The following is a 60,948-nucleotide window of genomic DNA, read 5'->3' on the forward strand; positions in this document are numbered from 1 at the left end:
ATCGCTTGAACCTGGGAGGCGGAGGTTGCAGTGAGCCGAGATAGTGCAATTGCACTCCAGCCTGGGTGACTTAGCAAGACTCTGTCTCAAAAGCCAAAACAAACAAACAAACAAAAAAGAATCCGAACTGAGATCACAAAATATTGTGAAAACAGCTTTCCTCATCCTACAGAAGGAGGAAGATAAGAATAAATTATATAAATAACTATTTCCTAATGTATATTTCTTTTTAAAGACTAATTTATAATCCTTTGGGTATATACCCAGTAATGGGATGGCTGGGTCCTATGGTACATCTAGATCTAGATCCTTGAGGAATCGCCATACTGTTTTCCATAATGGTTGAACTAGTTTACAGTCCCACCAACAGTGTAAAAGTGTTCCTATTTCTCCACATCCTCTCCAGCACCTGTTGTTTCCTGACTTTTTAATGATTGCCATTCTAACTGGTGTGAGATGGTATCTCATTGTGGTTTTGATTTGCATTTCTCTGATGGCCAGTGATGATGAGCATTTTTTCATGTGTCTGTTGGCTGTATGAATGTCTTCTTTTGAGAAATGTCTGTTCATATCCTTTGCCCACTTTTTGATGGGGTTGTTTGTTTTTTTCTTGTAAATTTGTTTGAGATCTTTGTAGGTTCTGGATATTAGCCCTTTGTCAGATGAGTAGATTGCAAAAATTTTCTCCCATTCTGTAGGTTTAAAGACACATGTGATTTTTTTCTATCAGTGGCCCCTTAAAAATAGACCTGACCCGACACAGAAGACGGGTGATTTCTGCATTTTCAACTGAGGTACTGGGTTCATCTCACTGGGGAGTGCCGGACGATCGGTGCTGGTCAGCTGCTGCAGCCTGACCAGCGAGAGCTGAAGCAGGGCGAGGCATTGCCTCACCTGGGAAGCACAAGGGGGAAGGGAATCCCTTTTCCTAGCCAGGGGAACTGAGACACACAACACCTGGAAAATAGGGTAACTCCCACCCCAATACTGTGCTTTAAGCAAACAGGCACACCAGGAGATCATATCCCACACCTGGCCGGGAGGCTCCCACACCCACGGAGCCTCCCTCATTGCTAGCACAGCAGTCTGTGATCTACCGGCAAGGCAGCAGCGAGGCTGGGGGAGGGGCACCCGCCATTGCTGAGGCTTAAGTAGGTAAGCAAAGCTGCTGGGAAGCTCGAACTGGGTGGAGCTCACAGCAGCTCAAGGAGGCCTGCCTGTCTCTGTAGACTCCACCTCTGGGGACAGGGCAATAACAAACGCAGCCGAAACCTCTGCAGACGCAAATGACTCTGTCTGACAGCTTTGAAGAGAGCAGTGGATCTCCCAACACGGAGGTTGAGATCTGAGAAGGGACAGACTCCCTGCTCAAGTGGGTCCCTGACCCCTGAGTAGCCTAACTGGTAGACATCCCCCACTAGGGGCAGTCTGACATCCCACACCTCACAGGGTGGAGTACACCCCTGAGAGGAAGCTTCCAAAGCAAAAATCAGACAGCTACACTCGCTGTTTAGAAAAATTCTATCTTCTGCAGCCTCTGCTGCTGATACCCAGGCAAACAGGGTCTGGAGTGGACCTCAAGCAATCTCCAACAGACCTACAGCTGAGGGTCCTGACTGTTAGAAGGAAAACTATCAAACAGGAAGGACATCTACACCAAAACCCCATCAGTACATCACCATCATCAAAGACCAGAGGCAGATAAAACCACAAAGATGGGGAAAAAGCAGGGCAGAAAAGCTGGAAATTCAAAAAATAAGAGCGCATCTCCCCCGGCAAAGGAGCGCAGCTCATCGCCAGCAACGGATCAAAGCTGGACGGAGAATGACTTTGACGAGATGAGAGAAGAAGGCTTCAGTCCATCAAATTTCTCAGAGCTAAAGTAGGAATTACGTACCCAGCACAAAGAAACTAAAAATCTTGAAAAAAAAGTGGAAGAATTGATGGCTAGAGTAATTAATGCAGAGAAGGTCATAAACGAAATGAAAGAGATGAAAACCATGACACGAGAAATACATGACAAATGCACAAGCTTCAGTAACCGACTCGATCAACTGGAAGAAAGAGTGTCAGCGATTGAGGATCAAATGAAGGAAATGAAGCGAGAAGAGAAACCAAAAGAAAAAAGAAGAAAAAGAAATGAACAAAGCCTGCAAGAAGTATGGGATTACGTAAAAAGACCAAATCTACGTCTGATTGGGGTGCCTGAAAGTGAGGGGGAACATGGAACCAAGTTGGAAAACACTCTTCAGGATATCATCCAGGAGAACTTCCCCAACCTAGTAGGGCAGGCCAACATTCAAATCCAGGAAATACAGAGAACGCCACAAAGATACTCCTCGAGAAGAGCAACTCCAAGACACATAATTGCCAGATTCACCAAAGTTGAAATGAAGGAAAAAATCTTAAGGGCAGCCAGAGAGAAAGCTCGGGTTACCCACAAAGGGAAGCCCATCAGACTAACAGCAGATCTCTCGGCAGAAACTCTCCAAGCCAGAAGAGAGTGGGGGCCAATATTCAACATTCTTAAGGAAAAGAATTTTCAACCCAGAATTTCATATCCATCCAAACTAAGTTTCATAAGTGAAGGAGAAATAAAATCCTTTACAGATAAGCAAATGCTTAGAGATTTTGTCACCACTAGGCCTGCCTTACAAGAGACCCTGAAGGAAGCACTCAACATGGAAAGGAACAACCGGTACCAGCCATTGCAAAAACATGCCAAAATGTAAAGACCATCGAGGCTAGGAAGAAACTGCATCAACTAACGAGCAAAATAACCAGTGAATATCATAATGGCAGGATCAAGTTCACACATAACAATATTAACCTTAAATGTAAATGGACTAAATGCTCCAATTAAAAGACACAGACTGGCAAACTGGATAAAGAGTCAAGACCCATCAGTCTGCTGTATTCAGGAGACCCATCTCACACGCAGAGACATACATAGGCTCAAAATAAAGGGATGGAGGAAGATTTACCAGGCAAATGGAAAACAAAAGAAAGCAGGGGTTGCAATACTAGTCTCTGATAAAACAGACTTTAAACCATCAAAGATCAAAAGAGACAAAGAAGGCCATTACATAATGGTAAAAGGATCAATTCAACAGGAAGAGCTAACTATCCTAAATATATATGCACCCAATACAGGAGCACCCAGATTCATAAAGCAAGTCCTTAGAGACTTACAAAGAGACTTAGACTCCCATACAATAATAATGGGAGACTTCAACACTCCACTGTCAACATTAGACAGATCAACGAGACAGAAAGTTAACAAGGATATCCAGGAATTGAACTCATCTCTGCAGCAAGCAGACCTAATAGACATCTACAGAACTCTCCACCCCAAATCAACAGAATATACATTCTTCTCAGCACCACATCTTACTTACTCCAAAATCGACCACATAATTGGAAGTAAAGCACTCCTCAGCAAATGTACAAGAACAGAAATTATAACAAACTGTCTCTCAGACCACAGTGCAATCAAACTAGAACTCAGGACTAAGAAACTCAATCAAAACCGCTCAACTACATGGAAACTGAACAACCTGCTCCTGAATGACTACTGGGTACATAATGAAATGAAGGCAGAAATAAAGATGTTCTTTGAAACCAATGAGAACAAAGATACAACATACCAGAATCTCTGGGACACATTTAAAGCAGTGTGTAGAGGGAAATTTATAGCACTAAATGCCCACAAGAGAAAGCAGGAAAGATCTAAAATTGACACTCTAACATCGCAATTAAAAGAACTAGAGAAGCAAGAGCAAACACATTCGAAAGCTAGCAGAAGGCAAGAAATAACTAAGATCAGAGCAGAACTGAAGGAGATAGAGACACAAAAAACTCTCCAAAAAATCAACGAATCCAGGAGTTGGTTTTTTGAAAAGATCAACAAAATTGACAGACCACTAGCAAGACTAATAAAGAAGAAAAGAGAGAAGAATCAAACCGACGCAATTAAAAATGATAAAGGGGATATCACCACCGACCCCACAGAAATACAAACTACCATCAGAGAATACTATAAACACCTCTACGCAAATAAACTGGAAAATCTAGAAGAAATGGATAATTTCCTGGACACTTACACTCTTCCAAGACTAAACCAGGAAGAAGCTGAATCCCTGAATAGACCAATAGCAGGCTCTGAAATTGAGGCAATAATTAATAGCCTACCAAACAAAAAAAGTCCAGGATCAGATGGATTCACAGCTGAATTCTACCAGTGGTACAAGGAGGAGTTGGTACCATTCCTTCTGAAACTATTCCAATCAATAGAAAAAGAGGGAATCCTCCCTAACTCATTTTATGAGGCCAACATCATCCTGATACCAAAGCCTGGCAGAGACACAACAGAAAAAGAGAATTTTAGACCAATATCCCTGATGAACATCGATGCAAAAATCCTCAATAAAATACTGGCAAACTGGATTCAGCAACACATCAAAAAGCTTATCCACCATGATCAAGTGGGCTTCATCCCTGAGATGCAAGGCTGGTTCAACATTCACAAATCAATAAACCTAATCCAGCATATAAACAGAACCAAAGACAAGAACCACGTGATTATCTCAATAGATGCAGAAAAGGCTTTTGACAAAATTCAACAGCCCTTCATGCTAAAAACGCTCAATAAATTCGGTTTTGATGGAACGTACCTCAAAATAATAAGAGCTATTCATGACAAACCCACAGCCAATATCATACTGAATGGGCAAAAACTGGAAAAATTCCCTTTGAAAACCGGCACAAGACAGGGATGCCCTCTCTCACCACTCCTATTCAACATAGTGTTGGAAGTTCTGGCTAGGGCAATCAGGCAAGAGAAAGAAATCAAGGGTATTCAGTTAGGAAAAGAAGAAGTCAAATTGTCCCTGTTTGCAGATGACATGATTGTATATTTAGAAAACCCCATTGTCTCAGCCCAAAATCTCCTGAAGCTGATAAGCAACTTCAGCAAAGTCTCAGGATACAAAATTAATGTGCAAAAATCACAAGCATTTTTATACACCAGTAACAGACAAACAGAGAGCCAAATCAGGAATGAACTTCCATTCACAATTGCTTCAAAGAGAATAAAATACCTAGGAATCCAACTTCCAAGGGATGTAAAGGACCTCTTCAAGGAGAACTACAAACCACTGCTCAGTGAAATCAAAGAGGACACAAACAAATGGAAGAACATACCATGCTCATGGATAGGAAGAATCAATATCGTGAAAATGGCCATACTGCCCAAGGTAATTTATAGATACAATGCCATCCGCATCAAGCTACCAATGAGTTTCTTCACAGAATTGGAAAAAACTGCTTTAAAGTTCATATGGAACCAAAAAAGAGCCCGCATCTCCAAGACAATCCTAAGTCAAAAGAACAAAGCTGGAGGCATCACGCTACCTGACTTCAAACTATACTACAAGGCTACAGTAACCAAAACAGCATGGTACTGGAACCAAAACAGATATATAGACCAATGGAACACAACAGAGTCCTCAGAAATAATACCACACATGTACAGCCATCTGATCTTTGACAAACCTGAGAGAAACAAGAAATGGGGAAAGGATTCCCTATTTAATAAATGGTGCTGGGAAAATTGGCTAGCCATAAGTAGAAAGCTGAAACTGCATCCTTTCCTTACTCCTTATACAAAAATTAATTCAAGATGGATTAGAGACTTAAATGTTAGACCTAATACCATAAAAAGCCTAGAGGAAAACCTAGGTAGTACCATTCAGGACATAGGCATGGGCAAAGACTTCATGTCTAAAACACCAAAAGCAAAGGCAACAAAAGCCAAAACTGACAAATGGGATCTCATTAAACTAAAGAGCTTCTGCACAGCAAAAGAAACTACCATCAGAGTGAACAGGCAACCTACAGAATGGGAGAAAATTTTTGCAATCTACTCATCTGACAAAGGGCTAATATCCAGAACCTACAAAGAACTCAAACAAATTTACAAGAAAAAAACAAACAACCCCATCAAAAAGTGGGCAAAGGATATGAACAGACATTTCTCAAAAGAAGACATTCATACAGCCAACAGACACATGAAAAAATGCTCATCATCACTGGCCATCAGAGAAATGCAAATCAAAACCACAATGAGATACCATCTCACACCAGTTAGAATGGCAATCATTAAAATGTCAGGAAACAACAGGTGCTGGAGAGGATGTGGAGATATAGGAACACTTTTACACTGTTGGTGGGATTGTAAACTAGTTCAACCATTATGGAAAACAGTATGGCGATTCCTCAAGGATCTAGAACTAGATGTACCATATGACCCAGCCATCCCACTACTGGGTATATACCCAAAGGATTATAAATCATGCTGCTATAAAGACACATGCACACGTATGTTTATTGCAGCACTATTCACAATAGCAAAGACTTGGAATCAACCCAAATGTCCATCAGTGACAGACTGGATTAAGAAAATGTGGCACATATACACCATGGAATACTATGCAGCCATCAAAAAGGATGAGTTTGTGTCCTTTGTAGGGACATGGATGCAGCTGGAAACCATCATTCTTAGCAAACTATCACAAGAACAGAAAACCAAACACTGCATGTTCTCACTCATAGGTGGGAACTGAACAATGAGATCACTCGGACTCAGGAAGGGGAACATCACACACCGGGGCCTATCATGGGGAGTGGGGAGGGGTGAGGGATTGCATTGGGAGTTATACCTGATGTAAATGACGAGTTGATGGGTGCAGCACAGCAACATGGCACAAGTATACATATGTAACAATCCTGCACATTATGCACATGTACCCTACAACTTAAAGTATAATAATAATAAATAAATTTTTAAAAAAAAAAGACCTGGAAAAAAAAAAAGACACATGCACACGTATGTTTATTGCGGCACTATTCACAATAGCAAAGACTTGGAATCAACCCAAATGTCCATCAGTGACAGATTGGATTAAGAAAATGTGGTACATATACACCATGGAATACTATGCAGCCATAAAAAACGATGAGTTTCTGTCCTTTGTAGGGACATGGATGCAGCTGGAAACCATCATTCTTAGCAAACTATCACAAGAACAGAAAACCAAACACCGCATGTTCTCACTCATAGGTGGGAACTGAACAATGAGATCACTTGGACTCAGGAAGGGGAACATCACACACCGGGGCCTATCATGGGGAGGGGGGATAGGGGAGGGGGGAGGGATTGCATTGGGAGTTATACCTGATGTAAATGACGAGTTGATGGGTGCAGCACACCAACAAGGCACAAGTATACATATGTAACAAACCTGCACGTTATGCTCATGTACCCTACAACTTAAAGTATAATAATAATAAATAAATTTTAAAAAATAAATAAATAAATAAATAAAGACTAAGAGGTTAAGATAGATATATATATATATGAAAAATACAAGTTTAATTTATGATGGACTTGGGAAAAGTTGGCATTTTTCAAATTCCTTCTGATAAGAACTTCAAGGAAATCAAATTTTCAAAAAATTTTAAATTAATTTCATGTTAGTTGCATGTGTATTTGTCTATGATGAATACATATAAACATATATGTACATATTTAACACTAATTGTCCTTTAGTTGAGTCCCAACTTCAGGAATATTACATGATATAAAATGAAATGTTATGAATATAAACATCTCTTATTGTAATGATGTTGTCAAGCATCAGGATTTAAAAAACACTGTAATGCAAGTAATAACATGACTCTAGTAATGGCTAACAACTATTTTGTGTTTACTATAAATAGCATGCAGAGCAATATTCTAATTATTTTAGGAACAGTATATAATTAAGCCCTTCATGCTTAATCTATGAAATAGGCCATATTTATGACACAAAAAATTAAGGAACATTGAACATTAAGCATACATTAAAGACAGAACATATATTAAACATATTTAAACATATATTGAAGAGAGAACTAGGAATAAACCCAAATTTTTTAATATTAAAATCATATGAGTAAAGACAAGAAAAAGAAGATAGTGACTGCAGGATTAATCTAAAAATAAATTAGAAAACAAATACAACTATGGAGGGAAAACAAGCGATCTCTCTAGGCTATAAGTGGTTCCTTAATTATGTTTAAATTACAATTTAGTCCATAAAAAGCTAAATATATTTATAACAAATTTTACAAAAATTTATAATGAATCTGTTTGTGGTTCCATTTGCTTTCTCACTGTCTTTTTATGGCCATAATCAGTATCAAGTCCATAGAACCAATTTTGGATGTTAATAATCTTCATGATAAAATAATAATATATCATAATATAGTCTTTATTATGGAATAAAAATGACTGATATTTCTAGATATAAAAAGAAGTAAAAAACAAAAGGAAAGATAGGATGGCATATAAGGCAAGAAGAGAGAAACAGATACAGATAGGCTTGGAGATAAAGGAATAAGAAACATGAAAACACTCGCATGAATGACATAGGTGGATAGTACACAAAACACGGCAGGCTTTCTAAAATCCTATTTTAAATTTACTGCCATAATCGATAAAAATTACATACAAAAACTCTGATTGGCTCTCTTTATCATATAAATTGAATAGCAAAGCTTAGACTTTAGCTTTCTGAATTCAATAACATACAGGAAAGAACTGTCAAATAAGCTTAAATTTACTATAGGAAGGTATTTCTGTGTTCAAAAAGTCCTTCTTACATGTATTAGATGCTCTTCCTTTTCAATTCCTTGTTTTTGTAATAATATTTTCTTCACACAGTCACAGATCTGCTTGGTTCTGACTCCATATATGACAGGATTGAGCGTTGGTGGCACCACAACATAGAGATTGGCTAGGAGTATATGGATATAGCGGGCCACATTTTGGCCAAAGCGATGAGTCATAAAGGAAAAGAGGGCTGGTGTATAGAAGGCAAGGATTACGCACACATGTGAACCACATGTGCTGAGGGACTTGAGTCGGGCTTTCTGGGAAGGAAGATGGAAAACAGCACGAAGTATCTGCACGTAAGAAAGGGCAATGGCTATGATGTCGAACACTAGGATTGAAATAGCACCCAAACCATAGATGATATTGATCTTGATACTGGAACAAGACAGATGAGCAAGACTCATGTGCTCACAGTAGGTGTGGGGAATGACATGATTCCCACAGAAGGGCAACCGCAAAATAAGAAAAACAAATGGAATAACAAAGATAAATGACCTCACTAACACACCAAGACCAATCACAGAAACAGCCTTGTTGGTGAGGATGGTGCTATATCGTAGTGGGTTGCAGATGGCCACATAGCGGTCATAAGCCATTGCCACGAGGACTGCTGACTCCATGCCAGTAAAGTTGTGGATGAAAAACATCTGGGTGAGACAGGCATCAAAGATAATCTCCCTGAGGCTAAACCAGAAGATCCCAAGCATCTTAGGGATGGTAGCTGTTGAAAGGCCCAAGTCAATGGTGGCCAACATGGCCAGGAAGTAGAACATGGGCTGATGTAGGCTGCTCTCAGTCGTGATCACCAGTAGAATAGTGAAGTTCCCTATGAGTGCGATTATGTACACAGCACAAAAGGGAAAGCCAATCCAGATGTGAAGTGTTTCTAGTCCTGGGATCCCCAGCAACAGGAAGGAGGAGGGGTGAAGCTGGGTGTCATTGGGAAGAAACATCCTGCTTGTGAATGCAGAAGTCCGTGATCTTTATGACTGTATGTGTGCCAATCAGCAGGAAAACAGGTAAAATTCTGCAGAATTGAAAACCAAAAAATTCACACAATTAGAAACGTACTACATAGAGAACAATCAAAAATGTGAATTCTCAGTGAGAAGGGTCTGGATGAATTTAAGCAGTGGATTGTAATAAAAAGTTTGACATAACATATTCCTCTGTTTTAATGCTTTTCTTCTCATCAATTTGCAATGATCTCATCACTGTTATTATGCTACAATTTTATCTTAATACCCATTTATTAACTTCTCTTACCATCACACAGAATTTACTTTCAATTCAGACATACATAGAGCTGTCAGGCCCCATAGTGATTTCTATTTGTTCCACTTGGTTAGATGGCAACACACAGGTGTTACATAAAAAATGGTAAGAAATTGTTAATGAAAACACAGATTCATTAAGATGTAATCTAAAATATTGAAAATTTATTTTAGTGCAGGTTAATTTTATTAATACATAATAGTTGCACATAATTATGGGGTAAATGCGATATATTGATACACACATGTAATATGTAAAATGTGTAATTATCAAATCAGGGTCATTGGGATATCCATAATCTCCAACATTTGTCATTTCTTCGTGTTAGAAACATTCCAAGTCTTCTCTTCTGGCTGTTTTGTAATATACTACAAAATCTTGTTAACTATAATTGCCCTACTGTGCTATTAAACACTAGAACTTATTTATTTTATCTAACTATATTTTTTCCCCATTAACCAACCTCCCTTTATCCCTCGTCATCCTTACACACTTCCTAGCCTCTGGTAACCATCATTCTACTCAGTATTTGCATGAGATCAATTTTGTTTTAGATACAACATATTAATGAGAACAGAAGACATATGTCTTTCTGTGTTTAGCTTCAGTTTACATAATGTCCTCTAGTTCTATCCATGTTTTTAAAGATTTAAACTTGGCCCATTTGTTATTATTTATTCATCATTATTACAAAATAATGAAGTAAATGTAGTAAAACAGCCACATCAACTACCATTTATTAATATACTGTTTCCTGCTTGAAATTCTATGTTAGAATCTGTGTAAATAGCAGATATAATCTCCGTAAACATGTGGGAGAGCATATTTAGCCATATTTTACAAAGTGCCTGAGCCTTAACTAGTTTAATGACTCATCAAACTATATGCATGAAATACTTGTAATTATAGAACCAGAAAAAGGAAATAGAGAGGAAAGCAATGAATTAAAATGGAAAGAAACTATAAATAAGGAAGAGATGATTTGCATCTTATTTGAGTCATATTGCTAATGACACACACAGTAACACAGGTAATCTCTTTTAAACACACATGCATCTGAATAAGAGATATCATTATCTTTATTTTAAATCTGAGACGCTTAGATTTTGAGTGTTTAAGATAGATGAAAAACATGTGGAAGAAAAGACTAGAGAGAGAAAAATATAATCTGAGCATTGAATTATTAGAAGTAAAAAATATATATCATTTCTAAAACTACCCAAATTGTTTTTACATATTTTCACGTACCTTACTTATGGCATTTGTTAGGGGAGTATTTTCAAGGCATTCAATTATTCATTAAGTGTAATTATTATATAGTAAAAAGTTTTTTGATCATTTTTATCATTGGTTGATTCCAGAGCAGCAATACTAATTATGACTATAGTTTCCAGAAGATAATCAGGATGTGGGATAAACATTAACATGAGAGAAGCAAAGCCAAGAAGAGGAGGGCCCACGATAAACAGCACTGTCATATGGGAGGGAGCACTGTAATATGGATGGCGAGACAGGGACTCCTAGAAGGAAATGGTAAACATTTGAAAAGAGGAAAGGCTAAGAAAAGATGTTATCTGCATGAGACACAATGTGGAATATTCATAGAACAGAGTCTTTCTTGTATAATGTTTTGACCTTGTAATCTAACAGCGAATACTTTGAGAAGGTGTGACATGGACAACAAAAGGTGTGAGAGTAGGATTCAATTATAAAAGCACTTTTTTGGCCGGGTGCGGTGACTCACGCCTGTAATCCCAGCACTTTGGGAGGCCGAGGCGGGCGGATCACGAGGTCAGAAGATTGAGACCATCCTGGCTAACACGGTGAAACCCCATCTCTACTAAAAACACAAAAAATTAGCCGGGCGTCACCTGTAGTCCCAGCTACTCGGGAGGCTGAGGCAGGAGAATGGCCTGAACCCGGGAGGCGGAGCTTGCAGTGAACCGAGATCGCGCCACTGCGCTCCAGCCTGGGCGACAGAGCGAGACTCCATCTCAAAAAAAAAAAGGCATTTTTTGTGTGTGTGATTTATCACTGTATATGCCAGTGGGTTTTTTTTAATTCAATTAAACTTTCTGTATTCCTGAATAACATCTCTGAAAAACAGAAATATAGGCAAGAAAACTACAAAAACAGTATTTTTCCTTTTCAACCTTCTCATATGTAATAGAATCTCAGTAAATAAAAAAAAAATTTAGCTAGTAAGTGCAAAGCTGATCATTAAAGGAAATAAATAAGCTACATATTTGTGTATTTTTTGTAAAAGAGAGAGAGGACATTGTATTCGGTGTTTGCAAATAAAATAATCGGGAAATTATATCTGTCAACTCAGATAATTATTTCTATAGTAAGACAGGGTCTGAATAGTTTGTTAAGTAGACAGACAGTGACATGAATACCACATAGAAATAGTCAGAAGACATGCAAAGCAATGAAATTGTGTAATCTTTTTATGTCATTATCATCCAGTGGATTGGCTAGATAAAAAAATCCAAGGCATATCCTCTCTGTAGTATTAAAAATACTATTGAGTCTACATCTCTAGTATCTTTAAAAACAATAAATTTGGCTCCATCTTGTTGGGACTAGTTCAAACCATTATTGTGTCTTCAGTTGATAATGACACAGTATTTCTCAGTGCTTAGAAGTATGAATTCTGCAGTCAGAATAAGAGTGTTGAAACCCAGCTTCATAATTAATTCATTCTGTAGTCAAAGCAAATGAACATTACTTGTTAGCTGTATGACTTTGCAGACATGATTTAGCATTTCTATATCTCATTTCCTACATCCATAAAATAGAGATAATAAAGATAAATCATCCTAAATATGTAATCGGTTTTAAATAGATACTTATTTTAAGATACTTGGAGCACATTCAAAAGATACTATGCTATTATTTCTTTAGATATGAAAAGACTTATTTTTTCTAAAACGTAACCCAGATCAATTCAGGCTGAAATCCAAAATTTCTTCTAGTATTATATGACCCTTCTGAGCCTTGATTCTTCTCATTCTTTAAGCTTCATCCTTAGTCTTCTTTCCTCAAACTTTCGTCTTCTCTTCCTCCCTTCTATTCTCCTCTTTCTCTTAGTCTACCACTGTGTCCTAAAAATGCACCTGGGAGCTGGGAGACAGGGAAGACTCACCAGGCTTAGCACCAGGATAAAATCTGTGTTGCTTGTGTTGTTTCAATATGCAAAGGCTTTATGAGGGCACTGCTCCTTGCCTGAAAAGAGTTTTCAATAGAAAATCCCCCAGAGCCAGTTTTGTTAAGGACACAAAGTCTCTAAGGATTCTAGTTTACAATCTGGCCCTGACTCATGATTCATGAATCATTAATCATTAGTAAACATCACTTAGATCTTTATACTAAATTAGTTGAAAAAAATTTTAACAGAAAAAAAGGCTAAATGTATGGATTGATGAGATGTCAACTAATAAAAAAATAAGTATAGGGGATAACATTATTGCGAGGCTGAAAGCCAAAGAAATTTACATTTCAGTTACCAAGGGTAAGAAAAATGTCAAACTCTTCTTAGCTGGTGTCGGCTGACTCACATGTTTGAAAAAACAATAAGGCATGAAAAATGTTAACCTTGAAACTGGAAGAGAGAGCTATTAGGGAGCTTTGGCTTTTAAGGAGATGACGACAGATTATTTAGGTTTAGGTCAGTAACATGGAAGAATAGAAGGTCCTGGTCCTCCTCCCTCACAAAATCACAAATTTAATAACTGTCCATGGACAAAAATATCTTTGTGAGAGATCTTTAATGCAAGAGAGAAATTACAGTACTGTGGTGGAGCAGAGAATGAGAAAAGGCACATTGAAGACAGTAAAAGGAAAAGCTTCCCTTATCCGGGTTACCCTCCTCCCTACCTGGCACAGTGCAGTGCCAAGAGAGATCCCCTCAGCTCAAGAGTTTCTTCATAGGTGAAAGAGGGTGCAAAGAAAATGAGGCAGATATTTATACAATGGGATACTACTTAGGCTTAAAAAAGAAATTTGTCATTCATAACAACATGGATAACTGTGAAGAACATTTTTTAGTAAAACAGTTCGTTCACATAAGGGCAAATGATTCAAGATCTCATTCGTATGTATGTGGAATGTAAATACGTCAGATTCATAGAAACAGAGAATAAAGTGAGTAAAAATGATGGTTACAAGAGGCTAGGAGGTGGGGAACTGGAGAGATCTCATCAAGGACACAATCTCTCTTAGGTGGGAAGTATAAGTGCAAGAGATCTGTTGTACATCATTATGACTACAGCTGATGATATAATATATATTTGAAAATTGCTAAGCGAGTATAGTTTAGGTATTCCCAGATCCCAAAATGATTAATATGTGAGGAAGTGTAGCGTGATGTATCTATTGCACAACATACTTGTATATATTTTGTACATCATGTTGTATACCATGAAGATATATCATTTTTATTTGTCCATTAAAAGCAAGTAACAGAAAGTGAGCCTGGCTACACACACACACACACACACACACACACACACACACACACACACACCCCCCGAGAGAGAGAGAGAGAGACAGAGAGAGAGAGAGAGAGAGTCAATTCTCATTATTTTCAGTAGCTATGTTGTATAACTGAGAGAGGAGAAAAAAAAGGCAGATACTTAGGGCAGGTACTCAGTGAAATTCTTTCAAACAAGAGCAGCCTGGGAAAAAATAAAGCTGGCACAAAGAGAGCAGCCTGGAAAAAAATAAAGCTACAGGCACAGATAAGGGCGCAAGGCCCAACATAGAAACATCTCTTCCCTTTGTGTAATACCTTGGGCTCCAGGGAAGAAAAACTTCATTCCTCCCTTTTTTACAGACATGTACATGGTGAGCTCTGATGAGCATATTTCTCTCTTTTTTAGAGAAGATGTGACTGCAGCTGCACAAATAAGGGAAGTTTCTTATAAAAACTTTTGTATTCAACTATGAAACAGCAACCCTCTTGGACTCCCTCTCCACTGTAGAGAGCTTTCCTCTTTCACTTATTAAACTTCCGCTCCAACCTCACCCTTGGTGTCCATGCTCCTTATTTTTCACAGTCATGAGACAAAGAACTTTGGATAACACCTCAGAAAACAAGACTATTTCATAACCATTGCCATGAACACTGAATTAACAAATACAGAACCATTCATTATTCCTCCTAAGGTGAGGTTTCTACAAGCCTCTGCTCACAATATTTTTGTCAACCAATCAACACATAATCTTGTTTTGTGGGTAGTTATGTTTAAAAACATATTATTTAATATATGGTTCTTAAAAGTAGGTAATTACACAGCTTTTTAATAATTTAAACCCAGGGAATTTGGAGGCCATTTGCATTATAAAGGTTTACTTGGTAGTGTCCTTGTATAGTAAGCAAATCTCATTAGCATTGACAACCTGCTCTTTCACGTAATTATTTTCCTGTATAAGCCTTTGCAGGCATTTAAAAAATTCTGTAGCTTCCTGATACGCAGAACCTACCTCAGTTGCAAGGTTAAACTTTTTCATGCCTTATTGTCTTTTCAAATGTATAAACCAGCCAACACCAGCCAAGAAGACTTTGACATTTTTCTTACCCTTGATAACTTTAATACAAATTTCTTTGGCTTTCAGCCTCACAAGAATGCTGTTGCCTATACTTATTTTTTTATTAGTTGACATCTCATTAATCCACAAGTTTAGCCTCTTTTTCCTTCATTAAAGAACCTAAACTTCAACAAATTTAAAGAGCAAAATGGCTTTTATTAATGAGCTGTGAAGCATACAGCATCCCATTTAAAAACAGGAAGATGGCTGGCAAAGTGGCTCGTTCCTATAATCCCTGCACTTTGGGAAGCTGAGGTGGGTAAATCACTTGAGGCCAGGAGCTCGAGACCAGCCTGGCCAACATGGCAGAAACCCATCTCTACAAAAAATAAAAAATTAGCACACCTGTAGTCCCAGCTAGTCAGGATGCTGAGGCAGAGACTCGCTTGAAACCCAAAGGTGGAGTTTGCAGTGAACCAAGATCACACCACTGCACTCCAGCCTGGGCAACAGAGCAAGACTCCAACTCAAAAAAAGAAAAGAAAAGAAGTAAAAGGAGCTCCATTGGATAGGACATAACCGTTCTTTTTGCAAACCAGGTTGAGGGCTGAGCTGGAACAAGGAAACAGAATAACACAAAATGAAAATTGGTCAATATTAAGTTACTTTTACTTTCTTCCTAAGAGTAAAAGCAGAGGGTATTTCTTAATCATACCAGCACAGATTGACCTTTCTCTGATTGTTTCCTGTGACTATCTTATTTTTTAGGAAAAACTGGTCTGTTTGGGAATTTCTGTGATTCTTTAGAGTTTCCGTTTGATTACATGGTACCTAGCACAAGTGACTCCATTTTGGGTTGGTCTGTTGAGACTTAGTGCAGGAGCTCACTTCAAAACAATGACTTCTCGTAAATTTTATTTAAAACGTATTTTTCCGCACCTTTATCACACACCATAAATGCTATTGAAGCATTTTCCAAAGTGATATCATATATAGCTAGATAAACTTCCTTCTTTTTTTTTTTTTTTTTTTTGAGATGGAGTCTTGCTCTGTAGCCCAGGCAGGAGTGCAGTGGCACCATCTCAGCTCACTGCAAGCTCCGCCTCCCAGATTCACGCCATTCTCCTGCCTCAGCCTCCCGAGTAGCTGGGACTACAGGCGCCTGCCACCGCGCCCGGCTAATTTTTTGTATTTTTAGTAGAGACGGGGTTTCACCGAGTTAGCCAGGATGGTCTCGATCTCCTGACCTTGTGATCAGCCCGCCTCGGCCTCCCAAAGTGCTGGGATTACAGGCGTGAGCCACTGCTCCCGGCCTACTTCCTTCTTTTTTAAAGGAAACTGTATTGTTGTTCATCAGCTTTGAACTCACAACCAAGAGCACTATAACTCATTTTTGGGTGAAGCTTATCTAGCAAAGTTATTTTCTCCATAAGGCACAAGATGACCTCCTTGCACTTAGAAAACCTTGATAGCACTTCAGCATTATACTTTAGGGCCATTTAAACATTGGGATCATCAATAAGAAGCCAAACATGAGAAAAAGGTTGCACTAAATAAAAAAGGACACTTGTTAATAGCATAAAAGCTGAAACTAGAAATCATTGCTTCCTTGTTCAACCTCAGCTGAAAATTATATTTTGATGTATTTCATATAATTAATTTCTATAACATTTATTCTAAAGAATCATGACAGAAATCAAGTATATATCACAACAAAAAGCTTGGATTATGCAATAAACTCGTAAAGTCTAATATGTTTTAAATACTTAATATAAATATGAAAATTATGAAATAAAATTAAACCTAATGTTAATGTAACATAATTGATGCTAGTGTTTTAATATTTTTCTATATTAAAAATAAAAAGGATTATTTAAAACAAAGAACTGAGACATCATCTTTCTTTTCTCAATATATACATATGATCATTTTAAGAACCAACAATTCTGATATTCAAGCAATCCTGCTGAGAGACAGTCCCCAGAGACAGTTGAGGAACCAGTGCTTCCTCCTTCTTAACTGTCCTCTTATTAAGGTATTAGCTCTAAAGAGTTACCCACAAAAGCTTCTTTCTCTGACACCATGGGGAGGCCATCACCACCCCAAGATCTTGGGGCCTTAGACACCTGGAAACTCTCTATACCTGAGCTGATTTGGAAGAGCTGTAAGTCATAAAACAACCGGCAGCTCCTTCTGGCAGGGTGGGTTTTCATCCTGATATGTACGGGACCACTAGTGAGGTAAAGCGGTGCTCATTTCCACTTTGATGTCATCAACTAGACCTGCAATAGGCCGATGGAAGGTTTCAGGGCTCTATTCAGAGCAGACAGACTCGGAAAAACAGGCTTGTGTAAGATTCCTTGAGTCAGCTGCTACCATTTGGGCTTGTGGACTTGGAAGAGGGTGCATCTATATCACAAGCAGTGGTATCTCTACTTTGTTATGAGTTGGGACCAGACTGTAACTTTCATTTAGGATATGTTTGAGTAAGGGCTTTTCTACTTAGTTAAGTGCATCAAATGAAGGCTGATGACAAAAATAATGGAAGTGTAGATGTATCAGCCCGATATTCTTTAGAAATCCATTATATTAGGGCAATGTCTCCTGCAGCTGAAAGCACTCTGCAGCGCATTATGTCATTTTATATTTACAAACACTGTGGGGTATACATCTTCTAAGGTTCAACGTAAAGATCACAAACTTTGTACTTATACTGGGGTTCTAATTCCAGCTCCATAAATTCATGGTAGAATAGCTTTGAGCAAACTAATTGAAAATTCTTAGTTTATTTTCTTATTCGTGTCATAAATATGATTACCTACCCAAAATTTTCCTTAAGGGATAATGTCAACAATGCAACTAACATAGTGGTTAGTAGCAATTCATGTTGTTTTACATTATTTTTGTGAAGAGATGCATACAGGATGTAAGATTTAGCCAGAGACATCATAATCCATTATATTATTCCTCCTCAAAAGCATATGTGACTTTCCTCTCCTTCATTCCCTCATTTTCTCCATTATGTAGTTAAACTAGGAATAAAATGATGACAATTAAATTTGGTTGGAGACTGATTCCTGAGTATGTCTCAAAACTTAATATGATAATCAGAAAATTGTTAATACAATACAGTGTTTGGGATTAGTGTAGACTATAATAAATTCATACTGATTCAAAGTAATTTCAAACCAGTTGTCTTCAATTTATATTGAAACAATTTACCAGAAAATAATTATATTTCCTTACATTTCCCTTTCCTCTTTTTCTTTATCAATTCAGTGGAACAACAAATAAATACGTGGAAAGACATTATTTCTGTCAAATAAAAATTTTCAATATTATAAGGAAGATAAGTATGCAGAAATATAGAATACAATATGACAAAATAAAGATGGGTAAGCGCAAATATCACAGGGACACTAAGGAGAGGTGTTAAAGATGGCTTGAGGTAGTTAGAAAAATAAACTCAGAGGATTTGATATGTGTGTAGAGTTTTCTACAATTCTGATTACAATTATTAAGGGTTTTATTTTAATTTTATTTTTTTAGGATAAGATCTCACTCTGTCTCCCAGACTGCAGTGCAAGTGGTGCAAACATAGCTGATTGTAGCCTTGAACTCCTGTGCTTAAGTGATTCTCCCACCTTGGCTTTTGAGTAGCTGCAACTAAAGGTGCGTGCCACCATACTCAGCTTATTAAGGTACTTTATGTGTGAAAAAGATTATGAAGAACAAAGACACAGGGTGATCACTTTCATAAATTGAGTAGGTGACCAGTTCCCTATGCAGAGAGATATGGGGAAAGGTATTTCGAATGGTTAGAAAATTTTTTGAATATTTTACAAGAAAAGGGAGTCCATATCTTACTTGTAAACTCCTGGTTTGTATTTTTTAAATAAATACAGTGGTAACATTGCATTGTTCATATATTTACATTACACACTCTAAATAATACATACATACATTGAATACATTCACTGTTAAATAAGTCAAACCAGTTAGATATCTAAATTGTACTCTATGCTCATTTCCATTTATCACTCATTTTCCACTCCTACTAAATTGGGTATTTATTGTTTTAGGTTGTTTTTTGAGTTTAAGAAATTTTCAGTACAAATGCGATTAAATTAAATGCATACATAAAGGTTTAATTAATGAAAGCAATTACATTTCTGCTCATTTTTATTTAAATATCTTTTATATCTGTTTACATAATGCCATATTAATGTTAAGTGCTGCTGAGTATAGCATAATACAAAAGTACCACATATCTTTTAACAACAATTTTTTATTTTATTTTTACTTTACATGTAATAATTGTATATATTTCTAAAATACAGAATGCTATTTTGATACATGTTTACAATGTGTGATGATCAAGTTAGAATATTCATCATCTTGGATTAGAGACTTAAATGTTAGACCTAATACCATAAAAAGCCTAGAGGAAAACCTAGGTAGTACCATTCAGGACATAGGCATGGGCAAAGACTTCATGTCTAAAACACCAAAAGCAACGGCAGCAAAAGCCAAAATTGACAAATGGGATCTCATTAAACTAAAGAGCTTCTGCACAGCAAAAGAAACTACCATCAGAGTGAACAGGCAACCTACAGAATGGGAGAAAATTTTTGCAATCTACTCATCTGACAAAGGGCTAATATCCAGAACCTACAAAGAACTCAAACAAATTTACAAGAAAAAAACAAACAGCCCCATCAAAAAGTGGGCACAGGATATGAACAGACATTTCTCAAAAGAAGACATTCATACAGCCAACAGACACATGAAAAAATGCTCATCATCACTGGCCATCAGAGAAATGCAAATCAAAACCACAATGAGATACCATCTCACACCAGTTAGAATGGCAATCATTAAAAAGTCAGGAAACAACAGGTGCTGGAGAGGATGTGGAGAAATAGGAACACTTGTACACTGTTGGTGGGATTGTAAACTAGTTCAACCATTATGGAAAACAGTATGGCGATTCCTCAAGGATCTAGAACTAGATGTACCATATGACCCAGCCATCCCATTACTGGGTATATACCCAAAGGATTATAAATCATGCTGCTATAAAGACACATGCACACGTATGTTTATTGCAGCACTATTCACAATAGCAAAGACTTGGAATCAACCCAAATGTCCATCAGTGACAGACTGGATTAAGAAACTGTGGCACATGTACACCATGGAATACTATGCAGCCATAAAAAAGGATGAGTTTGTGTCCTTTGTAGGGACATGGATGCAGCTGGAAACCAACATTCTTAGCAAACTATCACAGGAACAGAAAACCAAACACCACATGTTCTCATTCATAGGTGGGAACTGAACAATGAGATCACTTGGACTCGGGAAGGGGAACATCACACACCGGGGCCTATCATGGGGAGGGGGGAGGGGGTAGGGATTGCATTGGGAGTTATACCTGATGTAAATGACGAGTTGATGGGTGCTGACAAGTTGATGGGTGCAGCACAGCAACATGGCACAAGTATACATATGTAACAAACCTGCACGTTATGCACATGTACCCTAGAACTTAAAGTATAATAATAATTAAAAAAATAAAATTAAAAAAAAAGAATATTCATCATCTCAAATATTTATTACTTGTCTTGAGAACATTTAAAATCCTATTTTCTAGCTTTTCAAACAGTAAGTTATTGTTAACTATATTGACCCTACAGTGCTATACAACACTAGTACGTTTTCCTCTTATACAGTTGTAATTTTGTATCCATTAACAAGCCTCTCTTTATCCTTCCCTTTCCCATATGTTTCCCAGCCGGTAATAACCATAATTCTATTCTCTGCTTATATGAGGTCTTTTTTTATTATTTGGCTACCACATGAGTGAGAACATATAGTATTAATTTTTCTGTGCCTGACTTACAATGTCCTCCAGGTTCATCAATAATACCACAATGACAGAATTTTATTGTTTTTTATGACTGAATAATATTCCATTGTGTATGCATACCACATTTTTATTATCCCTCCATCTGTTGATGGAAATTTAGGTTAATCCCATATCTTGATTATTGTGAATAGTGCTGCAAGAAACATGATTGTGCAGATGCCTTTTCCACGCAGTGATTTTATTTTCTTTAAATAACTACTAGTGGAACTGCTGGATCATATGGTGGTTCTAGTTTTAGTTTTTTGATAAACACTTGTACTCTTTTCCATAATGGCTGTACTAACTTACATTCCTACAAACATTGTGTAAGAGTTCCCTTTCCTCCACATTCTTGCCAGCATTCATTATGTTTTGTCTTTTTGGCAATTGCCATTCTAACAGGGTGAAATTATAGCTCATTGTAATTTTGATTTGCACTTATCTGATGATTAGTGGTGTTGAACATTTTTTTCATATACTTGTTGGTCATTTGTATGTCTTCTTTTGAGAAATGTCTATTCAGACATTTTGCCCATTTTTAAATCAGACTATTTTTTTTCCTGTTAACTTGTTTGACTTCCTTATATATTCTGGATGTTAGTCCCTTGTTGGATGAATAGTTTGCAAATAATTCCTCCCATCCTACAAGTTTTCTCTTCATCCTGGCGATTGCTTCCCTTGCTGTGCAGAAGCTTTTTAGTTTTATTCCCATTTGCCTATTTTAGTTTTGTTACCTGTGTTTTTGTACTCTTAGCCATAAAATCTTTGGCGAGACCAATGTTCTGAAGGATTCCTCCTATGTTTTACTCTTGTAGTTGTATGGTTTCAAGTGTTATACTTAAACCTTTATTTCATTTTTAGTTAATTTTTGTATTTGGTGGGAGATAAAGGTCTACTCTTATTATTATGCATATGGATATCCGGGTTTTTTTCCAGCATCATTTATTGAAGAGGGTGTCCTTTCCCCAGTGTTTGTTCTTGACATCATTGTGGAAAATAAGTTGGCTATAAATACATGGATTTATTTCTGGGTTATCTATTCTGTTCCATTGGCCAATGGATTTGTTTTCATACTAGTACCATGCTGCTTTTGCTACCATAACTTTGTAGATTATTTTGAAGCCAGGTAGTCTAATGTCTCCAGTTTTGTTCCTTTTTCTCAGTGATGTCTTGACTTTTTAGGGCCTTCCGTGATTCCGCACGGATTTTATTTTTTAAATTTCTGTGAATAACATCATTGATGTTTTGATAGGAATTGAACTGAATCTGTAGATTGTTATGGGTATTTTGTTCATTTTACTAATAATAATTCTTCCAATTCCTGAGCATAAGATGGCCTTCCATTTTTTTCTTGTCTGTCCTATTCATTTTTTTTCATCAGTGTTTTGTAACAGATGTTGAATTTTACGAAATGCTTTTCCTGTGTCTGTTGAGATAATCACAGGGTTTTTTTCCCCTTATTCTCTTGACTTGATGAATCATATTAATTGGTCTGCTTATGTTGAACCATTTTTACATCCTTAGGATAAATACCACTTGATCATGGTGTATTATCTTTTGATGTGCTATTGGATTCCATTTGATAGTATTTTGTTGAGGACTTTTATATCTACATTCTTCAAGGATATTGCTTTGTTTTCTTTTTGTTGCTGTCGTGTGATTGTTTGGTTTTGGAATCATAATAATGCTGGCTTCATTGAATGATTACAAAGAACTCCTTCTTATTTTTTGGAATAATTTGAGAAGAAATGATGTTCTTTAGAAGTTTGGAATAATTTTGCAGAAAAGCCATTGGTCCTGGCTTTTCTTTGTTGGATCTTTTTATTACTGATTCAGTCTTGTTACTAGTTACTGGTCACTTCAGGTTTTCTTTATCCTCCTGGTTCAGTCTTAATTGGTTATATTTGTACAGTAATTTATTCGTTTTCTTAAGATTTTCCCATTTGTTGGTATACAGTTATTTATAATAGTCTCTAAAGATTATTTTTATTTCTGTGTTATTAGTTGCAGTATTTCCTATTTTTGATTCTGAGTTTATTTGTTAGGGTCTTCTTTCTTTCTTTCTTAGTCTAATGGATTGCCTATTTTGTTAATTTTTTCAAATAAACAATTTTTGTTTCATTTAATTTTGTATTTGTTATGTCTCTTTTGTTTAGTTCTGCTATAATATTTATTATTTATTTTCATCTACTAATTTTTCATTTTGTTTGCTCTTACTTTTCTAGATCTTGAGGTTCATGATTAGGCTGCTTATTTGAAATCTTTCTATTTTTTGATGTGGGTGTATATTGCTATAAACTTCCCTCTTAGAACTGCTTTTGCTATAACCCATAGGTTTTGGTTTATTGGTCCATTTTCTATTCTATATATGTTCTATTATATATTCTATTTTTATATATATTCATATTCTATTTTTATTTATTCTCAGAAAATTTTTAATTTCATTCTTAATTTCTTTGTGTAACCAATGGTCTTTCAGGTGCATGTTGTCTAATTTTCATGTATTTGTAGAGTTTCCAAAGTTTCTTTTTATTATTTTCTAGTTTTATTCCATTATGATATAAGTAAATGCTTGGTATCTACTTGTCTATATAACTTAATATGGTTTTAATTTTTAAAATAATTATTGAGACTTGTGTTGTCACCTAATGTATGGTCTATGCTGTGATATGCTCCATGTGCTGAAGAAAATATGTATTTTACTTCTACTGGATGAAATATTCCGTACATTTGGTTTAAGTTCATTGTTGCTTTGTTGATTTCTGTCTAGATGATCTCTCCATTCCTGACAGTAGGTTACTGAAATCCCCAACTATTATTACATTGCTGTCTATATCTCTATTTAGCTTTAGTAATATTTCCTTTATATATCTGGATGCTCTGGTGTTGAATATATATATTTGTTATATTTCCTTACTCAATTGGTCTTCTTATTATAATATAAATACCTTCTTTGTCTCATATGCTTTTTGACTAAAATCTGTTTTGTCAGGTACTGCCACATATTACTGGTTTTGTTTGTGAGGAATATCTTTTTCCATCTCTTCACTTTCAGTTTATCTGTGTACTTAAGTAAAGTAAGTTTCTTGTAACCAGCATAGCGGGGTTTTACTTTTTATCCATTTTATATTTTTTTTGGCAGGGGTGGAATTTAGATCACTCTCATTCAAGGTTGTTATTGATAGGTGAGGGCTTACTTCAGTAATTTTGTTGTTTCTGATTGTTTTTATAACCTTTGTTTCTTTCTTCATTTCTTACTGTTTAACTTGGCAGTTCGCTGGTTTTCAGGCCTAATAATGTTTGCTTATTTTCTCATTCTCATTTGTATGTTTGCTCTACCATTGATTTTTATACTTTCGTATGTTTTCATGTTGGTAGATATCATCATTTTACTTCCAGATTCAGTACTCCTCTGAGTATTTCTTACAGGACTTGCCCAGGGATAAATTTTCTAAGATTTTGCTTGGAAAAATAATGTCTTCCTGAGACATTTCTGAAGGATAGATTTGCCGAGCGATTAGCTTGCTTTTTTTACTTCCGTCACTTCAAGTATGCCATTCCATTCTCTCCTTGCCTGTAAAGTTTCTCCTGAAGAAATCTGCTAAGAATCTAGGAGATTCCCTTATATTTGACTTGACGTTTTTGTCCCTCTCTCTCTTTTGAATTATCACTTTAACTATTATTTTATTTCTGAACATTTTGAGTGATTAAATATTTATTATACCATGGGCAGTTTTCCAGTGAGAATCACTGTATATATTTCTATATACATATGTAAAAATATTACCTAAGAAATCAATTACTTTTGCCAGAAATATGATTTTTAATAATAATAATGGTTACTACAAATCTTTCTCTAAAAGTTGTGCCAATTCACACTCCTACCATTTATTTTTAAGAGTTTCTTTTTAACTCAAAGTTCACTAACTCTTGCTATAATCAATCTGGATATATATATGTGTATATATACATATGCATATATTTTATATATATATATATATATAAAATTTCTTTTTCTTTTTTTCTTCTTTATTTTTTTTAGACGGAGTCTTGCTCTGTCCCCCAGGCTGGAGTCTAAGCTCCGCCTCCCGGGTTCACGTCATTCTCCTACCTCAGCCTCCTGAGTTGCTGGGACTATAGGCGCCCGCCACCACCCTCCTCTAATTTTTTTGTATTTTTTTTAGTAGAGATGGGGTTTCACCGTGTTAGCCAGGATGGTCTCTAACTCCTGACCTCGTGAACCGCCCGCCTCGGCCACCCAAAGTACTGGGATTACAGGTGTAAGCCACCGCGCCCGGCCAATCTTGGTATTTTATTTGTTAAATACAACATATAATTTGTGTCATATTCATTTTAATTTTTAATTTCCTGATTGCAAGTGAAAATAAGACCTATTTTAAGTATTTGGACATTTGCATTAATATCATTGTTGATTTTTTCTTTACCTAAATTCTCTACCTATTTCCCATTGGGGAAATGTATCTACGTTATGTAAAGGAAAGGTTAAGTAGAAAGAGTGAGGGTGAAAGTGAATGAGGTATATGAGAATGCTGACAGAAACACAAATGTAGATAAAAGCACACAAAGGGTTTTTTAGAGAAAAAGGGGGAAATACGTTAAAGTGCATTCGCCCAAGGAGTATATACATAAATCTAATTTTAATTAGAACAGGGTAACATGGAGAAAGTCTGGTTATGTTAATTTTCTTTTTTCAGGTAAGGGTTCTTTTGCTTTGTGTAAGTGCATTGGAGAAGGGTTAACTAATAAGAGAAAGTCTTTAATTTGGGCAAGCTTCTTTATGGAATTTAAAAATGGTGAGGGGGAGAGCTTTCAAGAAGTAGTCATATTCAAATTAATGGTGATTGTATTTTCCAGTATTATATACAGAATCATTCCCATTCTCTGTATTTTCACAAGTATAGACTATCACTTAATTATGGCAATTCATCCTTTTAATGGCATATGGGGGTTCCAGAATCAGTGTCTGAACTAGAAACTAGGTTTATCACTTACCAGTTATATAACCTTATACAAGTTACTTAAACTCTCCTTATCTAAAAAGGTGAATAAAATTTATATGAGTTAATACATAAAATGTTCTCAGGAAAATACTTGAGTCATAATCAGTGACTGACTAACTTCGAAATGCTACTTATTCTATTATTACATAAATTTTTAATAATCTTATTTTTCTACACTCCTGTTTTCTCCAGTATATGTCTTAATTCAGAAATAATATTCCTTAGACTTTCCAAAGCTCCCTTGACACATGTAGCTGTTTTTATGTTTAAAAGGGAATATCTATCCCTATAGACACTGAAAGTCAAATAGCCAAATTAAGCAATAACTTTGGGTATGAAATTTCAAACATAGATTAAGAAGCTAAATTAAGTTTCATAATTTCAATTCAACACTGAAGTCCAGTCTGCTATACATATTCCAAACCAGACTGCATTGTACTCTGACTTAAGGGTTATTTTTCCTGATCCTAGAGACCCTATAATCTACAGATATCTATAATAGTAAAGAGAGTGTCTGATGAACATTATCAATTGTGTTTCTAAAAAGAAAAAAACAAAACAAACACATAAAACAAAAGAACTGGCTATTAGAGGATGAAGATGGTTTTCAAAATGGTGTTCTAGCAGTGCCCTTTTTGTGGTAGAGTAACTCTGTAATAATATATGACTCTGTCCAATAATTAAATAATTTCTATCTAAATGTTTTATAGACATTATAATTTCTCCATGGCCTACAGTTCCCTGTACTTTAACTTTCTTAACCCACCAGATTTCAAAGTGTATTAACTTTTTTGTTTTTGAGGAAAAATTTATGAAGAGAAAGTAAAAACATTTGACCCTTGTTATGTCACCATACAATAAAACCGATGCACATCCATCAACCTTTATTTTTATTGGCATTCCTGGATTGGAAGCTGCGCACATCTGGATCTCCATCCCCTTTTGTGTGGTTTACCTGTTGGCCCTACTGGTAAACTGCTCTCTTCTCTTTATCATCAAGACAGAGCCCAGCTTCCATGAGCCAATGTACCTCTTCCTCTGCATGCTGGCTGTAGCTGATCTTGTTGTGTGTTCTACAGCTGTGCCCAAACTTCTCAGTCTCTTCTGGTTCCATGATGGAGAGATTCGCTTTGAAGCCTGCCTCACTCAAGTGTTCCTGATTCACTCTTGCTCCACCATGGAATCTGGCTTCTTCCTGGCCATGGCTTTTGACAAATATGTGGCCATTTGTAATCCATTAAGACATTCAGTTATTCTGACACATGCTGTAATTGGGAGAATGAGCCTAAGCTGTTGTACTCAGGGGCATAGCACCTCTCAGTCCTCACCCTTTCCTACTACGCTGGCTTCCCTACTGCAGAACCCATATCATTTCTCACACCTACTGTGAGTTCATGGCCCTCATCAGGACTGACTGTGCTGAGACAAAATTCCGCAGAGCCTACAGCCTCATTGTTGCCTTCCTTACTGGGGGAGTGGACTTTATATTGATCATTTGTCCTTACGTCCTCATACTCCACACTGTCTTCTAGCTCCCATCCAAAGATGCCAGGCTCAAATCTTTGGGCACCTGTGGCTCCCATGTCTGCGTCATCTTGGTATCCTATACTCCAGCCTTCTTCTCTTTTCTCACCCACAGGTTTGGGCACCATGTGGCTTCCCATTTTCACATAATTGTGGCCAACACCTATCTTCTTGTCCCACCCATGGTGAACCCCATTATCTATGGGGTAAGAACCAAAAGGATTCGAGACAGGTTCCTTAAAGTTTTCAGTTTTTCAAAGCCTCTAAGTAAATAATTTTTGTTGGTGAGAAATATCTGAACAAAACATTGTATTATCTTAGAATGTAACGTCTTTCTATTAAGGCCCTCTTTTAATAATGAGAAAACTAAGATTTTTCTGTGGAAAGTAACTTATTCAAACATAATTGTAAGTTTAAACAGATACAAGTATAGATTTTCTATGCACTTCAGAAATATTTACCAAGTAGTGGGATTACTTGATATTTGAATCTTGTCAGACTGTTTAAAATTAATAATTTGAATAATATGACTGTCAAACTATGTATTTCCAAGTTTCAACTGGCATAACTATCTGAATCTTGCCATTATAGAAGATATCAATCTGAACATATTTGGAAACCGGATTAATAAAAGAAGAGGAGGGTTTGGGTCATGGGGCAGAGGAAAGGAAAAAAAAAAAGAAGAGGAGGCTATGGAAAATTCTGACTTTGAACTGTGTCTTTTTTGGGACTATTTTGACAACACTTTGGAGTTTATTCTAAAATGCAGCAATTATTTTTCAGTGTATTCCTACATCGTTTCCCCTTCCCCCTTTTTAAGGAAATCTTACTTTATTATTAACTCTTTCTGATATATGATGACTAAATATGATGATTAAACTTGCTTAACAAAATGTGTGATGAATTTTATTCATTTTTCATGTGTCAATAAAAATGTCATAATGTTTTCAACTGATAAAAGCCTAGTGTCCCTCCCTGAAATCTTAAACATTTAAAACACTGAGATCATATGTTTTATATATAATAAAAAATATTCAGTTTGAGCTTATTAGCAACATTTGGCCACTTAAATTATATGACTCTACATATTTTATATTCTCATGATTTTTTTTCATCTAAAAAGATTATTCTGTATTCACTATTCTGGGTACAGATATGTCAAAAATTTTCAAAAGGAAGAAGCATTTGGTTTTTTTTTGTTTTTTGGTTTTTTTTTTTTTGAGACAGAGCCTCGATCTGTCATCCAGGCTGGAGTGCAGTGGCGAGATCTCGGCTCACTGCAAGCTCTGCCTCCTGGGTTCACGCCATTCTCCTACCTCAGCCTCCCGAATAGCTGGGGGCTAATTTTTGGTATTTTTAGTAGAGACGGGGTTTCACCTTGTTAGCCAGGGTGGTCTCGATCTCCTGACCTCATGATTTGCCCGCCTCGGCCTCGCAAAGTACCGGGATTTCGGGACCGGCCAAACTATGTAATATAATGCCTATTATCCTTCCTTGTGATGTCCAGAATGGTATTGTTCATTTCAATCCTGACAGGCTGTTTAGCTAAGATATATAAAGGTTATGACAATCATTATCTTGAGACAGATGTATTCTAAGTAGAACTGTTTATCAAAGTGTTATTTTCTCAAAATAAACAAAACAAAGCAAAAAATTCATGGAGAATCATTAGAGGCAGTAAGAAGAAGGAGGAGGAGGAGAGACGTTTAAAATCAACATGATGTATAATCATAGATTTTTGGTTGACCATGTATGTCTTATCATAAGATTTACTTTTTTTGTTTGTTTGCCACAGTTCATCCTTCTTGACTGAAGTTCTTTCTTTCTCAAGTACACAATTCAGCGCTTTCTTGAGAGTCTTTTGGTGCTAAGTTCTCTGTTATATGTTCATCTAAAGATTTCATTATTTTACCCTCATTCCTGAAGGATATTTTTCTAGCTACATAATTCTACTTTCCAGTTATTACATTCTTTTAGTCTTTTGAAGTCATTTTCCATAATCTTCTAAAATCTATTTTTGCTTTTAATCAGTGTGTGGTGGGCCAAATTACCATGAATTTGTAGGTAATTATGCGTTCTCTGTGATCATTATTAAATCTTGATGCTTTTTTTGGTATATATAGTTTCACGTGGGTAAATCTTACAGGCATTAGAGTAAGTGGTACAACACCGACAGAACTTTACATACTGTGTGGGAGTTTGTTCATGTGAAACTAGAGAAAGAAAAACCGAAATGGGGGTAGTGTTCTGTCACTTGTGTTGTTAACGCTCTCTAGGTAACTTGTATATGCAGCTAAAATTGAGCAAATTAAGGCACAGAGAAGTTATTAATAGTTGACCACTAGAAAAATATTTTAGTCAAGTTCTTCACCCCTCAAGCTAAAAATTATGTAGAGAATAAATATTATTAAACAGGTCCACAGCTCTTTACTGTACATTCTGTATGCATAATCAGTTAACCCTCACAATATTTTTGGGGTTAATTATCATAAAAATCCAGATAACAGGCCGGGAGCGGTGGCTCACACTTGTAATCCCAGCACTTTGGGAGGCTAAGGCGGACAGATCACGAGGTCAGATCGAGACCACAGTGAAATCCCGTCTCTACTAAAAATACAAAACATTAGCCAGGCGCGGTGGCGCGAGCCTGTAGTCCCAGCAACTCGGAAGGCTGAGGCAGGAGAATGGCCTGAACCCAGGAGGCAGAGCTTTCAGTGAGCTGAGATCGCGCCACTGCACTCCAGCCTGGGCAACAGAGTGAGACTCCATCTCAAAAAAAAAAAAAAAAGAAAAAAGAAAAGAAAAGAAATCCAGCTAATAAATAGCTCAGCACACTCATATTTGTTGGGTTACTGAATAGATAACCTGGGATTTGAAGTCTATCTCTAAAGAAATAACTTTTCTGTAATCTCGCAACTATTTTATATACAACTGAATGTCATTGAATGGGGCTTTCAGGAACACAGCTTCTCACAGACTCAAGTGTCAAATTTGTGACTACCGCTCATACCATTCTCCATGACCACCTTCACTTTAGTTAGATTCATTTAGTCAGTGTTTAATTACTAACCAGAAGTCGCTGGAAATACAATTATACTTAGGGCAACGTTTGTAATCACTTGCAGCGTCTCAGTGGTGGACACATAAAATGTAACCTCTCAATTTCTGAAGAGATTGAGATAAAATAAAATAATGAAGGATGAATTCCAGATATAATATTTTTTAGTGATTAAAATTATTGTAAAGGACTTTGTTTGGCTTGAGAGCCAGTGAACACTGTAACTAACCCCCAGAGTTAGGCATATATTTCTCATGAGAATGGGAAGACTTACCACGTGGCAGAGTGTGAGGAAACACATATAACTTCTTTAGAAAGCCTTACTACCAAAAGAGTGTGTGTGTTTGAGGGGAGGGGTGCTTAATTAAATTTACTCAGTTTGTGCTTGCCAAATTTGCAAGTCTACTACCTTTCTCATTATTCTTATCATTCTCCCTAGCACATAGTGAATCAGCATATATAGAAAGGATGGGATTTATAACTTGAACATGAAGAGTGGGGAGAAACATTTTGCTCCAGTAGTTTGATAAAGTTGATTCAGATACATAAATATTTCAGTATAACATATAACATTTATACAGTGCTGACATTCCTCTAGTCCATTCTGAATTTTTAGATCCCTTAACCTCAGTAATTCCTCCTGCAAACTGACAAGATTTCTAATATTGATATACTTATTTTACAAATAAGAAAACAGAGACTCACCAAAATTAGTTGATTTTTCCAGTCACAGAGATGGTAAAGTTGGAGCCAGGATTTGAACCTAAGGGGTGTGACACTAGATTTACACTCTTACCCACTATACTGTATAGAAATAGTAATAGTTCCTGAATACAAGACATCAGGAATATCAGGTAAGTAAAAACAAAGTTTGCTGTGGTTTAGGCCAAGTCAGAGGTGTGTGTGTGTGTGTGTGTATGTGTGTGTAGAGGTATAGAGGTAGTGCCGTTCAGCTTTGGGTTGGCCAATTCTGGATGCAACTACCTCTCTTTCTAAAGGTGATCCTAGTATTTCCTTTTTGCGATCAACTGATTATTATTAATCAACTTTCAACTTTCTGGAGTGATAGTTCTCAAATTTAGAATGCTTGAAGTTTCTGAAAAATAGAGATTGCTTGAGTCTCCTCTAAGGCAATCAGATTCAAAAGTTCTGTGGTGATTTCCATAACATCTGCTTTTCAACAATCATCGTAATATTTATGATTCAGTGGTTCACAGCCCATCCTTGGAAAAATAGTTATAGGGAGTTACCAATGGATATAGATGCCCTTCCACTTAAATGCTACAGCATGCTTTAAAATTTCTACAAGGGCTTCTTGTTTTTATTTAGCATGTATACATTGGAAGACCATTGCTCTCAAAACCTTATGGCCAAAAAGAAGTGTACAATAAAAAAAGAAAAAAACTCGCAATTTTCTTGGACTGATCAAATAGTTAAAATCACAGAGCAACCAACTAATTCTAACCTAAAGAAAGATAGGCAACTTCAAGAAAGGATGGAACATGACCCCTAGCTTATTAGGGGCAGATGTCAGATTCTACACAAGCCAGTAAAAAGGGTTTACTAAAAGTTTAAAGCAAATTCCTCAAAGTGAAGTGTAGACTTCTGTGATAATATGAAACGAGGGAATTCATTCCCACTCATGTTGTCCTCCCTAGGCTTCTACCAAGTAATGGTGAGAAAGACTGGAGGCAGGACTGCCTGAAAAAGGCTTCCTCATGGAACAGACCTGGTAAAGGGGAATAGCAACCACAGAAGGATGGGAATCACACTTCACCCAGTTCCTTCTTTCTCCTCTTCCCTGAGGAGCGAATGCCTTCAGCCACCAGGGGAACAGAACATGTGAAGACCATTGCTGCTTATAGGAGCAGAAATAAATTCTATAACCACAGCATGAATCAGGATCAGCTGGAATCTCCTGCAGCTTAGGGAGGGGCAGAATCACTCACCTAGAACTTTTCACCTCCAAGACCCAGGAACATGGTGCCAGCCTAAGATTAAGGCTGAACCAATACAACAGAATAAATGGATAGGTAAACGATGAGTTCAATCTCACAGTTGGGGTGCAGGAAAAGTCTATAATTACATAATTATAATGTGTAATTATAATGCCTATAAATACACAGTGCAACTGATTGTTTTTTTCATAGATTTTCTAGTCCAGGGTATAATGTTAATTAATACGTATCTCCCCTAAGAATGTTTGACATTATATTTTCCATCATAATAACAATAAGTAGGTTTTTTTTTTCTAAAGTGCACCCTACAGAATATGTGTCATGGGACGGCCTAAGAAGGGCGCTCTGACACCAATCTTGATTGAAAGTTTCAAATGAGTATTTGAAGATTTAAAAACTCTGAGAGGTCCTGCAATAAATATATTGCTAGAATGTTAGAATTTTCCAAATTTCATAAGCACATTTTCCCTTAAATCTTTTATCCATAATGTCAATAATGTCACATGTACCTGGATAGCACTGAATTATATCACATGGAACTAAACTTTCATTAAAAAAAAACAAAAAACAATAACAACAACAAAAAACACTTAGGTAGTGATAGACCTAGAACATACTTGAACTTTTGACATTCCATAAAAGTGAAACTTCTCTAAGGGATGGCAAAAAAAGGACACATAAACAATATTGTTTGGAAAAGAACAGTTTGTTTTCAAAGAACTATCAGTAAGTTAGATTTTATAAAAACTTGCCCACCAAGTAAAAAAATACAGCATGTCTTCTTTTTTTTCCCCCAAATAAAAAAGACTGCAAATTTACTAAGATTTCAAAATTTCTGCTATTCTCTTTATGGTAGAAGACCTCCATGGCTATCATGTTAACAGTATCAATTTTATACCTTCCAACATTATTATGGCAAAGTCAAAAATAACATTATTTTTAATAGTCCAGGTATATGGAAAATCCCCCAATGTTTCTTGTATAGAACCAGCACTAATCGAGAAGACTCGATATTTTTGTTTAAACTCAGCATATAAATGTCTTTATAGTGTTTTGTTTGTTTGCTTGTTTCTGGTATTTCATTCAAGTTTGCTTTAAACTGACAATGATCATGCTATGCTCAGTCATAAAGGATGCGGGACAAAGTGTTCATATTCTTTCATATTAGGAATCTGAATCATTTGCAAACAATGGAATATCAGAAAACATTTTTATTTATCCATTTGACATGAGCTTAACTTTCCATTTGTGGGGAGCACCTGCCAAACGATTTCCATTTTCAGTCCTTCCCTAAGATGGTCTTAAATACTTTCCAAATATTCTGTTTTTATTTTGAACATAGAAAATTAGTGCCACTTTCATTGTAAATATGATTATTTATGATATTGATAAATAATCTGATATTTATAAATGAGCTATGTTTTATTTATTGGAAAACATTTTCAGCACTTGTGCTCTAATCTGTTTTGTTCTGACACCATAAATTACAGGGTTGAGAGCAGGTGGAATGACTACATAGAAATTAGCCAGAAGGATGTGGATAAAGCGAGGTATATTCTCACCAAACCTATGGGTCATGAATGAGAAAAATGCAGGGGTATAGAAAGTCAACATGACATACACATGAGAACCACAGGTGCTGAGTGCCTTGAGTCGTGCATCATGTGAAGAAAGTCAAAATACAGCATGAAGGATCTGTACATAGGAAATGACAATTGCTATGATGTCAAAGACCAGGATAGAGATGGTACATAAGCCATAGATGACGTTGACCCTGATGCCGGCACAAGACAAGCGGGCAATGCCCATGTGCTCACAGTAAGTGTGAGGAATAATTTGGTGTCCACAAAATGGAAGCCTTAGGATGAGTAGAGCAAAGGGTAAGGCAAAGGCTAACGGTCTCAGAAGGATGGCCAGTGCCATAACTGACACCACCTTGTTTGTCAGCACCAACGTGTAGCGAAGAGGGTCACAGATGGCCACATAGTGATCGTAGGCCATGGCCACAAGCACAGCTGATTCCATGCCAGTGCACAGGTGGATGAAGAACATCTGGGTAAGGCATCCTTCAAAGGAGATTTCTCTCGGGGTAAACCAGAAGATGCCAAGCATTTTAGGGATGGTGGATGTAGACAGACCCAGATCAATAGACAACAGAATGGCCAAGAAGTAGAACATGGGCTGATGGAGATTACTCTCAGTCTGAATCATAAAAAGCATGGTGATATTCCCAAGGACAGCTGTCAGGAACACAACAAAGAAAGGAAATCCAATCCAGAGATGCATACTTTCCAGCCCAGGAATTCCCAGAAGAAGGAAAGAGTAGGGATGAAATAGAGTGGTATTCATTGAGGCTGTTCTTCTGGGAACTTTTTATACTAAAATATATCATAGACTGAATGTCTGTCATTCATTGAGTTTGTCTTATCCTCGCTTAGTGCACAGAGAAAACAAATAAATCAGTGAAACTAATATCTATGATATTTCTGCATCATAGAGGCTTCAAAGTATGTACAATTTAATGGTAATATGTGGCCCAAAGATTTCAGTGTACTTCATTAGATCCATTCAAGTAAATTCAATATTTTAGTTCAACAAACAGTAATTATCTACCACATATGTACCAGATTATATGCTGAGACTGATCGCAAAAGATGAACTAAAGAACGTTTATTTTCTGATGCAACATAGTGGTTTAAATTTAGTGTTAGTAATTGTAACAGTTACGCAAATCAGCAATGTAAACTTATAAAATATTGGTGAGATAAAATTGTTCCCCTACTACTTTAGAAGCACAAAAGATTCTCCTGAAAATATTTTAACCTTATTTCATGGAAAAACTGTTTAATTCACAAATATACATGTTATGGACAAATAAGTAGATACATGATTTAAATATGACCAGACCCATTATAGTTCACATTTATGAGCCGAGCATAGGTAATCTACTCTTCGAAGAAACCACAAATGTATCGAACTGGAACAGTCTAAGATAATTTTGGATGTGTGCAGGTGTTTTATTGTTTAAGTCTGCAAGTCTTTCTCATCCCACAGTCAGCTTCCAATCTCTCCTTTCTTGCGGGTGCAAATATTATAGGAACCCTGCCTTGAGGTTTTATTATTGAAACCTCGTACTCTGGATAACCCTCTCAGGATAATCTTCTTACTCTGGATCTACTTAAGGTGGAATGAACATATCCCTCTTCATTTCAGATCTGGTGATTGTAAAGGTAAACTGAGGCTGGAGCCAAACCGGGAACGAAGACACAAGGCAAATGGCAGTGAGAATAGCTTTTATTAGGGCTTGCGAGCGAGGTTCCCCGGTCCAAAGGCGTGGGCCAAGGAAGTCGCGCTGAGGGAGGAGGGTAGGGGCTTTTTATAGCCAGAGAGGTAGGGAAGCTGGTTGTGCAAACAGGGCCTGGGGGGTCTTGAAACTACTAGGGCAGGAGTTGAGTAAGGGTCATGAGGAAGGGGTCTTTGGAAACTGTCAACCAAAACTGCTGTTTACAAACTTGTGGAATGCAGGTGAGCTGCAGGTCATGGGGGAGTGTGGTTGCCCAGCCGGAACTCTGACGCATGTAAGTCTGCGGGTGTGGACAAGAGTAAAGGGAGCCTTTAACAAAAGGCCTGCTACCCGGGGTAACGCCGCCATGCTGGATCTAGATTCCTGCCTAACAGTGATTAACCTTGCTATTTCTAATTGTCTTTCTGCTGACAACTGTCAAGAAAGAAACAGATTTACAAACATGCACACATACAAACATTAATGTTCAAGTTTATGAAACATCACAAAGTTGTCAGGCAAAGTGAGTTAATTTGTACACACCACTTCTTGATAGTGAGTCTAGTATTTGTTTTGCTATATTAAGTATTGCTATGATGTATCTCATCTTTATAAAACTGTGATCAAGCACACTGTGATCAAGAACTCTTTCTCTTTCACACACTAGTATGTGTGTGCATGTGCGTGTGCATGTGCATGTGTGTGTCTTGGAAGGGTGCACTGCAGCTTGGGTCTTGGACAAATTTCTTAAGAAATCTTAGAAGGTAGAAATTGATCCAGGTATAGGAAGAAGAAAAGGAAATTGAGTTAAGATAATTATTCCAAAACAAGCAAATTGGGAAACAGAAGAGGAATAACTCAGAAAAAAATAACTATTTAGAAAACTATCCTAATTTCATCAGGGGTGACTATATGCAAGATGTGATGTTGTAATTGAGGAGATTGGTGAAAGAGATGTGACTAAATCCTATGTTCAGATTTCTTCTTTGTGAGTTTGGTTTAGCTAACTTAACAGGGCCCAGTATGTGAAAATGGAATAATGTTTAGAAACCAACACTAGGAATTGAGTTCATGTTTTGTTTCTCATTGCCATGTAATATTGAATAAATTATTTTTCTTCTCTGAGATTCCTTACCTATCAAATGAGAGTAAACTTCCTGCATCGCAAGAGCTTTACAAGCGATTTCTGACTCGAGATGGCTCATCAAAAAATTGTATTACAGTTATTGCTTATCCTATTGATAATGACAACGTAAAAAGCTGTAGTGAATTTGTTTATACAGCTTGTCAGGTTATCCTTTACATAATTTAGCAGACATTCAATCCTGATACTCACTTTATCTGCATATAAATATTTTGGTAGCATTTTTAATCCAGTGCAAATTATTATTCTTATCATTTGACATTTACACAAAAATTGCACCACACATTTGGAAATTGCACCACTGAAAAATGATTGGGACTACCTTTTGTCAGAGAAAGACAGCATGTAATTTGGTTGTGTTATACTGGAGAGGGATAATTTCTGAATGGTTTAAGGTAACTTCATTTATGGTTTTTTTCTCCATGTCAAACCTGGGCCTGTGCCGGGGCCATTTATCTAATCTTTAGATTAAGTCAGAAGGACTAAAGGAGAGAGAACAGTGAGAAATACACAGAAGACATGAAGAGAAGGAACTTTGATAGATCACTACATGGCTGTGAAGAGCTCAAGTGCATAGAATGGCAAAAGTATCAAAAGATGTAAGAGCTTCACACAGAGATTGTGTAAGATGTATAAGAAAGAATTGAAGGTAGTAGTTGCTCAAGTGTATATGAAATTATGCCAACACATTCTTACAGTAAGCTCCCTTATCCACTTCCCTCAATAAGAAGGTTTTCTTTTCTTTCCCCTATTTTATCACCTTCTGCTCTTTTCATTGTTCTCAGCCGCAGATCAGAATCCATACTTCCAAAATGTTACTTACCAGCAGAGACACCTGCAGAAGTAAGCAAATCTCCCTTCACATTATTCTGAATTCCATTTGCTTAGGCGGGTGGTGTTTTGTACGGTGGTCACAACATCCAGAGTGAGATCTTTGCAACACCCTATATTGGAACACCCTAGAGATAATGGGATCTGCAGAGCTCTGAGCTTAGTATTAACCCTTTCTTGTGAAATTGAATGTTACTGGACATAGACAACCCATGTCCTGATTCTGAGACCAGATTCTGAAATATAAGATTATCTTATTTCCAAGGGTAAAATTAATATTTTTAAAATATATATTATTATTATTTTAAATCTTATAAACTCCTTAAATATTTTTAACAGTATTCCCGGTATCAGTTCTGCATTCTTTGTCCTGAACACCTCAAGGAGGGTGGGACTAGTCCATACACCATAATAAGTAGGCTAATGACCAAATTAAATCTATATATATCTTGTTACTATTGTGCAACTACCTCTTGACTCCATACTTAGTATAATAGTGACATTACAAAGTAAATAATCATATCATAATGACTCAATATTTAGCATAACTACACTGTCTTAAAGTGAAGAGATGCATTCAATTTTGTAGACACTGAGAACTATCATGTCATTCCTCTGCAGGTTTCCCATGAGTAACGGAAAGCAGAGATGAAAATCCAGAGGTCAGAGACTAGCTATTTTGTTACTACTGATTGGTTATCTAAAATCACGTTCAGTTTGCTTTATCCAATTAATCTCAATTTTGAAATCTGTAAAATGAGGAAATTTGTTAATCAGCTTTTGTCTCCTTTGTTCCTAACATCATATGAGTTTTTAATCCCATGTCACTGATGTAGAGACAGCAATAGAGAGGGAACGAGCTTGTGCAATGCTGCAGAGCTGAGTTTTCCAGGCTTCCATTTTAGAAGGTTTGTACATGAGTGATAGGGACTGATCTTGGTCACTGAAAAGGATGTCAGCTTCATAGTCCATTCACTGATGATTCAACAAATACACATTAATTATCGACTATTATCAGGCATTGTTTTAGGTGCTGTTCATATACTAACAAACAGAACTGATAAAATACCCTTTTCTACAGTAAGAGAAACAAGACAAGTGACCGAAGAAATAAAATAAGTCTTTCAACTTTATGTTAAAACGTAAAGTACAAAGTGGGAGTGGCTATGGTTATAGTAAGTGTTGGTAATTCTAAAGGAACATTGTCAGGGGAACTGACACTAGGAATATGACATTGAAGTAAAGGTTTCAGGGAGGTAAGAGAGCAAGCCATGTAGAATCTGGGAGAGGGTCAGGTGGAGTGTTCCAGGCAGAGAGAACAGCAAATGCAAAGACACTGAGGCTAAGGCACGAATGGTGTGGTCAAGAAAAAGCACAAGTGTTAGAGCATCAAAATCTCTGAGATATAACCATATTGGAAATCCTTAGAAGTCCATAAACACATATTTCATTGTCATCATTCAATAGGTACACATGAAAGGAGATCCTCATATAGTGGCTAGCACTCAGGGCAGCCCATGGATAGTAGTTCAGTCAAGGAGCCGTATTTAAGTCAATTACTTGTTGTCTTGTTTGGTTACCTTTATTTTCTTAGAATAGCAAAAAAAGAAATGGTAACAACAACAACAAAAAACACATTGCCAGACTATTAATAGTTATATTTTTAAGCATTGGTTGATAATGCATAGGTATATTTGCATGACTTCTCATCCCTTCTTCTATTAAGCTATAGTAAGTACTACTGGGTATTTAAGGATCACAAATGTATAAAGAAAACAGAAAATGAGTGTTTTATTTTGTTTAAGTAGTTAGTCAAATCGGGTGAAGAGGAAACAACAACATACGCAAATAAAAAAAATGGGTGGATGGTTCCTTTTATGGCAGTTCATTATTTGCATACATTTAAAAATCTGTATCACACAGTAAGGTTTACTTGCAAGTAGTTGCAAATATTGCTTTAGTTCTCTCCTAAATTGAGCGTCATTGTGGAGATTCTAATTCTGATAATTATTATCACCATGTGGGTGACATCCTTTACTACCCTGTAAATCTGAAGGGTTACATGTTTGTTTAATTTTGGAAATTGTTAGTCATTTTTTCAAATATTTTACCTCTTTATCAATAATTTTTCTGCAATTCATGATATATGCTTTTGAAAACATTTTTCCTCCAATTATGCACACTTTTTTCATTTTCTGATATTTATTCACTAGTAATAATTTCCTATTTGCTTTTGTGATTGCTTATGTAACAGGATGTATGTGTATGTACTTGAACATAACATTGTGTAATTTTATGAAAAGAATTTTATGAAAATTGATGAGAGAAAATCTACTAATTATCTTTTTTTCCCAAATTTTTTTTAGAAATTCAATTATACAAGGGTCATATTAATTTCCTATTGCTACCATAATGAACTATCACAAATTTAGTGGCCTTAAACAACACAAATTTACTATCCTATAGTTCTGTAGCTTGCAAATTCAACACATGTCACTATGCTAAAAGCAATATCTTAGCAGGTTGCATTCTTTCCTGGGGGCTTTAGGGGAGAATCCACCTTCTTAACTTTTCCATCTTTTGGTGGCTGCCAGCATGTTTTGGTTCATGGCCTCCTTCTATCTTCAAGGCCTGCAATAGCCTGTGCAGTCTGTCTCACATAACATCCCTCTGACAATGACTCTTCTGCTGCCTGCTACTCCCACTTTGTAAGGATGTTTGTAATTACATTGAACATGCCTATATCATCTAGAATAACTTCCCTATCTTAAGAACAGATGATTATCAGCCATAACTCTATCTGCAACCTAAATTCCCCTTTATCTTTGGGGTTCATTATTTTACCTGACGCATAGGTTGCTTTATTTTTTTTTTAATTTGTTTACTTATGCTGTACCTCACATATAGTGTCTACAGTGCTTTTTTCCTTCTCCTCTTTTTTACATGTATATACAATTGACTTACTCATTTACATTAGAAATTCATTATCAACAATCCTTCTCTTGATACAACATGTATTTATCCTGAGAAGACTTTTATTAATATTTACGTTGGCATTTGTTGGTTTCTTCTAAGTTTTCTGGGACCTTTCCAAAATATAACAATTTAAAAATAATTTTCATCCTGGGGTTTTACTGGGCCATATATAAGTATAAGGTAAGAAATATAACTAGGAATCTTGATGGCCTGCACTGAAAGCTTTGCTATTTAAGATCTACACAACTTTGGGCTTTAATTAGGTTTTCAATTTTACAGTTCCTTCACGGAATAGAAGTAAAGACTCTTGATTTCTTAATTCGAGTTTTAATATTGTTTTCACATGCAGAGTTTCCATTTGAATCTTTAAAAGGGTTCTAGTTTTTTAACGAACACTTCAAATTTTATTTAATTTTCTTAAGTATATTTAATTGCAGTTACTATAAAACCTATTTGAAAACAGTATTATTTGATCTTCTATGTTTATTCCTGTTTAAGAAAAGACTGGTGTTATGACACATTTGTTTGATTCTTTCTCTGCTTGGTTATGCTAATGCAAGATACTTTGTGTAAAATAGGTTAGAAATATTAATAATTTAAGTCCAAGGATAATGTATATAACACTATTCTAACTTAGAAATTTAGCTTTAGATTTACTTCTGGCAGGTGGCCATGGTCACTAACAATCTCAGATCTTAATTAAAACAGCATTTGAGATTGTTTGAACCTATGTCAGTCTCTCTGTGAATGCATCTATTTCTGGCTCACTCTGAACACTTAGGGAAGTTCCCTATGAGATCACCAAATGTCTGGGTAGTTTCTTGAATCTGCCTACTTCCAGTAACCATTTTAGTACCATATTCTTTTTATTCAATTCTACAATTTTAATATTCACATAGTGCCTTTATGCTGTTGAAAATTTACATAGTTGGAGCCTACCCACTCCCCATTGTGTATCTAAGCTCATCCGGCCAGCAGAGGTAGAATCAGATTTTCCTTGATTCTCTCCCACTTGAACCTCCCTTAGGAATTCTCAGTTTCTATGGAAATTCCCTGTACCTCTACCTGAGCAACTCACATTCCTTAGACCCACAGCTCTCTACTCCGTATATACCATGAGTAGCTACAGTTCCCCCAGGCTTCCAGAACTCCAGGACAAATTAGACACTTCCTTAAGCATTGGTATATAAACTGGTAACCTTCTAGACTCCTTAGGCAGAACGAAGCCCAACTTGAGCATCCTAACCAGGAGTAAGAGTACAAAGCAATAAGCTAGTGAAGGGATGGGTAAACAGAAGTAGCCTACACATTTTATAAGTCCGATGGAGGGAGGAGGGCAGAGCTAGGAGGGAAAACAACTGCCATTTGTGAAAAGAAACAAGGAAAGAAAAGGTTGGCTAAAGGAAAGAGAGATTGGCTTTAGGAAGTTAGAAATAGGGGATATAAGTGAAGAGAAAATGGAGAAAATTTTGTAGGAGAAAATAAAGTGTTAGTGATACAGTAATATAAAGGAAAATGTGGTGGGCTGTTTTAGATAACTGAATGAAAATGTTTTAATAGAATGGTAAAAAAAAGAGGTTTGAACTGTTATACCAATAAAAAGAGTGAAAAAAAAATGCCTGTAGTTTGGTATACAAGAGTGGCAATGCTGTTTTGATATCAGAAAGAGTAAAGCTGTCTGGGAAGCAAGCTGAGGATTTTGAGCAAAAGAGCACAATGATGAGAAGGAAGATGACTGGAGCAAAACCAGATGTATACTTCTACTTCTCTTTACACACATAAGGAAAAATGATCCCATTATGTAACAGTCTCACAAGTGATAACATAGCAATGTTTTCCCTTTTAATATGAGATCTGTAGAAAGAAATTATCTTGTTAGCAGAGGAGTGACTTGACTTGCCAATGTTTCATTGTTGTTGCTTTGTTTTTCAAGAATTTACTACCTGCTATAAAAACACAGTTTTAGGAAGAATCGCACAAGAGTGGAAAGAATGAGATAAAAGGCTAACAAAGTATCACAGAAAGAAACAGTAATGACAGTGCTAAAGATCAGAAGTAAATAAATTAAAGCATGTTGGACATAGAAACAAGGGGACTTATTAACGAACTTGACAGAGGTAAAAGGTTTTTAATAATGGAGAACAATACCTAGTTTTCAGATTTGAATAACCATGCAGTAAGATTTACTTTTACTGAGAAGGAAATGTTAAAGGAATTATTAAGGAAAATTCTTTATTGATTGTGTGATGTTTACTGTGCCTCTTAGATGTTCTAATATCCAGTATGCTGTCGAATATACTATTTGGGAGATCATTTGAGGAGTCAGGTGTGCTGATGTACAGTGGAGTTACCAATGCATAGACAGATTTGAATGCTGCATTGCTGAATTTAAAAATCTTAGAGAAAGAACATAGTTATATATGAGAGAGAAAACCACATCTAAAATACAAGGTACCCATGGCAACATTTAGAGATCTGACTATGAAGGAATATTCAAGAAAATTTTTAAAAAGATTAGCAATATGAAAGGAAGTAAGAGTATATTAGTTATATACATACAGTGTGCTATGTTATACATATGGTATGTGATACATAAACATATTCAGTATATATAGATGCAATATATATGTATAAGAGTATGTTATATATATACACATATAGTATATTTGAACCTTTTATTTTAAGTTCAGGGTACATGTGCAGGTTTGTCATTCATTTCTCACTGTAAGAAGTTCCACTTGTGTCTAACTAAATTGTCAAAAATATATAACAAATATATATTTCAAAGTATATGTACTTCAAAATATAGGTTCATACATACATATATACATATATATGTATATAAACACACACACAAACACCTATACATATTTATGTATGTGTGTATGGGTATGTTCGTGTATATCTAGCTTGCTATTTGAACATGTATATATATATAAACTAGTACATATGCATATGTACACACACACTTTTAAACAAACTATATAAAGATATATACTTTGTAATATATACTTTGTTTCAAAGAATGGAATGATCCAGGGTCACATGCTGCTGGAAGTTGTAGTAGGATGAGACAGGGATATTTGTTTGGGTTTGGTATCCAGGGATCAATAATGAACTTAACTAAAACTGTTTTAGTTTCAGCCAGGTATTGGGTAGGATGCTAAAATAAAGAGATTTTGGGTGAAGTGAGGACAGATTATATACCCTGTTTGGTCTCACAGCCCCTTTTCACATATTTTTAAATTATTTCAATTGATTCATCTTCCTTGATGGGTGATACTGTTTATCTGTTTTCAGTCTTTGTCACCAGAAATATATAGATATTCCTAGTTTTAGTTCTAAGCCTTTTTTTAGCTTTTGTTTTAGGTTCAGGGGTACATTTACAGGTTTGTTATCCATTTCTGACCATAAGAAGTTGCACTTGTGTCTGATCAGATTGTAAACACAAAGAAAATTTTGTCAGCATCAAAATAAAGGTAATTTATAACACGCAAGGCAACCCTTACTTAATTATCAGCAGATTTCTCAGCAGAAACCTTGTAAGCCGGGAAAGGATGGGATGATATATTCAAAGTGCTGGGGGCCAAATGAGATTACTATATTCACTCAACCCAGTTTGTCCTTTACAAATGAAAGACTTTACCCAACAAACGACACTGAGGAAATTTGTCACCACTAGACCTGTCTTACAAGAGGTGCTGAGGGGAATTCATTCTGAAATGAAAGGATGCTAAATAGTACATATGAAAGTACAAATCTCACTGGTAAATGTAATATATATACGAATGCCGAATAATGTAATACTAAATGGTGGTGAAATAATAACTTTTAACACTAGTATAAAAGTAAAAGGAAAAAATATTAAGAATAACTACAACTGCAAAAAGTTGTTAATTGATGCAAATATAAAAATCAACTCTAACACAATAATATAAAATGTGTGCACAGGTGAGTAAGTGTAGAGTTATTGTAAATTAGTATAAGATTGAAGGTTAAGTTGTTAGCTTGAAATGGAGTTATAAAATATGAGGTAAAATAATGAGTAAATCTGTGTTTGATTTCTTTGTTTTTCTTTTCAAAAACAATTTCTGTCTGATTATCTCCTTAATTATCCCCAATTCACATTGATTGAGGTATGGCTGTTTCAAATGCTACTTTGATGTTCAAAACAAAGTAATTCAGAAGGAACTATGTAATTCTGCACAGGTTAAACAAGTCATACATATGTAACTTATTCAGCAGTTATTCTCAGAAAAAAAAGCTCTCTTAAAAGAGGAGTTATTTTATTTCACCAACAAATTAGTTTAGTGATTTTACAGTTGTATTTTCATTCAGAATAGATTGTAACATAAAAAGAATGTTTAATGTGACATGATAGACTGGATGGGTTGCACTTATTTATCAGCAAAGTGTTGTCATGGCCAATGTTTCTATTTTTGTGTCTTCTGAAAACCATCAGTCATATTTTATGCAGTTCTATTTATTCAAAAACGTGATGCCCATAATTTTGTTCATTTACATATTTCTCAAGAAGATGGATATTTTATGTACACAGACAATTTTTTCTAGTAGTTATTTATTCTTTATTTTACCTGTTAAACATCCCACATTTTATAAAATGGGATATAGACTTACATAGCATATGATTTACAACCTTATCACTATCATTAATTTGGGTAGTAATCCCAATAATGTATGTGGCATTTCTTTCAAACTACCAGGATTTGTTAACCTCTCTAATATTGAGTAAAGCATTTTTCTATGGAACAGTAAAAGCTTTCCATGGTCAGAAATGCTTTGAAAATACTGCCCCATCAAATAATAATAGCAAGGTGCATGAAGACAGATTAGATTAATTTAGTTAACTTTGAAAATGATTGAGACTGGGTGCACTGGCTCACTCCTGTAATCCCAGCATTTTGGGAGGCAGAGGTGGTCAGATCACTTGAGGCCAGGAGTTCGAGACCATCCTGGACAACATAGAGAAACTCTGTTCCTACTAAAAATACAAAAAATTAGCCAGATATGACAGTGCGTGCCTGTAATCCCAGTTACTCTGGAGGCTGAGGCAGGAGAATCACTTGAACCAGAGAGGCGGAGGTTGCAGTGAGCCGAGATCACGCCACTGCACTCCACCCAGGGTGACAAAGTGTGACTCTGTCTCAAATAATAAATTTTAAAAAATGAAAATAATTGCATTATCATAAATCTAATAGTCTAAAAGGCTTCTATTTTTTCTCATTAGTTTTTAATTAAACATTTGACATGTATCTTAAATTCCTAAAGTCATGATTGCCTCAGCTTTGAGCTAGAGATACTAACGTGTTTTTCAGATGGATGTTGCGAGTTTTGAAAAAAATGTGTATTTGTCTAACCTGTGTGTAATATTATGCATGTGTGTGTGTATTTTATCCAGTATGTATAACACAGGTAAGTCATACATTATGTTTTCGTTTCTTTCTATTTTCCTTCCATGTCAATTCACTACTTTTATGTCTAGCTTAATTTCCCAGATCATCCATTAGAAGCATTTTAAACATCTGACAAGCCTCTTAAACTTATTGATCCTTAGCTCACTTATATAGAAAATAAGGAAAATCCATATTCTCCTTGAAGGGTGTTCCTTTTATAAATTAGAGATGATTTTGCACGTAACAAAACTTTGCAAATAGTAGGCAGTACTTCAATAATTGGTAGTTGATGCTGCTGTTTTCACTATTATTCTGTATTTTGTTTTACAATAATCATGATTAAATATTTTTAAATGGACCAATTTTAAACCTTTAGGAGATTTTTTGTGTATTTTGGCATAAATTTTGATCAGTCTGTGTGTCTATTGAATAGAGAGTACCCACCCTATGTGTTAATCCGTATGTGTTATCATTCAATCAACTGGAATTAATTTCCACCACTACATTTAAGAGCTAGGAAACCCCTACCTTGTTCAAAATTCAAAGGGGTTCTTTGGTGATGATGGTAATAACGAGAGAGGATAGCTAAAGTAAAAAGTATTCAGGCAAATCTTAGCATAATATTGGCAATGAGGCTATATTGTCAGGGTTTAGGGAGAGTAGAATGCTACCAAAGTTGAAAGTATCACATAGAACATTTTATTTTAATTTACTGTATACATCCATCTAAGAACTTATCCCTGAGATGTTTCTTACTTATCTAAAGTGCTCTGTATACAGTACGTTTCAAAGTGATAGAATTTCCTGCAAAAAAGCATGTACACAAATGTATGTTTCTTATATTAAATTTTTGTCTCCGAACCGCAGAAGCCTGTGTGGTGACATACTGATTGGGTGAGCATACATTTCTGTAGACTGTGGACTTACACATTCACAAACTGGATGTTCCTTCCTAATGACATCCAGTTTAGGAATAGCACCTACTACATATGAGGTTCTGAATGCAATGTTATGAAATTTGAGTGAGAGAAATGTCTTGTCATAAAAATTATATTCTAATATGTGGCTCTATTGGCTTTCTTCTGTATTTAAATACACCAAATTTCTCTATCTGCTTTTCATACCACATTTTGAGATCTGTTGCTGCATTATTATTATTATTATTATTATTATTTGAGACAGAGTCTCGCTCTGTTGCCCAGGTTGCAGTGCAGTGGCATGATCTCAGCTCACTGCAACCTCTGCCCCCCAGGTTCAAGCGATTCTCCTGCCTCAGCCTGCCAAGTAGCTGAGACTACAGGCATGAACCACAAAGCCTGGCTAATTTTTGTTTTTTGGTTTTGTTTTTTAGTAGAGATGAGGTTTTACCATATTGCTGCATTCTTGTTCTCTCTACCCGATACCCTTATAATTTCATTTAAGCAGGTGATGTTATTTTTCTCTATTATTTGGAGTAGTTGATTGATACGTTTATATTAGATATGAATGCATCCATTTTTGCTGGGTAATTGATGTTTCATGGAACTTCTTCTTTTAATATAATTATAATAGTTTTCTGAGTGTCAACTTTTGTAATTGTTGGATGCTGGAGATAAAATAGTGACTATGTCACCTTCCCTGACTTTGTGGAATTTATAGAGTCTAATGTCAATCAGCAAATTCAATGTAGAAATGTCCATACTTTTCATTTTAATTGTTCTATATCATTATAATTTATGTTTGTCTCTCCTTAAGAGACACAATGATTTAATGGTAATGGGGTATCCCAAATGGGATGCTGAATTAGAAAAAGGATATTAGCTAAAAGCTAAGAAAATCTTAATAAAGTATGAATTTTAGTTATAAATATGTATCAATTAGTTGCTTCATTAATTTTGGAAAATAGACTACACTAATATAAGATGTTTGCAATAAGAGGAATTAAATGTAGGATGTATGGGAAGTATCTGTAATATCCTCACGAATTACAGTTGTATCTAAAATTATTCTAAACCAAAATAAGTATTTTTCAAAATCACAATGAATAAATAGGTCCTTTGGGGAGGAAGCTATTTTTAAAAAATACTGAGTCTCCCTGTCAATGAACTTAGTATACAAATGCGTTGATTTTAATTCATATTTAATATAATTTAATAAGGTTTTATAATTTACCAAAAAAAAAAAAAGTTCAGCCATTAACACAACTTTCTTCTATTATGGAAACCATCTTAGGTTGGAAAAGCACTAAGATTTTAAAGTAAGAATAATAAGCTGAGAAAAAAAATAGCTCTAAATTTATCTCTCATTCTCCATTTCACCATAATTCCCCCAAATATTTTTTATATCCTTGTTGAGAGAAAAATTGAAATTCTCTGTCTTAGTAGAATTTTTATAATTAGAATTTAATTTCACACAACTTCATTAATTTTATTATTTGAAGTATTTATTTCATAATGCATTTTGTTTATTTCATTCTAACTATCTTTGACTGTATTTATGTATATGCTTGTTTATGTTTTGTATGTCCCTTTCCAATGTCACTCAATTCCTCCCATCCTGATCACTCATTACAGTTTTGTCAGCCTGTTTCTACTTCTTTTCCTTGTAACTGAAATTATAAACCAGGAGCATAATTCCTTAATGCTTTCCCCACATGTACTAACAGCAGTTGATGCCTACTGGTGAATTAATAGTTCAACCAGAAACATACATATCACAATAGCACACACACACATGAACACACATGCAAGTGATTGTTTCTTCTTCATGATTATATTTAATATGGCTAAATGAGCTCTAGAGATTATTAATTACCACATATGAAAGGACAAATGTTTAAACTCACTATCTCTGAACAACAATCCTCACAGGTTTTGATGTACTGATCTCCAAAGTGGGCTGCATACAAACTCAGTCAATACACAGGATGTTAATATTTTATTTTCTTCCTGTGTGCATTTAAGTGACCAGTGACTCAAAAATATGCATCAATTAACCAAAGTATTAATGAGGAGACCAAATAGAGAAAACATGAAAGACATTAGACCACAAAAAGCATTCTATGTCTTATAATGGCCAACCCTTTTGAAACTAGTAAAACATACAAATTTAAGGGAGTCTTTATAGCATTCTTGCCATTTTAATGAAAAACCAAGTAAAGTAAGTACCTCTCTTCCAATATTTAGTGGTTTACAATTTGCTTCTGTTTAATACTAAATATGTGTGACAGAATTCATCAGAATGAATAAATGTTGACCTGGAATTGAAAGTCGTAAAAACTCAGCCCAAGAGGGGGAAAAAAGTGCTCATGTCAACAGAGAAGTTTTGTTTAAATACTTAACTCTGAAGGCATGAGGTGTGTTCTGAGAAATATTTTCATCCAGAAAGGGAGAGAGAGAAAGATACTAGAAAATAGGATAGTAAGTAAAGTTAAGAATAATTATACTGGAGGCTCTTCACTGTAAAACATTATTGAGTGTGTCAAATGGCTTAGAAATACCTGCTTCCTGCCAAGAACATGCAACAGTAACAGGGGAAGGCTAGATTAATCAAAGGGGTAATCACTGGTGTGCAACACAAAGTTGCAGAAGTGACAACCGAATGTTTTATCTCATCAAATAAATCTTTGGCTTAATCTAAAACAGTTCCTTTATAACTTGATGGAAGTTTGGACAGGTGTTATAAGATATTGTGAACATTGAGATATTGATGTTTTTATTTATGTATGTGAAAAGTTGTGATGACAGTTTGTTTAAATTTTGCAAGTAGTACAACTAAGACAAGTTGTTGTTACATAAATGATTGTTAATGTTTTTGTTTTCTGGCTTTTCCAAGAGAACATAAATTAGCTTAAGCTCTGGAGAATAACAAATGGCTGTGCAAAAAAGAAAAAAAAATTCCATTGCTTACGTATATGTTCTAGAGTATTGAGAAGTTCAATTTGGTGTACTGAATGCATTTTAAGCCTGAAATCCTTTGATGAGTGTATACATTTAATCTTCCGAAATTGTGCCAATAATGAGTCTTGGTCCACTTAAAAAATGTTATCCTTAAGCACGCTTATTTAATAAACTTCCTTAATAAAAATTTTTTAAAAGTCAGTGAAATCTATAAATTTAGCAACCTAAATAAGAAAAAAAATATATTGGTCAATCAATTTATGAAAACAAAAATTTACAAAACTCAAAACTCACTCATGATAAAAACTCCCATAAAATTTCAATAGAGAGGATCTTCTTCAGCTTGAAAAAGAAAATTGACGAACATAATCTACATCAAACATTATGCTTCATAACGAAAGATAATATATTCCCTCTAAGAAAGGCAAGGAAATGCATTCTCACCAATATTATCCATCACAGTGCTAGAAATTCTAGCCAGGGTAGTTAGTTAATAAAAAATAAACACCACACTGTCTTCCACAATGGTTGAACTAATATCCACTCCCACCAACATTGTAAAAGCATTCCTATTTCTCCACAGTCTCACCAGTATCTGTTGTTTCCTGACATTTTAATGATCACCATTCTAACTGGTGTGAGATGGTATCTCATTGGGATTTTGATTTACATTTTTCTAGTGACCAGAAATAGCATTTGCCCCAGCAATCCCATTACTGGGTATATATCCAACGGATTATAAGTCATTCTGCTATAAAGACACATTCACATGTATGTTTATTGCAGCACTATTTATAATAGCAAAGACTTGGAACCAATCCAAATGCCCATCAATGATAGACTGGATAAAGAAAATGTGGCACATATACACCATGGAATACTATGCAGCCATAAAAGAGAATGAGTTCATGTCCTTTGCAGGGACACGAATGAGGCTGGAAACCATCATTCTTAGCAAACTAACACAGAAACAGAAAACCAAACACCACATATTCTCACTCATAAGTGCAAGTTGAACAATGAGAACACATGGTTATAGGGAGGGGAACATCACACACTGGGGCCTGTTGGGGGGTTGGGAGCAAGAGGAGGGAGATCATTAAGACAAGTACCTAATGCATGGGTGGCTTAAAACCTAGATGACGGGTTGATGGGTGAAGCCAACCACCATGGCACATGTATACCTATGTAATCTGCACGTTCTGCACATGTATCCCAGAACTTAAATTAAAAAAAATATATATTAAAAATAAAAAAGGATAATAGAAAGAAAAAAATAAAATTCTTCCTATTTATAGATGACAAGATTGTTCATGTAAAAAATATAAAAGATTAAAAAATTATCAAAACCATTAAATGAGTTCACCAAGGTCTCAGGAGATATAAATCAGCATTCAACAAATAATTCTATTTCTATATACTACTGATGTACTTCAAACTTTAAAAATATAAAACCAGGCCAGGCGGTGCAGTGGCTCACACCTGTAATCCCAGCACTTTGGGAGGTCAAGGCAGGCAGATCCCTTGAACTCAGGAGTTCGAGACTAGCCTGAGCAACATCGTGAAACTAATCATACACACAATGATTTTTTTCATGGTATTTGTTAGATAATCACAATACAATTAATAAAATTAAACAGATGGTAGCTAAAATTGCAGCTGTTTTGCCAGACTGGGTCCCTCTATTCAAGAAATAGAGACTCTAGAACTTCATGTGCAGTAATGAAATGATTGAACTTAAAACTAATTACTTTCTCCTTTTGAATGTAGCTGAAATAGGGTTCAGTATACCTACTATAAAGGACAAGATTAATTATTGTAGACTTTTGAAGGTCATGTGGTTTCTATTGCAATTCTATGGCCATATGGTTTTATTTAACTCTGCCACTGAAATGCAAAGAGAGGCATATATAATATAAAAGTAAGTGAGCATATCTCTGTTTCAATAAAACTACTCACAAAAGCAGGTGGGGGTCTATAGTTTGCTGCTCTTAAAGATAAGTGTCTGTAGAAATAAAAAAATGTTATCAGTATAAAATGACTTCATAATATTTTATATTACAATCACGTGTGCTCAACAATGGGGATACAGCCTCAGAAATGCATCACTGGGCAACTTGATCATTGTGTGAACATTATAGAGTGTATTTACACAAACCCAGATGGTATAACCTACTACAGACTTAAGATATGTGGGAAAGCCTATTGCTCTTAGGCCACAAACTTATACAACATGTACAGTACTGACTACTGTAGGCAACTGTAAGACTGTGGTATTTGTGTATCTGAATATATCTAAACATAAAAAAGTACACCAAAAATACAATATAAAAAACAAAAAGGTGGTACACCCTTATAGGACACTTTCACAAATGGAACTTGCAGGACTGGAAGTTGCTCTGGGTGAGTCCATGAGTGAAAGAATGTGAAGTGGTGAGTAAATGTGAGGGCCTAGGACATAACTGTATACTACTGTAGACTTGATAAACATTGTACATTTAAGCTATGTTAAATTTATAAAAAATAATATTTTTCTTCAATAATAAATTAACCTTAACATACTGGATGTCCACCACTTTATATGAGATCTGTACTTGACCGAAATGTCATTTTGCAGTGCATGCCTATATATCATTTATAGAATATTCTATATGATGTAAAACTTAATAGTAAAATTATATGATGTATATAAAATGACAAGCAACACTAAAAATGAAAAGGAAGAGTTAGGGATATAGTGTTGTAAGGTTCTTACACTGTACATGAAGCAGTAAAGTATTTGAAAATAGACTATACTTAATTAAAGTTACATGTTGCAAGTATTAAGAAAAAACTATGTTAATAATGATTCAGTATTGGAGATAACATAGATTCAGTTAAAAATGTTGAGCAAAACCAAGACAGTAGAAAATGAGGGGAAAAGAAACAAAAAACAGATCCAATAAGTAAGAAAATGCTAGAAAGCTGGTAGATTTTAATCTAAACATATCAATAATCACAATAAAAATGAACAGGCTAAATACGTGAACTAACAGAGATTATTATATTGGGGAAAAACAAAGGCCCACTTATATGTTTTCTATATCTAAAATGAAGACCTAGGTATCACAAATGTAGAAAAATGGAAAAAGATTTATCACAAAAAATTAACAAAGAAAAGCTAAAGAGTATATGCTGATATCAGACAAAATGTGTTTCAGAACAAACACTAATTTAAAGGGTATTGTGTAACAACGGTAGTTCAAAGTGTATTTTTCAAAAACTAGTAGGCTTTAAAAATATATGAAGACATCCACAAATATAAGCAATTCAACACTTCACTCTCACTAACGGATTGAGCAAGTGGATAGAGTATCTGCAGGGAAAGAGAAGAACTAAATGACACTCATCAACCAACCTGAGCAAATTGACATTTGTAGACACTCTACCCAACCACAAAGGGATACGCATTTTACCTATTTTCCTAATAAGCCTTTTTTGTTGTTGGTTTTTGTTGTTGTTGTTGTTGTTTTTTTTTTTTTTTTTTTTTTTTTTTTTTTTTTGAGATAGAGTCTCGCTTTGTCGCCCAGGCTGGAGTGCAGTGGCGCGATCTCCGCCCACTGTAAGCTCCACCTCCCGGATTCACGCCATTCTCCTCCCTCAGCCTCCCCAGTAGCTGAGACTACGGGCGCCCACCACCACGCCCGGCTAGTTTCCTTTGGTATTTTTAGTAGAGACGGGATGTCACTGTGTTAGCCAGGATGGTCTGGATCTCCTGACCTCGTGATCCACCCGCCTTGGCCTCCCAAAGTGCTGCGATTACAGGCGTGAGTCACCCCGCCCAGTCCCAATCAGCTTTTAAAAAATAAATAAATAAGGTACTTTTAGTCTTGCATGCAGCTGTGAGAAATGCAGAGCGACCACATGTAGCCTTTTCCCAGTTTTCTCCAAACTTATATCTCGCAAAACAACATTGCAGCCATGATACCAACATTGGGACATTGAAGATACAGAAGATTTACATCACCACAAGGATGTCTTAAGCTGTTTTTTACAGGCACAGTAACATCCTTACCATGCCTGATCCACTCCCTTGGCCTTACATCCTGAAAACAACTAATCAATATTTTTCAATAATTTCATAATCTAAATAATGTTACATAAATGGAATCATACTGTATGAAATCTTTTTTCACTCAGCATAATTATCCAAGGATTCATCCAAGTTGTGTGTATCAGTAATTTGTTGATGTGATTAAACATTCATTCATTGAAGGATGTCTGGATTGTTTCCATTATTTGACAATTATCAACAGAGCAACTGTAAGCATTTTGTGCAGGAATTCATGTGCACATAAGTTTTCATTTCTCTGAGATGAATACCCATGGGTACAATTGTTGGGTCATATATTCATTGCACATTTGGTTTGGAAAAGTTGTCAAACTGTTTTCCTGAAGGGCTGCCCAATTTTACATTCACACCAGCAATGTAAGAGTGATCAAGTTTCTCTATATTTTTGCCAGCATTTGTGTTTCACCCTATATATTCTTTTCAATTTTAGTCCTTCTGATAGGTTGGTAGTGATACCTCCTCGTGGTTTTAATTTCTATTTCCTGATTTGCTAAACACAGATTACCCACAACCTAACAATTCCACTTCTGTGTATATACCCTGGAAAAATGAAAACACATGTCATGCAAAAGGTTGTATACAAATGTCCATAGAAGTACTACTCATAGTAGCCAAGCCTTGAAAATAATCTAAATTAAATGTCCATCAATTGATGAATGTATACATAAAATATAGTATAACTGTACAATTAGATATTATGTATCAATAAAAAGGAATACAGGTCTGATACATGCTTCAATATGGTTGGGAATAGAAAGCATACTGCATGATGTGTGATAGAAGGCACACATTTTCCATGAAGGCATACTTTTTACTTTTTATTTGAAATGTTCAAAAGAGGCAAATTAATAGGCTATAGAAAGTGAATTCATAGTTTTCTAGAACTGGAAGCACTATTGACTGCTAAATAGGTATGATATTTCGCTTCGAGGTCATGAACAAATACTAAATCGATTGCAGTACAGCAGCGAAACTCTTTGAATATACTAAAGTTCATTTAATTGTATATTTAAATAGGTAAAATATATGGTGTGCTAATTGTATCTCAGTCAAACTGTATTAAAATTCAAATGGTCATATTTTACTGGCTTATTTCTGGTTTTTCTAGTACTTTCAATTTATCTATGTCTCTATCCTCCTGCCACTACTACACAGACTTGATAATTATAGCCATAAAATAAGTATTAAAACAGAAAAATTGATAGTTTCACTTTATTATGTTTATTTTGAAAATTATTCTAGCTATTCCAGGTACTCTGATTTTTTTATGCTTAGGAAGTAAAAGTGCTTGATTAATTTTAATATTTTTAATTGTTTCCTTTTTTAAAATTTTGTGGGTATGTATAGCAAGTGTATATGTTTATGGGGTACATGAAATGTTTTGATACAAGCACTCAATGTGTGATAATCACATCATGGAAGATATAGTTTCAGAATGTAAGGACCTACAGAATACCGAACATTATTTATTAAAAAATTACAAAGCTAGACTCAATAAAATGAAATATTATAACATCAAAATGTTTTCCAAAGAACAGAGAAAAAATATTTCAAAAGCATGAAAAATGTTTGGAATTATATTTTTTCATTTAACACTAATTGCTAGAAAAAAAAAAAGTTGAACAATTAATTTAGAAAGTAGATAGAATGAAACTTTGTTCCAAAGTTCTATAAACCTTTGTCCTGTTATTAAATTGTAAAAGTAGGTGAAGACACATTTAGACACAAAATTATAATCAGTTATTACCAAAACAGGAGGTAATTGGCTGAAATGTGAGGGCTGTTGTGTCTGGCAGCATGGCTGGGGTGGGGAATATTAGATGTGTCCTTATACTTGAAGGAAAATAAATTGTTCTACCAAAAAGACATCTGCACTTGTAAGTTTATTACGGCGCTGTTCACAACAGCAAAGACATAGAATCAACCCAGGGGTTCATCAACAGCAGATGAGATAAATAAAACGTGATACGCACATACGCATAATGGAATACTACACAGCATAAAATGTGCAAAATTATGTCCTTTGCAGCAACATGGATGCACCTGGAGGCCATTATCCTAAGTGAATTAATGAAGAAACACAAAAGCAAATATTTCATGTTCTCATTCATAAATGAAAGCTAAGCATTGAGTCACATGGACAGAAAGACGGGAACAATAAACATTGGAAACTTCAAAAGAGGGGAGGAAGAGATGGAGGCAAGTGTTGAAAAACTACCTATCAGCTATTATATTCACTACATGGTTGACAAGATAATTAAAAGCCTAAACCTCAGCAACATTCACTATACTTATGCAACAAACCTGCACATGTTCCATCTGAAGCTAAAATAAAATAAAATTTGAAAATTTATATATATATATATATATATATAATTATTGTAAACTGTTTTATTCCTATTTTTAAACCTGGAAGTAAGATTCCAGATGGCAGCAACATGAGTGAGATGGATGTAGGTAGAAGAAAAATAGCAAAAGTTAAAAGAGGATTGATATGTTTGTTTCTTCAGAGTAGGTAGTTACAAATTAGTTTTTGTTAGAAAAAAAGAAAGATGAAATTGGGGAAGTTAATTTTTTAATAATACCCAATAGAAAAACAGATAATGAATATGCAAATTTTTAAATATCAGTGGGGAAATTTTTTATTAATAAAGGGAACTAAAATAACAAAAAAAGAAAGTGAAAAAAAGGAAAGCAATAGGAAATGTAAAATCAGAAAGTGAATCAAAAACAAATATCAAGAAAGCAGAAATACTTTCCGATTGGCTGTAAATCTACTACCTAATAATTTTACTTTAAAGAATAAAACCTGGATAAATTAACTAAAAATGTACGAAGAAATATATACAAAGATGTGCAGCATGTTTTGTAATTAAAAATAATGAGATGAATCAACTATTAGAAAATAAAAACATAAATGAAATCTATATTACAAAACAAAACACAGAGTACATTAGTCTATATAAATAAATAACAAATGATCTAACGGAAATACTGTGATTGGCTGTAAATCTAAAAATTTGCAATGTGAAATCAGAAAATACACACACTAGCCTTTGCCTCTGGAACATTGGGAGAGAAATCTGCTGGGGCAGTGTTAAAGGTGACATTAGCTTTAATGCTGTGTGCATGTTATTAAACATCCTCTTTGAGATGAGTGCAGTATAAAAGTTGTTAATTTTTGGTATCAGGAGCAAAACTGTTACATTTTTGCTTTACATTTTAAATAACCTACATAAGACAAAATGAGTATAATTGTAAAAAACAATGTGACAAGTTTGATAATTCAGAAGATAATTAATTGCTTGGTCTTTGGAAATCATATTAAATAAATTGAAAACCTTCAGTATCATGTGAAATGTGGCTATCAATAGCTAAATAGGACATATTCTATATTAAAGTCTGTGGGAGAACAAATGACAGATCGCAGGTTGGAAAGAGAGGCCTTGGATTTTGAAATAAGAGTCTTTTAGGGTTAAATACAGATTGAGAGAATACTGGAAAAAATGATAGGTGAAGACTTCCCTATATCATGGATGTAAAAATGCCATACCTAACTGGTGCTTATGTTATGGGCATGAATTCCAAAAATCAATCAGTGATAAATTATGCTGGTATTACTGATAAATAGTTTTGAAATTATGTGTTTGTTTTGGCTATCATTGCACTGAGTGTTATCTATTTGGTATATGATTCCACTTGAAGCTACGGATTTGGCAATGATTGTTTGAACCTGTAAAACTGGCTTTGTAAGAGCACAACAGAATGCAAGCTCCATAGGGCCAGACATTGAATAAATATAAATTAAAGGAATCATGAAATGCATGATGTATGAATAAACAGAAGTAAGAGAAAAAGAATAAAAGGGAAAAAAGGAAGAAAGGAAGAAAATAAGGAAAGAAAGAATAAAGGAATAAAGAAAGTAGTTTACAGGGTAAATTTCCAGTGCCACATATCTCTCATCACTGGTCACAAAACACTCAGTATAATATGTTCTTTCCCCAGAACAGAAGCAGTCTTGTGCTAACAAGCATTCTTCACAAGGTCATGCAGGCAAAGGCCCCACAGCTCTCTCCCAGGATATCCCTTCCAGGGTAGTTGATCAGGCTTTGAACTTGAACTACAATGATGTTTCTGACAGTTTTGAAATCCATTATTGGGCCGGGCGCGGTGGCTCAAGCCTGTAATCCCAGCACTTTGGGAGGCCGAGACGGGCGGATCACGAGGTCAGGATATCGAGACCATCCTGGCTAACACGGTGAAACACCGTCTCTACTAAAAATACAAAAAACTAGCCGGGCGAGGTGGCGGGCGCCCGTAGTCCCAGCTACTCGGGAGGCTGAGGCAGGAGAATGGCGTAAACCCGGGAGGCGGAGCTTGCAGTGAGCTGAGATCCGGCCACTGCACTCCAGCCCGGGCTACAGAGCAAGACTCCGTCTCAAAAAAAAAAAAAAAAAAAAAAAAAAGGAATCCATTATTAGTCAGCATCCAGGAACAAACCAACTTACATTGCAAGTTGACAGCAGTAAGGTGAGGATCAGGAGATATTCCTTAAGGCAAGAACATATCAGTCTTTATAGACGGATTAAAGCCCTTAGTAAAATAACATGATAAGAGTCTTATTTTTTAGTAAAAACATAGAGCACTTGCTCTCGAATCTGTTTGGTCCTCACCCCATAAATGATGGGATTGAGAAAGGTTGGGATAATCAAATAGAGATTGGCAACAAGAATGTGAATGTAACCTGGTGGTGTCCAAACATATGAGTAAGGAAAGAGAAGACTGAGGGGATATAGAAAACACAGATGACCCCAACGTGAGAGCTACATGTGCTTAGGGCTTTTAGCCGAGCATCATGTGATGGGAGGCGGAAGACAGCACGGAGGCTGTAAACATATGAGATACCAATGAGGACTAGGTTCAGAACAAAGAAAGAAACTACAAAAAGCCCATAGATACCATTGATACGGATGTTTCCACAGGACAATTTTGCAGTGCCCATGTGCTCACAGTAGGAATGGGCTATTACATGAGCCTGACAAAAGGGTAGCCAGTAGATAAGATAGATCATGGGAAGTGTAAGTAAAACTGGATGAATTACAAGGCACATGCTAATGCCCACCAACACTTGGGATGTCAAGACGGTCGTGTAATGTAGTGGAGCACAGATGGCCACATAACGGTCAAAAGCCATAGCCAGTAAGACCTCAGCCTCCATGCCAGTGAAGGCATGGATCAGAAACATCTGGGTCACACAAGCTCCATAGTTAACCTCGTGAGCATCAAACCAGAAGATGCCCAGCATGCAAGGCACAGAGGTTGTAGAAAGGGCCAAATCGATAGTGGAAAGAATGGCCAGGAAGTACAACATGGGCTCCCGGAGAGTCTGTTCTACCTTGATGACTAGCAGAATGGTGGCATTGCCCAGCAAAACCACGAGGTAAACAGAGCAGAAAGGCAGGGAGATCCACATGTGGATGTCTTCCAGACCTGGGATTCCAATGAGAAAAAATGTGACTGGGTGAAATATGCTCTTCTTGTGATAAAACATTCTTCCAAATCACAGTGTAGGAGAACTTGCCACACATAGAAGCAGGAGCTGGGGAGAGAAGATTGAATAAGAGTTTGGAATGAAAATAATTAGGTTTGTGTTTCATTCAGTATATGTAGAGTAAAATGAAAAGTTTTGTTATTTGGAGGGTCCTGTTATTGTGTTTTGTAATCTACAGTCATTTGAATAGATCAGTCTCAAATAACTTAATTCTTATGTTTACATAATGCTTGTAGCATAATGCGTAACCTTACACATTAAAGATTGCAGGATTCTATGACATAGAGTCTGATATTTAACTGGAATAACTGAAGATGCCATGTACCCTTTATTAGTCCCCTGGTTGAAGAAGAATGCCTGAAAAATCAGATACGCACAAGGGAAATGCTGATTAATTCAAGAGGAAACAGACTAATGAGAACATGAAGTTACAGACACAGATGTACACATATTTTTATAATTAAAAACTGCAAAATTTCTTCTAATGATTTGCTAATCATTTATTGATGTAAAGCAAATGCCAAGATTAAGCCTAATATCCTGTCAAAAAGACAGGAAGAGACATGAGAAATGTAGATATAACAAACAAAAGCATAGATACCTTGGAATGTTTGCCCCGGGAGCAAACACAGGCTGGGTCACATACCAGCACACATGAAAGAGCTCAGAAAGAAAATAATAACAAACCTGTTGAGGATTTTCACTGATTAAAATACTTTCTCAAGAGCAACCAATTTTTCAGTGGCTCATTTTGGATTTCTATGG

General features: G+C 35.7%; 3 protein-coding genes and 1 pseudogene across 3 annotated transcripts; 1 reads left to right on the plus strand and 3 right to left on the minus strand.

The window, feature by feature from the left end:
* Positions 1–8,685: 8,685 nt before the first annotated feature.
* Positions 8,686–9,669, minus strand: LOC716273 (olfactory receptor 52E2). Its single transcript, XM_001106912.1, has one exon. The coding sequence runs from the start codon at positions 9,667–9,669 to the stop codon at positions 8,686–8,688; it is 984 nt and encodes a 327-aa protein (XP_001106912.1).
* A 17,597-nt stretch (positions 9,670–27,266) lies between these two features.
* Positions 27,267–28,254, plus strand: LOC144334580 (olfactory receptor 52D1-like; annotated as a pseudogene).
* Positions 28,255–34,417: 6,163 nt separating this feature from the next.
* On the minus strand, positions 34,418–35,344 carry LOC100425264 (olfactory receptor 52E1-like). Its single transcript, XM_015115107.2, is given in 1 exon segment — positions 34,418–35,344. A coding segment is annotated over 1 exon segment (927 nt).
* Positions 35,345–59,251: 23,907 nt separating this feature from the next.
* LOC716400 (olfactory receptor 52J3-like) lies at positions 59,252–60,183 on the minus strand. Its single transcript, XM_015115108.2, is given in 2 exon segments — positions 59,252–59,382; positions 59,385–60,183. Coding segments are annotated over 2 exon segments (930 nt in total).
* Positions 60,184–60,948: the final 765 nt, after the last annotated feature.

The sequence above is a fragment of the Macaca mulatta genome, chromosome 14 (genome assembly GCF_049350105.2).
Source record: "Macaca mulatta isolate MMU2019108-1 chromosome 14, T2T-MMU8v2.0, whole genome shotgun sequence".
NCBI classification, from domain to species: Eukaryota; Metazoa; Chordata; class Mammalia; order Primates; family Cercopithecidae; genus Macaca; species Macaca mulatta.

What these genes read in the sequence shown, in the direction of transcription:
- LOC716273 (XM_001106912.1), bottom strand. Translation starts at nt 9,669, where the DNA reads ATGTTTCTTCCCAATGACACCCAGCTTCACCCCTCCTCCTTCCTGTTG.